At 36.5% G+C, this 61072-nt stretch overlaps 3 protein-coding genes across 5 annotated transcripts in view; all 3 read left to right on the top strand.

The window, feature by feature from the left end:
• The first annotated feature begins 1798 nt into the window (after positions 1 to 1798).
• LOC121369629 lies at positions 1799 to 29014 on the top strand. Of its 2 annotated transcripts, XM_041494659.1 has the most exons (10): positions 1806 to 1922; positions 7109 to 7170; positions 8051 to 8124; positions 11173 to 11466; positions 12487 to 12642; positions 13477 to 13698; positions 14580 to 14852; positions 15715 to 16386; positions 22327 to 22536; positions 26433 to 29014. In XM_041494659.1, the coding sequence occupies exons 3-10, from the start codon at positions 8097 to 8099 to the stop codon at positions 26612 to 26614; spliced, it is 2037 nt and encodes a 678-aa protein (XP_041350593.1). In that variant the 5' UTR covers positions 1806 to 1922; positions 7109 to 7170; positions 8051 to 8096; the 3' UTR covers positions 26615 to 29014. The 2 variants fall into 2 exon arrangements, with proteins under 2 accessions (XP_041350592.1, XP_041350593.1); XM_041494658.1 differs by lacking the exon at positions 7109 to 7170 and having other exon boundaries at positions 1799 to 1922.
• Positions 29015 to 38212: 9198 nt separating this feature from the next.
• LOC121369628 (autophagy protein 5-like) lies at positions 38213 to 57945 on the top strand. 2 transcript variants are annotated; one of them, XM_041494657.1, is made up of 8 exons: positions 38213 to 38243; positions 43410 to 43556; positions 45843 to 45970; positions 46258 to 46336; positions 50568 to 50730; positions 52408 to 52499; positions 53977 to 54085; positions 54683 to 57945. In XM_041494657.1, the coding sequence occupies exons 2-8, from the start codon at positions 43446 to 43448 to the stop codon at positions 54823 to 54825; spliced, it is 825 nt and encodes a 274-aa protein (XP_041350591.1). In that variant the 5' UTR covers positions 38213 to 38243; positions 43410 to 43445; the 3' UTR covers positions 54826 to 57945. The 2 variants fall into 2 exon arrangements, with proteins under 2 accessions (XP_041350591.1, XP_041350590.1); XM_041494656.1 differs by having other exon boundaries at positions 38219 to 38284.
• Positions 57946 to 60840: 2895 nt separating this feature from the next.
• The window catches only part of LOC121369627 (NADH dehydrogenase [ubiquinone] 1 beta subcomplex subunit 8, mitochondrial-like), a 5545-nt gene continuing 5313 nt past the window's right edge, over positions 60841 to 61072 (top strand). Inside the window, exon 1 of the mRNA XM_041494654.1 lies at positions 60841 to 60950. Coding sequence (XP_041350588.1) covers positions 60860 to 60950 — 91 coding nt within the window. The 5' untranslated portion in view covers positions 60841 to 60859. The remainder of the gene's footprint in view (positions 60951 to 61072) is intronic.

The raw sequence follows: 61072 nt of genomic DNA, 5'->3' as shown, positions 1-61072 counted from the left end.
ATTGTATAGCTCATGTCGTCAATGTCAGCCATAGGTGATCCACCGCCAGTCCCTTTCTGATGTTTCTTCAGCTGGGATACATCTTTTTTGGCTTTGCACTTCAAACGTTTCCAAAGTTCTTTCAGTTGTCCCAGGTCTCGTTTTACGGAAGACTGACTATTGACTTTTTTAAGTATTTCATGCCATACATTTTGTTTCACTAAATGTGTTTTCATATCACTTTTTTACTTTTAATTATTTTAATATTTACATTAATCAGATCTATCAATAGATGTTTGTCATCTTCATTGACGGGTTTTTTCTTTTGTTTTTTTTTATTACCTCTAGTTTCAGCCATTGTGAAGATGTAGCATGCATGTAGTGGATACGATGGTGTATATACCTTCCAAGCGAAGAAAACCAGGGCCCACTACATAGAGGAGTAGCGGGGACCACCCCTTTCCATGGTTCTTGTATTAGGCAGGTTGGAAATGTCGCATTTGGACACCTGAACATTACAAATAATTATGTGGGGGTGGGGTATCGGTGGGGGACATGTCCCCGAAATTCTTAACAATTTCGGCCCTTTAGCGGACTAAAATGTTCACCACCACCTCGGGCAATTGCACTGACAGTCACCCCCACTTTCAAATGCAAAACCCGTGGTTTTCGTAACACGTCTATAACCCAAGCATGAAAAAAGCCGCCAGTCCACGGATACAGGCTAAGGTTTTCGGCGTGTTACGTAGCCCCGGGTTAACCTAAGGTTATACGATAACCTGGTGTTACTTAGCACGAGCACGAGAAACTGGCCCAATGTTGTTAACCAGTACCAAAACTACACGAAGAAACTCGACGCACATGTGCAAAACGAACCTGGCTGTACTTTCTTGTGGTAACATATGGGGGCATTTTCGTTTATTTTCGTTTATTTTCGTTTATTTCTGGCAAATCCAGACTGCTCCACCTCCACCCTCCCCCCCCCCCCCCCCCCCCCCCCCCAACCCCCCACAAGAAAATAAGAGCTCGTACGCCTATGATTGAGTTGAGTCAAACCATACCCGACTACCTTACACGTTGCGTGTATTGTTTGTTTGTCGTAGTGTTGTTGCGACACGGCTTTGTAATGGTAATCGAAATTCTGTTTTTAGCATCTTACATTTGGTCCCGTCTTAGATACGCTTGTGTGTTTAATATATCATTAACTGGTACGGTTACGTGGACTTCGACTGTACAGATCGCACGCGCACGCGCACGCCCATACACATACACACACGCACACACACGCCGCATTCCATAAATGTACGGGACACGTGTGTGTGTGTGTGTGTACACACATATATATATATATATATATATATATATATATATATATATATATATATATATATATATATATATATTAGTACTGACTGGTTAAGCAACGTGTTATACATAATGACCCTTCGAAACGTAATCCAATGGGAGGAATGGGAGGCGATATTTCTATCTACCTACCACACACAAAATACAATTTTATTTAAACAATGCACGGTACTCTGTATAATCAAATTATTACAGCAGACCAATACTAATAATAATCACGGTGTCTTGCGCATTCCCTATGCAATTAATTCTAGAACTCTCTTAGTATAGAATTTGCAAGTTAAATACGCAATTCTGCTTTCATAATGTCATACATCTTCAGCAGGCGATCAATGGGTGAACAAATAAACACTAGACTAGCAACCGATAAATGCGTCATGTGATGCATACCATATCATTGAATGGATAGTTCTAGGAATTGCGACCTAGCCTACGTGTTCAGCCTAGTTTCGTTTTAACAAACATGGCGTAGAAACGCTTTTGTGCGCCATTTTTCTTCTTTTCTGTTTTCTTAAAAAATCAACTTGATAAATCTTTCTTGTAAAGGATTATATATCTATATCTTTCAACAATTCAAGGTAACTATAATTTATGTTTGTTTTTTTCTTTGTAATCTGTGCAGTGTTGTTTTTTAAACCTAAATTAAAAAGTGAACGCACCCTTAACAAAGACTATAACTGTATATTTTTGTAAGTACATTAATGTATATAGGTAGGTAGGTTTACGTGTGTGTGTGTGTGTGTGTGTGTGTGTGTGTGTGTGTACGTGCGGATTTTCTACGCGTGTGTGCGTATTCGTGTGCGCTCGTCGGTCTTTGTCTCTAGACACACCCATATAACGAATACATTTACCGACAATTTAAACATAAACTTAGAATTTACTGTTTGTGCTCTCCTAGTTTAATAAAAGAAAGGTTTCATCTATAAATTTGTATGGCAATGGTATTAGATTTTAATATTACATGAAATAAAATCCTATTGATGTTTTTCTTTTCCTTTTAACCACCACAGTTCATTGTAAATGATCACTGGAATTAAGGCCGAATAAATGACAAAATATTAGATTCAAATAGTATTCTTAATTACCCCATTGGATCCCAATCCCTGTAACTGGTACAACAAAATGGTAGTTATGAAGGACAAATTGTTCAATATAGGACGACCTACATAGGTGTCGGTGACATGTTCATGAATAATAGTAGGAGCAATGTCGGACATTTTAAATAAGATTTTCAATAATTTTTTAAACTGGCGAGGGTGAAATGTATAACAAATAGCCTTTTGGTCCATTTAATGTCAATACGACCTCCACACCCGCCAAATAACCCCGAATCCGACGGCCATGTTGTTTTCCGTTGAGCACTTATCTAACAATCAGTGACTAGGTCACATAGGGTGGTGTGGTGATGCATTCAAATATATATCACTGGGAATGGTGATTTGCGAGAACGATGTGTAACATCATACCTTTGGGGACCCATAGATAATTCTCGGTATGTCTTTACACCATTGCGCTTGAAGACGTCCATAAGAGGCTTTTTTAATATTGTGTAAATCATAATGTTATGTCCATATGTGTATATAATTTAGCATATATTATTTCATGTGATATGCCTCAAAATTGATGGAAATCGCTGTTGCTATTTTAAAAATAACGTCATCTCAGCATTCTGTAAGTTAATATTTTTATACACACTGATACAAATTGTTCTATAGACACCAGCCTACAAGGTAATCCGAAAAATAAACTTTTGACTCACTTGAATTGAAAATGAAAGTTCACGCTACTGTGAATCCCCACCAATATTATTTTGTATAAACAGAAACTACAATATTATTATTGTATTTATTGTCATTTTCGAATTGGTCTCTTTGCCATTGTTACGTTTATGAAGTAGATAGTATTTACAAGACATGCATATCAAATATATGTTTGAATGTGTCAACTCAGTGTTGATTACCTTTGTTTAACACACAATAGCTGATCTCTGTTTTGTGATGGGGTGTCATCCATTTTGAAAGGTTATTGGTAGTTGGTCAATGCTACATCCTATCTTCCTACCAGAAATAAAGTGTTTATCTTTGTTAATAAGATATTTTGACATGTCGAACAAAAAGAGTGTACACATACATTTTTAAAATAATGAATGAATGAATTAATTAATTAATTAATTAATGTTTAACGACACCCCAGCACGAAAAATACATCGGCTATTGGGTGTCAAACTATGGTAATGCAAACAAATAAAGTGATGATCAACATCAATGTAAGAATTCAAGATTTAAATAAAAACAGTGCAAAAATACAAATATCACAGATAGATACTGACTTTTATTCAAAATTTCAATTGTGTGCTGTATTGGCCATTCTCAAAGAGAATGTTACACCCCTGCACCACGGTGGTTACAGCACGCGCTGGGGCTTTTAAAATAGGTGTTTTTGTAACTATATACGTTTTATGTTTCAAAAAGAACATACCATACCTTAGTTCACCAACGTAAACATCTACGGTCCGTTTTTTAACATTTTGACATTTATTGGACCTCCGATGTTTACAAGTTTAATGGTCAAAGCAAGCGTGCAGTTTCCGCTCAATTTTTAGGCGGAATCGATACAATCATGGAATTAATTATTTCGTAGCGAAAAATGATATGTACCAACACATATAAACACTTACTGTATAAAGAAAACCTTCCGAGTTAAGTTTCACGTATAAATAGACAGTTTGTCCAAATAGTACTCCGGCATTAATCCAATTTTCAGTTACAAACAAAATCTCGAATATTCCTGCAGGCCATTGTAAGCAAATTTAAAATGTGATTACAAACTGTTGGAGGGATAGGATTATTTTAGTTTCTTCCACAATTGACGATATTAAATGGAATATCACATTTAATAATAATGATAATAATAAATAAACTAATTAATACATAATGATTTAATAAATAATAAATAAATATTAATAATTAATTAATTTATTAGTAATGTTAATAATGAATTCATTAACAAAATTAAATAAATAACATAATAAATTAATTAATACTTAATAAATAAATAATATTAATAGTAAATTACTGAATATTACTACTACTACTACTACTACTACTAATAAATTACTGAATATTAATATTAGTAATTATAATAAATAAATAACATAATAAATGAAATATTTATTTATTTAATAATAATAATAAATCAATAAATTAATAATACTAATAATAATAAATTAATAATAATAATAATAATAATAAATTAATTAATTATTAATTAAATAAAAACAAATGATTTTTAATTTTTAATGTTTCCTTCATACATATACATATATGTAGACGAACAGACAGACAGACACACACACACACACACACACAGAGAGAGAGAGAGAGAGAGAGAGAGAGAGAGAGAGAGAGAGAGAGAGAGAGAGAGAGAGAGAGACAGAGAGAGGGGTATGACAGACATAGGGGATGGAACAGGGTATCAAGAGATCTTGTTGTTTTCTTGTTCAATTAATGTGAATTATTCATAATTTAGTGTGCTTACCCGTTTTTAACACCTCGTAGTACTTACAACAAACAGCAGTTGTGATCAAGTCACTATATCACATGGGGCGGGACGTAGCCCAGTGGTAAAGCGCGCGGTCTGTCTGGGATCGATCCCCGTCGGTGGGCTTATTGGGCTATGTCTCGTTCCAGCCAGTGCACCACGACAAAGGTTGTGGTATGTGCTATCCTGTCTGCGGGATGGTGCATATAAAGGATCCCTTGCTGCTAATCGAAAAGAGTAGCCCAGGAAGTGGCGACAGCGGGTTTCCTGTGATATATCTGTGTAGTCCTTAACCATATGTCTGATGTCATATAACCGTAAATAAAATGTGTGGAGTGCGTCATTAAATAAAACATTTCCTTCCTTCTATATCACGTGTTAATTCCAATAATGTTCATATGGTTGCGAGGCAATCCTCAACAACACAGTTACTGTTAAATCGGTTAAGGTTGGGGGTTGTGTGAGTTAATTAAACAATATTTATAATAACAAATAAATAAATAATGAATAAAACCCTTGAAATAACTAATGACCAGTAATGATAACTAAACAAATATAATTAAAACAAAAATGAAAAGTAAAAACGAAAAATAAATAAAACCCTTAAAATAAGTGACCTTTAATGATAATTAAACAAAATATTTTTTAAAGTAAAAAAAATATTAAGAAGAAAAAAGAAACCTTTGAAATAACTAATGGCCTGTAATAATAATATTTTGTAAAAATATTAATGGAAATAATAATTAAGAAAAAAATAAATAAATGAAAGCCTTAAAATAAGTAATGACCTGTAACTCACAATTAAAAAAATGAATAAATAATAAGTATATATATATATATATATATATATATATATATATATATATATATATATATATATATATATATATAATTAAAAAAACAACCCAACTTTTAATGGTATAAATATTACTAATGCATATAATATAACCCACACAAAGCACACATAAAAAATAAATAACAAAATAAATAATCAATTCCATTCAGTTCCGAAATATTTCTTTTTAATGGCTGTACGTAAAATGCTTGATACGAATAATTATCGTTCCGCCATATTTTCATTCCGCATTTTCAATGTGCCAGGATAAAAATAACTTCAGATTGTGGACACGTGTCATCTTCAAACATCTAATCCTGGAAAGGTTACCAAAGGTATTGCAATTAATATTTTAGTCTAAAAAAAATTAAAATATGTTGTACGTGAAGAAGCTCTTAAATAAAGGAATCATCCCACTATCCCTGATTTCACTAGCCCTGGTACCACTAGCCCTGAAAAATGACCAATTAATGGCTGCCATGGATGTTCCATTTCTTTAGACTACTCCCCTGTACATATAAACTATTAATAAATAAACATGTCTTGTTTTACTGATTAGGTAGACACAATAGATGAGATACCCTTTTAATGCCTCAATTGAAAACGTGGAGTACTTACTTAATCCTCTTCGTACAATTCCTTTATCTATAAACATGTGTTGTTTTAATATGCTCGCTGTGCGTTAATCCTCTTCATACAATTCCTTTATCTAGAAATTAACATGTGTTGTTTTAATATCACTATTACTGTCAATACATAATTAGTAGGGACCTCTATATATGAATGTTGCAAATGTGATAGGAAGTGTTGAACAATCAGTTGCTAAATGTGTCAGTGCTATGACGTATATTGCATTGTTTGTATGGTTTTGAAATGTCATGTTTTAAATGTATTATTAAAGTGCTATTACAGTGCTATTACCATAAACACTATCGAATAAAACATTTATTTAACTATATTCATTTTTGTAATTACTTATTTGATTTAGTTTGTTTATAATGGGGATGACAACCGGTGGCAGTAACAGCCAATATGACTGACAATCTGGGGCTAGTGGAACCAGGGCTAGTGGAATCAGGGCTAGTGGGGCTAACTCAAATAAAGCACATATGCCTGGTTTTATTAAATGGTGAGTGCAAATGGAAATTTCGATCCAATGGATAAACGTTACGGCACAGCAATAAACATCACAATAATAAATATCGTGCCGGAGACGTTTATCTTGATGAACTAACCATACCTCCGCATCATTCGACGGCCCCATGTATGTGCTGTACCTCATGGGTTTTCCCCGAGAGTGGCGAATACAGCACATATTCGATATCTGTTGGAAATTTTAAAGTAAATTCCTTAAGCATCTGTGATAATGATTTCAAATATGCTTTTTAGGTTTGTGCAGTATTGGTTTGTTTACCACAGCTCCAACTTCTGTTTCTATAGTCTGAACACAGGTTTGTTTTGGTCTTTTCGAAGATTTTATATTTGGTATGTTTTGTTAGTCTTTTATAGCTGTTTACTTTCAAATCGGGTCTGCTTTTGTATCTTTCACAAATGTGACGCTTTCACTGATGTCTACACTATTTTAAAAATACTTTTAGAGTTTTACATTGATGATGAACACCATATAACGTAGTTGTTTACTTGATAAAGAAAGAAAGAATTTTTTTATTGAATGACACTCAACACATTGTATTTACGGTTATATGGCGTCAGACATATGGTTACGGATCACACAGATATTGAGAGAGGAAACCCGCTGTCGCCACTCCATGGGCAACAAGGGATCTTTTATATGCACCATCCCACAGACAGGGTAGTACATACCACGGCCTTTGATATACCAGTCGTGGTGCACTGGCTGGAACGAGAAATAGCCCAATGGGCCCACCGACGGGCATCGATCCCACACCGACCGAGCATCGAGCGAGCGCTGTACCACTGAGCTACGTCTCGCCCCCTTACTTGATAATCGACATCATATAAAGTAGTTGTTTACTTGATAATGGACATCATATAACGTAGTTGTTTACTTGATGATGAACATCATATAACTTTTTATTTTCAAATCTGTTTTTGTTGTTTTGTTATATATGTGTATATGCTATATGCTTTCTGTTTTCGTTGTATCGATTTATACGTGCACATTTACATGTATATACCCGTGCACACTATATGCTAAAATACGTTTGAGTTTTACAACGTACACAAAGGAATATGCGTTTCTCACAATATGAAGCTGATCCTATTTATCAGCAGTTTTCTTTTTAGTGTTCCATATGAATTTTGAAACCGAACTTCTAAGGTTTTTTAAAATTATTGTTCTTGTTTCAGTATCCGCGATATCATCTGTACTCTGGTACCCGAAACGAATAAAAGAATGGAAGACTGTGAAATGGAAGAACCAGGTATTACATTAAAGTAACTGTCGAGAATTTGATACCATTATAACATGCTTTCTGCTAATAGTAATAATGCCATCTTAACAAATAAAATTACATGTTAAATACATGTTCTTGTTAAAGTCGCAGACCCTAGTTTTAACTCGTAAAAATGGACACTAAGTTTAGTTAATCTACAAACATGTAACACATTTGGATAAAGTTACAACAGACGTTATAACCGGAAAATATCCTTTAAAAAATAGACTAGAACTCTAATCAATAGCCGCTACTTCTCAGACGCACGTGCGTTTTAAAAAATATGAAAATGCATTTTGTGGTATTAGAAACAACAGGATCACCAGAAATACACCGGTTCTACAGAAATGGATAATCAACAATAAAATATAAATAATGTTTGATTTCAGTGATCATAAACGGCTCTAATAGTGAAAAATATGCTGTAGTGTTTAAAAACTAGGGTCTGTCGCTTTAAGAATATCAACGTGGTCTATATCTGATTTGTTACTAGTCGTCCTAATGTTTGTAGCAGTCCAAACTATATTTTACCTCTCAAATATTCCGTACATACGAAACTATATGAATAAGACATTAAATCACATTTGTGTTAGTATAACATTAGGGCGACATTAGGTGTAATTGTAGTCGCCGAAAAGGCTCTGTTAAATGAAAACACCTAATTTCATTTCATTTCAACGTATTTTTTTGGCTTATATGGTTCAAGCACATTTTCCTGGGCACACACCTCAGCTACCTGGGCTGTTTGTCCAGGACAGTGAGTTAGTTGTTAATAGTTAGTCGGCATCTGGCAGTGAACCATGTACCTACCAGCGTTATGTCCGATGGCTTAACCACGACACCACTGAGGCCTTAACACCTTAACAAAGGAAGGAAATGGTTTATTTAACGACACACTCAACACATTTTATTTACGGTTATATGGTGTCGGAAATATGGTAAAGGACAACACAGATATTGAGGGAGGAAACCCGCTGCCGCCACTTCATTGGCTACTCTTTTCGATTAGTAGCAAGGGATCTTTTATATGCACCATCCCATAGACAGGATAGCACATACCAAGACCTTTGGTGTACCAGTCGTGGTGCACTGGCTGGAGCGAGAAATAGCCCAAAGGGCCCACTGACGGGGATTGATCGCAAACCGACCGCACATCAAGCGAGCGCTTTACCACTGAGCTACGTCTCGCCCCTAACACCTTAACAATTGCACTACATTCCGGGCAGTTCCTTCAATGTGTGTGTGTGTGTGTGTGCGTCCGTGTATGTGTGTGTGTGTGTGTATATATATATATATATATATATATATATATATATATATATATATATATATATATATACTCTGTCAAAAAAGAAACGCATAGGTGATAGGGAAAGAAGAAAAGTGTTTGATTTTACCAAATATCGCGGGAGTTTTTTGTACAATGTTGCTGAATGACCATGTTTGTTAATGTCACTGGAATGGGACAGCATGCTCAAATGCACCCTAAAACAAATTTAACGCACGTTGTGGCACGTTGTGCGACGATTGCAGGAAATCGGCATGAAATGGTCAGATTTTGGCGAATGCACGTGAAACTCGGGGAAAAGATTGCGGTAGTGATGAGTAGTTAAAGCTGCAATGTTCGCAATGATGCCTCATTTCCATTTCGAATAGATGAGTTACAAGATGCCAAGACTAAGCCTGCCGAATCGAAACATTGCAATAGGCCGCCTCCAGTTAGGTGAATCGCAGTCAGCAGTCGCACGTTACATGAACATCCATCAGAGCACCATTTCACGTCTCTGGGACAGGTACCAGCAGTTTCAATCAGTTGAAGACCGGCCCAGAAGTGGAAGACCTCGCATAACAACTGCAGCACAAAATCGCTACATCCGGTTTCTGCACTTGCGTCACCGAACTGCCACAGCAACGAACACTGCTGGACGCTTACCTGGTTTGAGAAGGGTGTCTGCACAAACCATGCGGAACCGACTTCGAGAAGCTGGTTTACGGGCTAGAAGACCGTATGTTGGCCCCGTCCTGCGACGTCAACATCGACATTTACGTGTTCGCTGGTGGACGAATGTACAGGGGTGGAACTTGGGAAACTGACGGCGAGTATGTTTCAGCGACGAGTCACGTTTCCTTCTACAGTGACGTGATGGACAACAACGTGTTTACAGACGCCGCAATGAACGTTTTGCTAACAACTGCGTCGCCCAAGTTGACAGATTCGATGGAGGGAGTGTCATGATGTAGGGAGCCATCACATGCTTCTCATTTTGGAACGACAGAGAGAACTCTTTCAGCAGGACAATGCCAGGCCGCATACGGCACGTGTAACAATGGATTTCCCACAGAATGAGAATATTAATGTGCTGCCATGGCCATCAAGATCGCCAGATCTCAACCCCATTGAACATATATGGGACGAACTGGACAGACGTGTACGCCAGCGTGACCCGGAGTCTCAGACGCTTCCGCAACTGTCACATGCACTGCAGGAAGAATGGGCTAGAATTCCACGTGCCCGGATTCAGAGACTCATTCAGTCTATACCAAGGAGATGTCGCGCAGTGATTGATGCTGCTGGTGGCCACACAAGGTACTGATTTCAGCACCTTCGTGCGACGCTGTTTGGTGACGAAAACGCCTCCACTGCCGTCATTCCATAGCCAGAACATTGTCAAATTTGACTGTGATACGATCATAAATAACGAAATTATGCCACTTTGTATTAAAGAGATAATTCCATGAATATTTCGCCTATGCGTTTCTTTTATTACAGAGAATATATATACATGTATATATATATATATATATATATATATATATATATATATATATATATATATATATATATATATCTGTGTGTGTGTGTGTGTGCGTGTGCGTATATTTGTGTGCGTGTGTGCTTGTGTCGTCTACTACTACTACTACTACTACTACTACTACTACTACTACTACTACTGCTATTGCTACTACTACTTCTCTATAGCTCCTTGTTTTGTCTGTTGTGGCTATATGGAACATTGTTTTGTTTTTCAATTTTAGAATCTATATGCCGACCATTGGCCTGTGATCTTCAAATGAAACAGTCCAAGTGTGTTCAGGAATACACAGATGGTTTGGACGAATCGTGCCTCGATAACTTGGGTGGCGTAGCTGACAAACTGCTTGAATTATCTATGATAACGGAAGATGAGCTTCAAGAAATAAAGTCTAAGACGAGAACATTTGAAACTCTTGTTCCCATTCTCATGAACAAAGGCTCTCATTTGCATTCACTAGTAGAGAAGATAAACGAATTAAAAAACCAAAGAGACCAGGAGAAGGGCAAACAAATGCGTAAGTAAAATGTCCGAACCTCTAATACATAAAGCGGTAAGTGATAACCTGTTTTAACTGTAATAATACTTTGACCAGCCCGTCCAAGTTAAGAGTAAATAGAGCATATTAATGAGTAGCTGTTAGAACCATTTATCTTAAAACGATATGTTGAACATATCGTTGTGTGTGGTTGTGTGTGTGTGTGTGTACACACATACACACGCGCGCGCGCGCACACACACGCATACATACATACATACATACATATCAGTGGTGATGACACTGCTTAACTGTAAAGATAATGCATGGGGGCAGTGCCATCATCATTTGCACCTCCATTGCCTATAATTTTGAGTCGAAATCAAAACTGAATCGTAAACACGAAATGCAAATCAAGCTTCTAACCGAATTGTGTATGATTCATACCGAATTGTGTACCTTGTTCCAGTAAACATTTTGTACCCTGTCAGTCTACCTTAAATCCGTTTTCACTTTGAAGTGTAGATTAAAGCAACGTCGATGTGACAAGCGTGTCAGTTACTGTAACTAAATGACTGCAACAAACGTTAGTCAGGGGCATTGGTTATAAAACCTTAAATGCCCATCTCAGATGATTAGCAAAGTATCTAGACTTGAACTACATGTGGTATTTGTACAGACAAGACTTTCAGGGCTCGAAATACTGCCGTCCCCGACCGGTATTTGTCGCGCAACATCACCATAGGCCGGGAGATTTTTTTTTTTTTTTTTTTTTTACTGTTGGACCGGCAATTACTTTAAGTTTATATTTTACACCTGTTCGAGTCAATCGTGTTTTGATCTGGCAGGTTTTCATTCCTGCCGGCAAAATATGTTGCTTGCCTGACTGAATATCCGACAGATATGTCAGCCAATTTTGATCACTGCTTTATTGAAAAACTGCGTTAATTTAGTTGTTGACATTTATGGGCAGGTAATACTGTTGCTTCATTTCACTTCTGATATCGGATATTCAAGAGGCAGAAAGATAATTTGTGTATTCTTTTTATATATATACAGAAGCGACAAACAAGCATGAGGCAACTATGCAAAATGAGATGCGATTATTACAGTCAGCCGATCCATCAGAAGATTGGTCACTGAAAGTATTCCTCGATAAAATAGCCGTGCGAATAGATCCAACTGATATGATCCGAATCAAGCATCTCATCAGCGGTAGGTAATTGGCAATAAATATAGATTATTTCAGGAGCGAGAAAGCCATTCGTCAAGGCATTGTTAAAAAAAACATCTAAAAAAACTATATGTGGAACAGACGGACGGACGGACAGACGGACGGACAGACGGACGGACGGACGGACGAACAGTCAGACGGGACATGAAACATATAGTCCCCTCAGGTTGGGCCTGTAGGGAACTGATAAAAATATATTAATTTATAAGCAATATATAATACTGGACATTTTGCGCCAATAAATAATGTCAGATATTACAACCAATCGGAGAACTCTACAAAGGAGCGGGATGTAGTCCAGTGGTAAAGCGCTCGCTCGATGCGCGGTCGGTTTGGGATCGATACCCGTCTGTGGGCACATTGGCCTATTTCTCCAGCCAGTGCACCACGATTGGTATATCAAAGGCCGTGTATGTGCTATTCTACTGTAATGTGGTGCATTTAAAAGATACCTTGCTACTACTGGAAAAATGTAGCGGGTTTTCTCTCTAAGACTACATATCAAAATTACCAAATGTTTGACATCCAATAGCCGATGATTAATAAATCAATATGCTCTAGTGGTGTCGTTAAACAAAACAATATTTTAAAACAAACTTTAGAACTCTACTCCGAAAATATTGGACGGTGTGCCTTCAATTTCAAGACGGAGGTATCTGACTTCGTACAGTACAATCCAAATACAAGACATTGCATACCACTGACTTTGGTATACCTGTCGTAGAGCACCAATTAAATAGTTATCAATTTCTACTGCAGAAATGCAAGAATATAATTAAAGGTGCAATCTCAAAGTTACATGTTTATATTAACAGGTGAACCAGGATTTGACAAGATGGTTTTGGAGAAGTTAACCGACGCGTGGACATTGTTCACCCACTTGAGGAACATGAACAAATTGAACAGATTCAACGTCATATATCTACAGAGCCTCCTATGGCATATAGAAAGAACTGATCTCGTAGAAATATTTGCCGACTTTTGTAGTGAGAATGAAAAACGCCCACTGTATTTGCACGTGCCAAACAGCGAGCCAGGTACAAACATCGATCTAGATGTTACTTGTATTTATGGAATTATTGAGTGTTTATGATTCTGTTCAATTATCCTTTAGACTCTGTGAAAAGATACGCTTTTCAATGCGTTACTGATTTTGTCGTTCATAGAGAGAGAGAGAGAGAGAGAGAGAGAGAGAGAGAGAGAGAGAGAGAGAGAGAGAGAGAGAGAGAGAGAGAGAGAGAAGGTATTTAACGACGCACACAACACATTTTATTTACGGTTATATAGCGTCGTACATATGGTTAAGGACCACACAGATATTGAGGGAGGAAACCCGTTGTCGCCACTTCATGGGCTACTCTTTTCGATTAGCAGCAAGGGATCTTTTATATGCACCATCCCATAGTGATGTACCAGTCGTGGTGCACTGGCTGGAGCGAGAAATAGCCCAGAGAGAGAGAGAGAAAGAGAGAGAGAGAGAGAGAGAGAGAGAGAGAGAGTCATAAAACGGTTTTGCATAATTTAGTATGGCCAATGAAATAACTGTACGTTTAAACTTTCGATAGATATTAAATTGTAAGCTTGTAAGTGCAGTAAGTATCTCAAGTTTTGCATCACGAATTATGTCCAGCACGAAATTCAATATTATAACTCTTTGCCCGAATAAAACGAATATGCCCGAATCTGGATAACAGCATTTATTCATATTATCATTACTGCCAGATAGATATATAGGGTTGGGAATGAATTACTACACATTTTTACACGGATTACGACTAATTTTGAGGGTAGAATGATAGAAATACACGGTAAAAAGGTCTCAGGTTTCCCCGCATATATCTATAATTTCTGCCTCAATTTGAGGTTTTGCTCCAGTACGCGTATGGCTTCTTGTGTTAAATCTGTTCTCTATTTTCAGAAAATGGCTACACATTCGTTAAAGTTTATATCAAAGGTGATATTAGCACGCTGGATGATAATGAATTGGAAACGCAAAGACTGCAAGTTTCTCAACTCCTTAAAGTCCCAATGGAGTTTGTATTCCTGGTTGGAATGGAGCCGTCAAACAGTATAGTGCTAACGTTTATGGTACCTGAAAAAAGCATTGAGATATTCAAAAGGCGCAAAGAAAATCGGGTGTCTGTCGCAGGTATAAGTGTGGAATTCATAGATGGGGTGCTTACTCTTAAAGGTACGTGAGTCGTCTACTTCCTACTTTTTAAAGTCACGACCTTGTCAAAACGTCCTTCTAAATCTGATTTGTGCAGAGAAACGTTCATTTTGTTAATGCGGTGACACTAGCGTTTTTCATTCAGGTTTACACAATATTAATGCTGATTACTTTTTAATTTGTTTTTGAAGTTGGTTTTATTTTAAACAATACATTATTATTTTTTATATTTTCGCTTACAGTTGTTTTACCTTATCATTTGACTGCACGTCATAAGGACATTGTAAAAAATGACAACGATATTTTCTATCACAAAATTTACTACTTTCCTTCTTTCTTCCTTTAACTTTTGTCAGTTTACTTTTAAATTCACTGTTAAACCAGTATTACGTAAAACTTTGTTTTTGTATTACTGATCTAATATATACTCTCGTATTGAAATATATACTGTGTCCTTAAATCTGAAATATATGTCATGTGAATCGAAGCATCGGGTTCAAATCTCCCAAGATACACGTTGTGTTTTTATTACACTTGACAGGGCAAAAAGACGCGTATATAGTAATAGTCGTTATACTTTTGTACGGACTGGTTCAAATAACTTTTTTTTCATTTAAATTTCTTTTATCACCACTTAATCACTTCTGTAGCCAACGTTTGCCGAATTATAGCTAGAGAAAACGATGCAGCTTTACCAAACACCCAAGATGTTCTCCAATAGAATAAATGATATCAGTAAATTGTTTAAAAGATGGTATGAGTATTTAACATACTATGTCCAAAATAAATAAAAGTACAAAAAAGGACCACAGACAACGAAATTTGCCTCGAGTTCAATTTATCCTGTATTCAGCCGTGTTTTCTGATTTTTGTTCTATTCTAGAAATTTCTTCATCGAATCCGAAGCAGACGATCGAAGAAAATTTTTTGCAAAAGCAACTGCAGGAGTTGTTAAAAAAAGAAAAGAAATTAAAGACTGAGTTAGACCAGACGTCTTTACAGTTGCTTGAACAAGAGAAAACCGAATGTCTTCGTGTGCAGCACCAGGCCCTCGTGAAGCAACAAACCCTTATGGAAAGTGACCTGCAATCAGTGTTCGAAGAATCCAACATGTACAGAGAGATGTTTCACAAAGCATTGCAGGTGATGGGACGTTTAAATATATCTAACGATATAGTGAAAAATGGAATTTCTCACTCTGAGGTTCCAATGCTGAAAATACAAAGCTGCCTAGTACTCTACAGGAAGCTGCTTGCCGAGGTTCAGTCTACAACACTGAACATGGGTGCAGTACTCCAATTGCTGGATGTTAAATCGGCTCTGTCGGCCATGCAAGAGAGACAGAAATTTGTTGATGTTGTAAAACACGTCCAGGATAGCGTTCACAGAATGGAAAGGAGAACAGGTAGTTTGCAAATAGAAAACTACATTTTACATTCAACAGTCGTCCTAACTGGGATGTCAGAAGGTCTATTTGAACAAGTTATTTTGAGAGAAGATATGCCCCATTTCCAGGAACGTCCTAGGTTCGGCTTGAATGTCGTCTGCTCTCCAGGTATGTCTATCTGTAATAACTGAGTTTTTGGGGTTTGAATATATTGCTTTTTTTTAAATTTCTTATTTATTTTCCTTCTTTTCAAAACTTAAATACCACATTTTAACTTACATAACATCCACGTGCTTTATTTTCACAAAGTTATTTATCTAGAAATAAAATAACAGTAATGTATATAGATATAAGTTATGACATGAAACGGGGAACAAGGATTAACTGCAATAAATCATACAAAGTATAAGCATGTAAATACACTGTGTTGCAATAAAGCCATTCATAAATAAATAACTGATAAGTCTATTAGTTACATGTACCCTCAAGTGTTCGCTTTTCGTGTGGCTAGGCGATCACGTTTGTTATTACTCGCCCTGATAATAATATAAAAAGCTTTATTCACCTAACAGTGTGGTCCTTTATTTGTACAGACCATTAAAAATTGAAAGATATATTTTTCATAAGGTTGGAAATTTTCATCAGTTTGTGTACTGTAAACCGTATTAATATTGCGACGTGTTTTTTTTCGCGAATGTATACCTTAGCGCATGTTCGCGATGTGTAAATTTCGCGAACGACCGTTGACAGCTCAAAAACAAAAGTGGATAAAGACAGCTCACTGTAATTGTTATAAAGTTACTGGCTGTAAATCAATATTCTGTTATCCTACATCAAGCAATTGTGCCTGGTACAGAGACTATAGAGGGGATTAGGCCCTACCCACCTCACCTGTATTAGAATCACAACTCACAGCTTCAGTTGTTAACTGTTAACACCCTGTGGTAGGATAAAACAATAAACGATTAGTCGCCATCGATTGAAGTTACATAAAACAATTAACGATTAGTCGCCATCAAGGAGAGCTCGTGTATAGGCTGTGCCTGTTGAGTGAATCTTTTTGTGAATTTATTCTCAGTAAAATATTTCAAAACAAAACAAATTACTTTAAGTACACTTCAAACTGGAAAATAGTGCGTGCGTATTAATTTCGCGACATAAGGTTGGACGCGAACGACGCGAAATTTATACACACGCATTTTTTTTCACGGTTTACAGTATCTCCAATAACCAATTCTGCGTTAAACGTTTTTTTAAAGTTTGTTTTGTTTAACGACACCACTAGATCACATTGATTTATTAATCATTGGCTATTGGATGTCAAACATTTGGTAATTTTGACATGTAGTCTTAGAGAGGAAATCAGCTATAATTTTCCATTAGTAGCAAGGGATCTTTTATATGCACCATCCCACAGAAAGGATAACACATGCTACGGCCTTTTATATACCAAAGGGCCCATCGACCGGGGATCGATCCTAGACCGACCGCGCATCAAACGGGCGTTTTACCACTGGGCTAGGTCCCGCCCCCTCCCCCCCCCCCCCCCCCCCCCAATTCCGAGAGTCCTTTAATAACACCGTCACTTGCATTCATAAATGCAATGAAATATGTGACTTTTCTTTTGCCTCGAATGTGAACCGTCGTGTTGCAGCCAGTTAGTGCATGCATACCACACAATGGCCTGGCTCTGTCTTGTCCTGATTTGTCAAATATGGGTTGAAGTTCAATTTGTCTACAATGTTCTCCAGTTCCCATGAGTATGGTCGTTTTAGATCCAATTTCGGGTAAATGAAAGTGTAAGAACAAGAACATTTTTGTGTCAGCTGCTTCATGATTTGAAGTGGCTTTCACAATTGCTGGTGAGTTCAGATTGTGCAAGACCCCTCCTGTAATAATTGTTACAATCGGTACTTAAAAGCTTTTGACCAGGTTAAACTATTTTTGGTTTCGGTACTGGCTAGATATTAGATAAATCTCTAATGGGAGTGATGTTTTCAACTTTGAATCCTTGTAGATTTATCAGATGTTCGACGCTTTCTTGTGATAGCTTTCACAGAGTTTTGAATAATATAAGTAATAAAATATGACATATGTCTAGACATATCCTTTCGATTTGTGCAAAATGTGAGGTTTACTTGTAAGTCCTTGCAGGTTTTTATACATTCCTTCTCCACAACCATTTCTTAAACAACAGCCATTCCGTGAAACATGATACAAGTCTTGTTACAACTGACAATTTGTGTTGGTTCTGTTCCATCTATTTTTTGAGGGGGGTGAGATTTTCAAATTCATGGATTGTATCTTTGAGATCAACATCCTCACATACAGAATGGCTATAATCAAGTCATGTAAACAAGGAGTTTGTAGCCTTCAGTGTAGTTGGGGTTTTTTAGAATTGATTGGATATTTAATTCTTTGACCTGTGGTGTCCACCCTGATAATTTTATCTCAGACTTTTTATCCCATATATTCTTTTTGCCACAATTACGCTCTTCTACAAACTGTTTCAAAGTTTTTTCACCACGGTTTTCAGTTTCCACAGTGTTAGTCTGTACTATACTTAACTCCAAAAGAAACGCGAATACGTAGATTGGAGGTTTTGAGTGCACTCATTGAAATACGTCCCAAAGTTCTTAAAATAATCGTTTCTATGAAAAACTTAAACAATTCGTAAAGATGAGATTTCATGTTATTGACATGTTAAAAATCGAGGTCGCATTGTCATTTGAAATGTCAAGGCCATGGCGCTTCTTCAATGGCGTCACATGCCACTCAAACATGTCCACTAATAGCGGGTGTGTCCGCCATTGCTGGCCATGACCGCCGCACACCTCCTACCCTTGGAGAGGAAGAGGTTCCTGATGAAGGCCCTGGGCACGTTGTTGTAGGTGTCCACGACGGCCTGGCGGAGCTGCTGCTGTGTCACCACGGGAGCAGGGCGTTGGTTCATCATGCGCTGAACCTCGTCCCACAAGTGCTCGATGGGGTTCAGATCCGGGCTTAAAGCTGGCCAGTCCATTGTGATGATGTTGTGCTGTACCAGGAATGCCTGGGTGGCCCGTGCCGTGTGTGGCCTGGCGTTGTCGTGCTGGTAAACCATCTGACGGTGACCCGCGAAAAAAGGCACCACCACAGGCGTGAGCACTTCGTCGATGTAGCGCTGTGCTGTGACGCCCCTGCCGCGTCCTCGGCCGTTGTTGTCGAAGATGACAGGTTGTACACGACGTCCCCAGGATATGGCACCCCACAGCATGACGGAAGGCCCTCCCCAACGGTCCCTCTCCATAACACACGCATCTGTGAAGCGCTTACCTCGACGCCTCCACACCCTCATACGACCGTCGGCCCTATCTAAGCAGTAGCGGCTTTAGTCGGAGAAGACGATGTTCTGCCACTGTCGGTTCCGCCACTGTCGATGCAGAACAGCCCAGTTGTGTCGTGCAAGGCGGTGTCGCTGTGTGAGACGTTGTCCAATGTACGGTCGACGACAGTTCAGATGGATGGCGATCAGACGACGTCGTACCGTGGTGTAGGAAACGGGGCGGTTGTGGGTTCCCACTGTCTGCCGGGCTGTTGTGGTGGCTGGTACGAACCGATCACGCATGTGAGTTCGGACGATGTAACGGTCCTGGCGCTGTGACGTCACTCTGGGACGGCCGCTACGTGGACGGTCGACGACGTTGTTGTTCTGTAGAAATCGGTCTATGAGACGGTAGATTGTCGAGACATGGACACCGAAAGCACGTGCAACCTGCCTGGCATCCATTCCGGCCTCCAAATTCCCCAAAGCTCTATGTCTGGAATCAGCGTTAAGTCGTGGCATCGTTGTATCGCTACTCGTAAAATGAGTTGAACATTGCTGTCTGGCGTTTCTTTTATACCCAGGCCTGGTAGTGTTTCACGTGCAATTCGCATCTTTCATGATCCACCCGTTTTGCATTCCAGATCGATTTTGGTCGTCAATTTCAGCACGTGCGTGACGTCACACTGTACTCGTTTTTTTCATGCGTTATGTGGAATTGGATACGCTGACAAGATGGCTATTGGTCAACTTAATCGATTTGTACATAGTTTATTCAAATGTGGGTTTTTTAATATTTTAAAATTTTCGCGTTTCTTTTGGAGTTAAGTATACATATGTCACAAATGACTTGGTGACCAAATTGTATAATCTGTGTTCAGTACCATCACACTGCTATCTGAACGGATTAAAAACAGATTAAATATTCTTTATTTTGTCAATGTACGTTTCTTAGGGTGCACTGAAGGCTTCAGACATATGATGATGTCTTTCTTGGTTTTGTTTTATAACCCAATCATCTCTTCTGTCTGTGACGCAAACTATGTCAAAACTGGTGCACTTAAACCGTACCTCAAAATGCTTCTGTATTTGTTGTTATTCCCGACAGACCTCTGTACCCGGCTGACCCTAGTATTACGAGAATATAACCTATTTTCGGATACTTATAGCATTTTTAGCCGATAAAAAGCATTGCTTTCAATCTATAGCTTAAAATATGTATCCACTTACATCTACTATGTGCTGTTGTTTCTCAAAATTGCACAACAGCATGCACTAAAGTCTTAATTAGTAATTTTGTTATTTGACTCTTATGTGTCAGAAACGTGTTTTCTTATAGTAATCATGTCGATGAACAAAAATACATAAATACAATGCCAGCAAACAGAACGTATTCTTCCATATAATCATTTATATCACAACTCATCTGTGTGAAAAGCATTTTAATATGTTTTTCCTCAATAAAGATACAATGTCTTTTTGCTTTATTTTGACAGCTAAAACTCTGAAGACAACCCTCAAGAAAAGTAAACACTGTAACTTATAATTATAATCTACACCGTTCGACTTCAACATGTCTGTACTCACTCGATATTTTCGTACTTGTATCCAATTAAAGTCCAAGCACGCTGTTAATGTTACACATAGCTCACGCATACTAACGCATCTTCGAAAGCATACGCAGTATGCTACAAGGAATGGTCCAATAGACCGGATATAGCCTTTGATGTACCAGACGTGGAGCACTGGTTGTGATTAGTAAAAAAAATAAAAAAATACGTGTCCACTAATCCTGGGACCCATCGCATCTCAGTCGAGCACTCTACCACTGCGCTACATCCACCGGAACTTGTGTTTGAACTCGGTATCTACAAACAAAAGTTAAAGTTTGTTTTGTTTAACGACACCACTAGAGCACATTAATTTATGAATTATCGGCTATTGGATGTCAAACATTTGATAATTTCGGCAATAAGTCTTAGAGAAGGAAATGTTTTATTTAATGACGCACTCAACACATTTTATTTACGGTTATATGGCGTCGAACACAGATATTGAGGGAGGAAACCCTCTGTCGCCACTTCATGTGCTACTCATTTCGTACCGGCCTCGGTGGCGTCGTGGTTAGGCCATCGGTCTACAGGCTGTTAGGTACTGGGTTCGGATCCCAGTCGAGACATGGGATTTTTAATCCAGATACCGACTCCAAACCCTGAGTGAGTGATCCGCAAGGCTCAATGGGTAGGTGTAAACCACTTGCACCGACCAGTGATCCATAACTGGTTTAACAAAGGCCATGGTTTGTGCTATCCTGCCTGTGGGAAGCGCAAATAAAAGATCCCTTGCTGCCTGTCGTAAAAGAGTAGCATATGTGGCGACAGCTGGTTTCCTCTAAAAAAAACAGTGTCAGAATGACTATATGTTTGACGTCGAATAGCCGATAAGATAAAAATCAATGTGCTCTAGTGGCGTCGTTAAATAAAACAAACTTTTTCTACTCTTTTCGATTAGCAGCAAGGGATCTTTTATATGCACCATCCCATAGACAAGATAGCACATACCACGGCCTTTGATATACCAGTCGTGGTGGACTGGCTGAAGCGAGAAATAGCCCAATGAGCCCACCGACGGGAATCGATCCTGGACCAACCGCGCATCAAGTGAGCGATTTACCACTGGGCTTCGTCCCGCCCCAGGTATCTATCAAATTCATGGCGGTCATTACTTCGCCTCATATATCGGCCGAGGTGTTCTCATGTGTTTATTTAGTTTGTTTACATTCTGCAGCATTTTTTTCTTTCTAGCTGTTGTCGAAGTAGCGGAGGGTATCAGTCCACGAATGAAGCAGTTCCTACGGGAAATGTCAAAGGAGTTGACTCCTGAAGAATGCAACACACTACGGGCGAATCTTAAACTTGATGACAGAGAAAAACAACTGCTTGAAACAAACAGTGTTTGTCTTTTGGAAGTTGCGCTCATCAAAGAACTGCTAGCTGGGAAAGGAGAAGGAATTGGTAAAAATAAATCTATCACCTTTTATTGTTATTGCTGTTGCTGTTGCCGCTACTGCTGCAGATGTTGTTACTATGGTGTTCCAACTCTTAATACCATATAGAACATATATATACTCTTCAAAAGAAGAAACGCAAAACCACATTGTCGTAACATTTGGAGAATTGATTTAATTATTGAATGGTTAGTCCGATAATTACCAAATGTTGCAGGATTGTTCACAATTCACTCTAGTCCATTGTGAGTAAGTGATAGGACACACCACCAAGGTCAAGGTCATCTGGAGTCAATACCGGGTGTGGCCTCCGCGTGTGTTGACAACTGCCTGGCACCGCCTGCCCATTGAAGCAACCAGAGTACGGATGACGTCCCGGGGGATGGTGGCCCACTCGGCCTGCAAGGCTGCTGCCAGCTCGGGCAGGGTCTGGGGCTGTGGTTGTCGCTGTCGGAGGCGTCGGTCCAACTCGTCCCATAGATGCTCAATTGGGTTCAAATCCGGTGATATCGATGGCCAAGGAAGGACATTAATGTTGTTGTTCTGTAGGAAAGCCGTTGTGAGACGTGCTGTGTGAGGCCTGGCGTTGTCATGTTGGAACACTGCGTTGGCGTTGGCCATAACTGGAACGATGTGTGGCCGGAGGATCTGGTCAATGTAGCCCTGTGCATTCAGGTTGCCCTGCACGTGGACCAGGTCAATTCTGCCAGTGTGTGAGATGGCTGCCCACACCATGACACTACCCCCGCCGAATCTGTCCACTTCCTGCACGCAGTTTGCCGCATAACGTTCACCACGACGCCTATACACGCGACATCTTCCATCATGACGTCGGAGCAGAAATCGGGACTCGTCACTGAACCACACCTGTCTCCATCGCAGTTGAGGCCATTGTCGATGAATCTGGCACCACTGCAGTCGGAGTCGACGGTGTTGTGGTGTTAAGATGACACCTCGAACTGGACGTCTGGCACGAATTCCTACCTCACGTAGGCGGTTCCGTACGGTCTGGTCGGATATCCTGCGCAAACCTGGTATTGCTGCGGCTGTGGAGGTGGCAGTAGTCAATCGTTCCCGAAGGTGGCGTACCCGGATGTAGCGGTCCTGCCCGGGGTAGTGACCCGTGGTCGACCGGATCTAGGGAGGTCACGTGTTGATCCATGTTGCTGGTAACGGTCCCACAGTCTGGAGATGGTGCTTGGGGACACATGGAATGCCCTGGCAACGGCCGTTCTGGATTCGCCTGCGTCTAGTCGGCCGATGGCATTGTTTCTCTGCGGTTCACTGAGACGTGGCATGTCCTGGATTGTCAACTGTCGGCCAGATACAGAGGCCAGGCAAGCGAACACCCTGCACTTTTATACTGTCGGTGTTCATGTTGCACGTGCAGACAACGCACGTGCAGTGGTGACATGGTTTGCACGTGGCTGCGTTTTTGCGAATATTCACATTTTGGAACTTTATTATACAGTAGCTGCGTTTTATCGAATGTAACCGTGGGAATGTGTTTGGGACATGCAATGACCTTATATTCACAAAGCATGAACCGGTAGGAAACATAAAATCGGAGTTATAACCCATTTGTACCCTTTTGCGTTTCTTTTTTTGAAGAGTAATATATACAAAAACAGGCTAGTAAGTTAAAACCAAAGGAAAAAACCCGCATTTAAGCAACTTATAACCTGAAAACGTGTTGTTGTTTTTAATTATTTAATCTTAGTGTTAAACAAATTGATATACAGTAAAGTACTGTTATAACGAACTGTAAGGGCCCTGATAATTAGTTCGTTATAGTAGTAGTTCGTTGTATACATTTAAAGAAGTTAGCCCGTTTCATTTCACAAGTTGGTCATATTGGATTTTCCTCATTTAAAACACCTTACATATAGCATACACAAAGTTTAACACAATTTATTGTCAACAAATACAAAAATGCATAAATAGAACTTCAAATCAAAATTTCATTTAATCACGGTGATTTGGTGTGGGGTTTTGGGGGTCCTTTTTTTTTGGTGGGAGGGGGGTGTGGTTGGGGGGTGCGGGGGCTGTAACTTCTTTTTGTCTGCTAACTTAGTGGGGGCCTCATAACTTGCAAATTCGTCAGATGTCGGCAACAATTCTTTCATTATGGTCACAATTTGTGTAACAATATTGTCGTGTGTCGGCTCTTCAGCGAAGATAATTCTGTAATCAGCCGCCAGTTAACCGTTCAGAGTGCTAACATACAAAACCGGAGTCGCTAGTTTATATTTCTTTAAGTGTAGCCAATGGCGTGTGGTCGCCAACTTCATTTGAACGTTGTTGAATGTCACAAGAAACGGTACTTTTGAAACTACGCTTATCACCTCCTCCTGTAGTGTTATTTTTAATTTGAAATAATCCTGATCCATCGGGTGATTATTCTTTTATTGGTATTGAGGGTAAAAATACCTGGGACTGAAGCTTATATTTTTCAGGCATGGGAATTTGGGGGTGGTCAGAGCTATAACGAGTTTCACGTGTCAGGCTTTTTGTTGGATACCGTTCAAATGACAAGAAAACGCGAAAGAGACTTACCACAATTCTTTGATCTGTTCTGTGTGGTCGTGTTTGCTGCTTTGCAGTTTTTGCAGTTTTTACTGCAACATTTCAATTATGCTTGGTTCGTTGTATACACAGTAATTTACACTGGAATTTGTTTGAGCCAAAATATTTGGTTCGTTTTAAAAGTTAATTCGTTACACATAGTTCGTTCTATACATTGAAAATTTGATTAATAATATACAGCGGAAAAATGGGTCCAAATGTGCTTTACTGTATTTAAATCTGTTGTGCACAGAATCATTTAAAGCAAACACTTCAGGGCTAATTAATTCAATATAGCGTCAATATTTGGATGTGCTTTGTAATGTTGGTATTTTGTGAGGATTTTGTTGTTGATGCTTTTTTGTTGTTGTTGTTGTTGTTGTTGTTGTTGTGTCTGTCTGTTTGTCTGTCTGTCTGTCTATCTGGTTGTCTGTTGCTTTTCTTCTTCTTTTTTTAAATATTGATCCCATTGCCACTTTTATTCTCCGAGGCGGGACATATCTCAGTAGTAAAGTGCTCTCGTTAAGATCAATCCCTGTCTGTGGTCCCATTGGGCTAATACTAGTTCCAGTCAGTGCATCATAACTGGTGTAACAAAGGACGTGGTATGTACTTTATTATCTGATAGATGATGCATATAAAAGATGCCTTGCTGCTAATCGAAAAAGAGTAGACCATTGAGTGACGGCAGCGGGTTTCATCTCTAATTATCTCTATGGTTCTTAACTGTAATTCAAAATTGTTGAATGTGTCTTTTGATAAGACATTTCTTTCTTTCATTCTCCCATGAGTTTAATTTCTTCCAATTGTGGCAGCTCTTCTTATCTTTAAACTTTTTTTTAAAATTCCAATTCCCAGTCCCCGCTGCTCTGGAATTTTATGTTTTAAATGTATAAAACTTTTTCAGAAAATGTGTTTAAACAATATCTTTGGCAAAATAGACAGAGGTTTTAAATGTATAAAAACATTAATTGTATATATATATATATAAATATCTGAAGATAAGTAAAGACTGAAACATGTAAAAGGATAATTATTTCTTTAAATTGCTTTTTAAAATACATATATACTGTACACTTGTTTTCTTTTATCATTTATATATATATATATATATATATATATATATATATAATTGTTAATATTTTGTTATTTAAGAAAATGTGTTACGCAATATGCTGGGTAAAATAGACACAGAGAGAGGTTTTAAATGTATATATAAAAGAAATAATTGTTAATATTTTGTTATTTTAGAATATGTGTTACCCGATATCCTGGGCCTCATAGACAGAGGTTTTAAATGTATAAAAACATTTAATTATTAATATTTTGTTATTTCAGAAAATATGTTACATGATATACTGGGCACAATAGACCGAGAGGATCTGATTAATAAATATTCTCCTCAGCAAGCCCAGGCGAATGTAAGAGTGAAAGCAGGCAGGACGTCGGCGGGAAAACCTCGTTATATTCGTGTACATGGACGTAGTCAGAAGTTACACAAAGTAAAAGCTGGTAAATAACACAGGCGTCTTAAACTGGAGGCCATGGGTGGTTGTTATCACTACAGATTCTCTAAAACTTTCACTAGACATCCCGACCACTACCACCATTACATATGATCTTTATTAGATATCATCGAAACGTTACTGTTTTAATTGAATATTAAAGGTATGATCTCATCCTAATGATAAAGCTGATAAATAACACAGGCGTCTTAAACTGAACGCTATGGGTGGTTGTTACACTACAGATTCTCTAAAACTTTCACGAAACATCACAACCACTACCACCATTACATATGATCTTTATTAGATACCATCGAAATGCTACTGTTTTAATTGAATATTAAAGGTATGATCTCATCCTAATGATAAAGCCGATAAATAACACAGGTGTCTTAAACTGGAGGCCATGGGTGGTTGTTACCACTAGAGAGCGTGCCCGAACCGTAAGGATATGGGCACGTTAATATAGTTCCCTTCCACTACAGATTCTCTAAAACTTTCACGAGACATCACGACCACTACCACCATTACATATGGTCTTTATTAGATATCATCGACATGTTACTGTTTTAATTGAATATTAAAGGTATGATCTCATCCTAATGATAAAGCTGATAAATAACACAGGCGTCTTAAACTGGAGACCATGGGTGGTTGTTACCACTACAGATTCTCTAAGACTTTCACGAGACCACTAGTACCGTGTCATATGATCTTTATTAGATATCATCGAAATGCTACTGTTTTAACTGAATATGTCTGTCATTACCAAATGAAAGGTATGATCTCAACCTGATGATACCGTTTGAATTGAACATTTTGTCATTATCAAATTCACTGTGTACCTTACACTAAATGGTATGATGTCATCTCAAGCCGTATTCTTTGGCATATGAGGATATTTACATTCAGCAATCAATATAATTGTAACAGATGGTGGGTGTACTTGGTCATAACGTACATAAATACAAAAATTACACAAAATGTTAGCTAGAGCATACTATGAAATCTATCAAAGTATTTATAGTTAAACTACAAAATATAGAAAGTTTTCTAAGGACACCAACTTTTTCAGAGTTAAAGAATTTTATAAAAATGTATATATATTTGGTATTTGACCGAGAGAAATATGGCATGTGACGATTTCTTTCATTCTAAAAAAATGTGTATGTGTGCATATATATATATATATATATATATATATATATATATATATATATATTGCCATGGCTGTCCAACAATGTCCTTAACTGTGTGCTGTGACATGGACTTTTCTCAAGTAATTTTAATATTGGACAAAACAGAATATTTATTTTTACATTTAGTAGTAATTATTTGCTTGTATTCTGTAATGGAACTATGGCATTTATTATAGTTATTGTTTAATGAAATGCTTAATAGTGCAGTTTGTCGTATCGCGCACTATAGACAAAAACGAAGTTGCGTAACTATTGTCATTAGTGATCGTTTGGATGCACAATGTGAGCTACATTTAGTTGTATTTCATAATAATATGTTTATAGTGTATGAAACTATGTTTACCTTACCTTCATTAAAAGACAATATAAAACATTTATGACAACACTGGCTCTAGAGAATGTTTGGTAAACTCTTTACTTGGGCGTATGTGCGTTTACATTCGATTTGTTTATGTTATATCAAGTTGTGATAACATTTCTTTATAGAAAAAAAAATGTGTATTAATTATATATGCATCATGGGTATTTACCTTATAGTTTCTATGCATTTAATGAAGCATAATTATGTTGTGATTTGTTTGTAATATTGTTTGTACATTATGGCAAATCATTTTATTAATTGAGATAATAACTGTAAAGTTGATTACTGTAACATTAGTGCTTTTAGGAACTATATCCTTGTACGCTGAGAACCTGTTTACACATACTGGTTGCTAAGGTCAGATATATCGGTACACGATGTTTGTAAACAACAGTATTAAAATGCTGTTTTTATAATTATCTCAAAGGCTTTTTTCATTAAAACTATTTTGTATTGAAACTAGACCAAAAACGCAAGTGTGTAATGATGGTCTCGTGTGTATGCACATTAGCATTTGTGTGTATTATTAGTTTAAATTCCCCGTGTATTTGCAATGTACCATAGCTTGTTTTGTGCCAGGTAAATAATGTCGTTTTTTATAATATCTCCAAAGGCTTTTTTCATTGAAAATATTTTATATTGAAATTAGACCAAAAACGCAATTGTGTAATGATAGTCTCATGTTTATGCATATTAGAATTTATTTGTATTACTAGCTAGAATTCCCAATGTAATTGCAATGCACCATAGCTTGTCTTTGTGCCTGGTAAATAATGTAGTTTTTATGAATCTTTTAAAGGCTTTTTCTGTGAAATTGTTTCACGCTAATTTTAGATTAAAAAGCAATTAAGAAATGCTAGTTTTATGTTTATGCACTTTAGAAATTTCCAGTATTATTTCAAGTTGGTAATGCTGATATATATATATATATATATATATATATATATATATATATATATATATATATATATATATATATATATGAAACTAATCTCCGATGTAATTATTACACAATGGATATATTCTATTTTGTAGTGGTGCATTTTTCCATCTGCCCTATTTCAGTTGGACGATTATGGTGTTTATGGTGTGAGATATGTTTCAAATTCAACAGTATGTTTACATAATTTATAATTTGAAGCTTTGGGAGAGTTATCAGTGAAGTATAACATGACTGTAAGTACTGACCAGTAAGCTCTTTCTAATAATATACGTTTTCAACATAGAAACACTAGTAATATCATTTTACTGTGATAACCATATATATATATATATATATATATGTGTGTGTGTGTGTGTGTGTGTGTGTGTGTGTGTGTGTGTGTGTGTGTGTGTGTGTGTGTGTGTGTGTGTGTGTGTGTACAGCCAATATCATTTAAAACAGATTTGACACACATAATCCATTCGTTATTAAACATGTTCTTGTTGACATCATTTAGTAATAATGTGTACACCAGTAATGGTAACTTGGACTTTTTACAGTGATTAGTTGATATCAGTAAATGACCATTCTAATTTTACTCTTAATTTTACAGACATGTATACGTGATAACGTCCAAGTTATCCGTAATATGTATAATGGCGTAGATTTACTCACAGGTGATAACAGTTTTATAAACTGGTCACAATTTTTCCATTAATGACATTTTTTCGAAACCCCATATTTCACCTCCATATAAAAGGACTGGTAAAAACTATGCTGTCATATAATTTTATTTGGCACTGGATCGAATTATTATGTCATCTACCTTGTAGAATGAAAAACAACCTTTTATGCTTCCATATATAGCAGTTTTGATATATGAAAAATAATACCAAATTATTTATAACTTTCTACTTTCGTCTTTTTAGAATTTACTCTTAGTTTCCATTTCGTGCATATCTGCTACTGTTTTAATTGAAAATTTCTGTCATTACCAAATGTTTTGTGTACCTTAATCTTAAAGGTATGATTAAAGAGATTTGATGTCCAATTCTATCAAATAAACCATTATTATGAATTAATAATTAATTAAACATAAATATAAAGATTTTAAGTTGTAGTTCATAATGACCCATATATTTTATCAGCATACTGTGTGTGAGTGCTTAATATTAGCGTGCGCTTTTAAAACAAACAAAAAATACTAATAAAAACATTCCTTACAAATCACACCTTTTTATGTTCAATTAGTATATGGATAGGTAGCAAAAACGAATGGATAAGTAGATAAGACCAACGCTAGAATAAAATCATTTCAGTTCTCCCATATCGAAGCTTTATTACAGAAATGTCAGCTACGTATTAAGATTAATATACCACTAATATAGTGTCCCGTATTTTTAATATCTCTATATATGTGTTCATGCATAGTACTGTGGGATTTTTCTCATTCATATTTCGTTTGTCCTTTTACCATTATTCAGTATGTCAGTTCATCGATTAGCGTTTGGTACAAATGAACTATAGGTCCGTGTTGGATGTTTTAGTGATTGTTGTGACCATCATTAACAATGTGGCAAGATTCAAAACCTCAGTCTGTTGTAGTATTTCGTTTTGACCATTTGTTGTTGTTAATGTATTACATTTTTACGAGTGTACAAACCATACCCTAAAACAGAGGGGATTAATGATTGTGTACTTTTTTTAAGCCAAAATATGTTGATAAGCAAGATTCATTACAAAATCAGCATTTTGATTTTTGAAAAAGAGAATGGAGACCATTGTTATACTCGTGAAAATGCTGATACTATTCGCATAAATTCACGTACGTACGCACACACACACACATACATACATACATACACACATACCTACACACACATGCACGCACTCGTAGTACGTTAGTACAAAGATAATACACACACTAATTTAACAACAGCAACAAAAACCTACCGAGAACTAGTACAGAAGACAAATATATATTCATAAACCACAAACGTTTCAGCTGCCACTAAATCTGGTGTCGTAGTTAAGTCATCGGACATAAGGCTGGTAGGTACTGGGCTCTCAGCGACGTTTAGCTACTCAACGGATAGGTGTACAACAAGACAAGACAAGAATTTTATTTACACTCGGGCCGTTACACAACGGCATAGGAGGAATATGTATATACATACACAATTTATAACATTCACGTGACAAGATGGTTCATAATAAACATACAAAGACCAATAAATAAAATTCTACAAGAACAAGATGTATAACAAAAACTAAATACATTAGATACATGTACATATTTAAGAACATCGTTATACACGTACCACAGGTTGGTGTTCATATAAATATAGATATAATCTAGATATACATCATGTGTGGCCAAGTACTTACGAGTATAATAATTACATATTTTTGTTTTGACCACTACACCCTCTTCTCCCTCACTAATCACTAACAGCTAACCCTCTGTCCTGGACAGACAGCCCAGATAGCTGACGTGTGCCCAGGGAAGCGTGCTTAAACTTAATAGGATATAAGCACGAAAATAAGTTCAAATGAAATGAAACCTCTTCAGGTCTACTTGATATTTAATCTTAGATGGCGTCATTTTCCACGTGCGTAAATGTGTGCCTGTATGCACACATCATGTAATATTATTTTAAACCCTACTCGTATAGGAATGTTTGCTCACGCATGTAAATAGCTCTGCTATCTATTCTATAGTTTATAATTTAACAATTTAATTAGAATAGATCATCCACGTGAACGTTCTTAGCCATTTTTCAATATTTTAAAAAGCTAATCGCTGGTCGTTAATCTGCGTCACATAAGAATGTATTATTCTACTTGCTATTCCACTGTGGCTTGTATAGTGATATACACAAATTGTTAAAGAGACTTCCCTGCGTTTGCGTTCACTGGAACAGGGGTGTGACGCAGCCCAGTGGAAAAACGTTCGCCTGATGAAGACGGTGGACACATTGACCACAATTTCAAATAAACTAAAGTATTTAATAGTTCACTTACCGGTATAGTAGCTTTTGCTGTCGCATTTTTTACTTACAATTTTGAATATACACGTATATTGCATTCAACAATATCAATAATTAGTATTTCTATCACAGATGGGTCCATAGTAAATTAGATTGGACCATAGATAACTGAATTAAATAGAAAAGGAAATATAAATAGCTAGAGGTGAAAAGAAGTAAACGAAATAGAAAATATATCCAAACATACTCTATTAACGTTTTAGCTGTATGAGTTGTAAGAACAGTAAAGTTGATATTTTAATTGGTATTTGGTAACAACTGTATGCGTCATATAAACATATTTCTATTTTTAACTATATATATATATCTATATTATTAACAGTTTTATCATTTTGTGAATTGTACTTCTGTTCTACATGTGTATATATGTAGTTCTATACATTAATAATACACCACGTTACAAATACAAGTTTTGTTTATATACTACCATATAAACTAGTGTTTTATCACGTTAAATGTGTCTTTTTTATGTCAATTACTGTATAGTTTTCCAGACTTTTGTGACCTAGGGGAAATCGTAAAACATGATGCAATTAGGCGACTGGCAGTTCCACAAACAAATGTTTTATTTGTGGAGTTTTATTTTCCCATCCCCTCTTCTCACGCCCATATCGTATATCATTTCGAGCTGACAAATAAATGCTGCATTATTTTAAAGGGACATTCCTGAGTTTACTGCAATTTTTAAGATGTTATCGACTAACAGAGACTTTTTGACGACTGTAATTACATATCAAATATATTTTTCTGCATAAAATATCAGTGTTTCTGATCGTTCTAATATTTGTACTAGGTTAAATTTCATTTCATTTCCTAGAAAAGATTTTTATTAGAAGACAAAATCAAGTTTGGGATTCTTACAAATATTAAGACGACTAGAAACACATTGAATATACAAACACTGATATTCTAAACTAGAAAATATATTTAATATGTAAGTTTAATCGTAGAACTATTTTATTAGTCGGAAACATCTTACAATGCAGCAAACTCTGGAATGTCCCTTTAAATTAGGGTCAAACACCAATGAGTTCAAAATTTCCTTTCATATATGTATGGTTTCTCATTGGTACATGCACAATGTTTTTATGTAATAGATAATTTCTGTTTGATTACGATGAAAAGTAAAAGTATTAAAATCAATAACGTAAATCATTCAATATTAGAGGCCGGGTCTCAAAGCGTCACTAACAAAATGGGGCCTGTCTCGAACAGACGCCTGTCTTACATAAATGCCTGTTTCTGGTATTGTTGCATTGCCATGTTAATAACAACGTTATGCTAGTCGTTTCATAAGCGTACGAGACAGGGCGGGGGGCAACTGCACTACACACGAACACGAACACGAACACACGCACACCCGCACACACACACACACCCTGTGCTGGAGCAAAACCTCAAATTCGTGTAAAATGATAGACATTCGTGCAAAATGTGCTAACCTGAGACCTTTTTACCATGTATCTCCATCATTCTACCCACTATTAGTTGTAAAATTAGTTGTAATCCATGTAAAAATGCGTAGTGCTTTCATTAAAGAGACATTCCCGAGTTTGCTCCATTGTAAGATGTTTCTACGATTACACTTTCATATTAAATATATTTTCTTGTTTAGAATATCAGTGTCTGTATATTCAATGTGTTTTGGTCGTCTTAATATTTGTAAAAAGCCCAAACTGGATTTTGTCTACAAATAATTTTGTACGTACGAAAAAATCTTTTTTAGGAAATAAAATGAAATTTAACATAGTACAAATATTAGAACGATCTGAAACACGTTTAATATACAGCCACTAATATTGTATGCAGAAAAATATATTTGATATGTAATTACAGTCGTCGAAATGTCTCTGTTAATTGATAACATCTTAAACATTGCCGCAAACTCAGGAATGTCCCTTTAAGCTGTTTGGTAGTAATACTAATATGAATAAATGTTATCCAGATTCGGGTATTTTCGTTTAATTCTGGCAACAGTCAGCCTGCCCCACCCTCATCCCACATCCTACAAAAATGGGAGCCCGTACGTATATGTATGACGTCAATAGCTACTTAGTCCTGTAACCATAATGGCGACAACATCAGGAAAGGAGAAGGATGTTTCACTTCTCGGTCAGGTAAGAGGTGTTCACGTCAACAAAAAAGTTTGGAAGTTTATATTTGAAGAACGCTATATTAGAAACTTCTACATGACAAAACACTAGAAGCCTGACTTGAACTGAGTCCGGGTCTTGGAGTGTCGCGAAACAAATAGAAGCCTAGGCGTCTATTAAAGGATTTACGGTATTTGGTTTTATATTGAAAACCTTGATACTGAAACCATGATAAAAGGAACAAAACTTTAATAAATTATTTGTTCTAGCTAGTGCACCGCAACTGGTATATCAAAGACCGTGGTATGTGCTATCCTTTGTATGGGATGGTGCATATAAAAGATCCCTTGCTACAAATGTAAAAATGTAGCGTGTTTCCTCTCTAAGATTGTATGTCAAAATTACCAAATGTTTCACATCCAAAAGTCAATAATTAATAAATCAATGTTCTCTAGTGGTGTCGTTAAACAAAATAAACTAAGTTTAATAAAATATTTATACTCAGATCAACATAAAGTGATACACAGACGATATTTAATTTATGTGTAGCTGCACTAAAAACAAATATAACAAATACATTTTTTTTTTTAAATGATGATACAGTAGCCTGACAACTATAACGTATATAGTAGTAATTCTACGAGTACAATATTTAAAATTATCTTCGTTTCAAAAATATATTGGTCTACTGCTTACCATTTGTCGATATATATATATATATATATATATATATATATATATATATATATATATATATATATATATATATATATATATATATATATATATATATATATATATATATATATATATATATATATATATACACACATACACACACACACACACACACACACACACACACACACACACACATACACATATACATATACATATATATATATATATATATATATATATATATATATATATATATATATATATATATATGGGTATTTCGCTGATATTTTCTTATAGAAATATTATGGCATGTGTATTAAGCATGTAGACAAATGACATATTGGCAACAACTGTAACAACTGTAACTGAAACAAGATATTGTTCAGATTGGGAATTTTAAAAATAAAATGTGGTTTTAAACAAAAAACCGATAGCCGATGATTAAGAAACCAATGTGCTCTAGTGGTGTCGTTAAACAAAACAAACTTTAACTTTAAGCATCGGAAGTCGCTACCGTAAGCTACGTAAGCTGTAGAACGTCTTCTTGGGTGCATGTACTGGCGCGCTATAAAAGTGGCAGTCCTCTTAGACTGAGTTGGAATCATAACATCGCGGTCAAGACCAGCTCTCTCTGTAGATAAAGCACCTGACAGTGAGTCATGACTGCACATCCTCACACGTCACAACTATCACAATTCCTTTTTGAATCAATATTGTACAGAGATGCGGTATTCAATATCATATGCCAATGGCAGATTTATAATCGGCATGTATGTTAGGACTAATGTAGACAAAGCACCCGACAGTGAGTCATGAATGCATACGTCATGACTATCATAATATTTTTTTGAATCAGTCTTGTAGATATATGCTAAAGTTAAACGTTTGTTTTGTTTAACAACACTACTAGAGCAAATAGATTAATTACTCATCGCCTATTGGATGTCAAACATTTGGTAATTCTGACTCTTAGTCATCAGAGGAAATCCGTTACATTTTTCCATTAGCAGCAAGGGATCTTTTATATGCACTTTCCCACAGACAGTAAAGCACATACCACGGCCTTTGTCCAGTTGTGGTGTATTGGTTGGAACGAGAGAAAAAATAATCAGTTAAATGGATTCACCGATGTGGTTCGATCTGTAGAGAGATGCGGTATTCGATATCATATGTCAATGGCAGATTCATAATCGGCATGTATATTTGACTTCTACCGGGTATTACAAGGGCGGCTGCAGGATTTTTTTAGAGAGGGCGTACTACATAAAAAGTGTGCAGGCACAGTATTCCAAAGCACATGCATTATGCGCTCGTATAAAGGCAGCGTCCTCCATAAACACCCTGTCGACCGACAAACTACTTCGACCCCATTATAGTGACAGACCCTAGTTTTTAAACACTACAGCGTATATATTTCACTATTCGAGCGGTTTTTGATAATTAAAATCAGGCATTACTTATAGTCCAGGAGTAATAGCTTACAACTGGCCAAACCTGAACAAATTAGTAACAACAAGAGTTGCATGATAAAACACATACCAAAAGTTCCCGCAAATCCACGAAGAGATAACACGGGAATTCAAGATGGCGTCCAAAATGGCCGCCATTATCTATTTTATCATATCTTTGCAACCAGTCATAGTAGAAAAGCAAAGCAAATGTCTAAACATAGGTTTCCAGACACAAGCAATGCAATGAAATCATTAATTACCTTATTTAAAATCTCACAAATTAAAAAAGTGGCCACTACAGCGGTCAATGTGTCCAATACAAAGCACAGTTTTTACGATTTTGTTATTTATAGCTTCCTATCGATTTTGTTCAGATGTGGTACTATTTTAAGCTATTACTCCTGGACTGTTCTCTTTTGATTTGGGGCCTATCCGGAATTTCAGAAGCAAGTAAGTAGTATACAGTTGTTTCAATTCATGCTGACAAGCCCATATATGATATCTAAACCAATTTTCACAGAAATGTATAAATTAACTGTGCAGTACTCTGCTGCATCATACTTGGTTGTCATCATCATCATCTTTATTATATCAAATATTCAGTCAAGTTGATGTGGTATACAAAGAGTGAATAATCAATCATAACCAGGCATCAGTACTGGTCGTGCAGGTGTTTAGTAGGGCCCATATGAGTCCAAAATATTGGACTCGAGTACTTGAGGGTCATACTCGACCCGGACTCTAGTACCCGACACCTACACTAGATGATAATGAGACTATGGAATAAAGTAAAATAGCTTTATGCATCGTAATTCCAGCGTTAAACATGGATGCCAAATCATACCATTGTATTGCATTGCAAAATATAGCAAAATGACGTAAAACTTATAATTAAATGAGAATGCTCTTCCTTGCACGGTGCTTGAACCTTAATTAGATATAGGCGTGTTAATATGTTATCCTCTCCTATCCTATCCTATTTTGTGCACGGGTACTCGAGTCTTATGAATGGACTCGAGTTGTTGGACTTGACTCGTGCTCGAGTGCTCAAGTACAATTTCAGTGGTTCTTATTCTAAAAGCCTTGGTCCTTAGTATTGCACGATTGACATGTTCATTTCTAGGGTGGATAGCGTATATGGATCATCGAGCTGGCTCGGGGTGGTATACATAGTAAACAGTCTCCAGGTAGGCTATTTGTATTGGCCGTGGTGTTTATCTCAAGTCCGGTGGTTCTTAGACTCTTATAACTATAAGTGCATAAGTGACATACATGCCCATTTTGGATGTGGATTAGCTTTTGGATTGTAGAGATAGCACTAATGGAAACGTATCTCGCTGTTTCCCCTGACACTTTGCTCAATTAGGTATATTCAGTGGAAGAACTCTACGCAAAATATCACCACGACCGTCCAGCAATACGTAGACCAAACAAGTTTCAAGTGCAAAAGACGGGACCGGACATGTATGTATTATAACAAACAAAATAAGTTTCACTGAGATTATACTGATGCACATGAACTATTTTCGTGAGTGTATATTATGCATAAGTTAAACAGTGCATTAAAAAAAAAATCAACACAGATGCCAAGTATCTTTCGGTTTATTTTGACAGAACTTGGATATGCATTATTACGAGAGAATCCATTAATTGTGTGGCCCTCAGTAGATCTTATAGCACCTTTTTTTTTCTTCTTTTTTTTTTTGGGGGGGGGGAGGGGGGCATATTTAGGTTGAGTACGTTTCGACATGTAGGCTGACTTTATATGATTATAGTACTGTATTTGGAAAAGTGACTTTAAAAAACCACTTTGTATTATTATCTCCCTTGTTTGCATCTTTGGCGTTCGAGAAACCAGAAAGTAAGAAGGCGGAAGTAATGTATTGTGTAATTTATTTTTTGTATTTGTAATGTCTATGAGTGTTACTGTAAGTGTGCTTTCCGTGTTTTGATTAATTTTAAATGTCGTTTTCATTTTCAATCACTAACTATACGGTTCTTACCTATAGTGCATGATGTTGTGATGACACTTTTTGAAAACGAACACATTTCACAGATTCATCGGAAGTAACAGAGTAAGGGGAGAGGGTAGTTCATCAAGATAAACCTCGACATACGCCGTACGTTCAGATTTATTTTAATGAACTAGCCTATGGGAGGGAATACAGGAGACACTGGCTCACCGTTGAAGATTATACATTTATGTATAAGTATAACTCCACACACACACACACACACACACACACACACACACGGTGACAGACACACAGTGACACACACTTCCATCTCATTCTTCTTCGTAGCTCGAGTAATCTCTAGCCATCCCCTAATTGGTATGTTGTAGGGGAGGGCTAGAGAGGAATATGTGTAATACTTCAGCAATGTGTCATGTGTTGCACACACTTTGTTCTGTCTCCACAAGAAATAGCCTGAGTACTCTTGACTGTAAGAGAGCTAGATGGACATTTGGACATAAATACGCTCTCATTACAGTCAGAGACCAAGCTATGTATTTTTTTCGCAATTCCCGACAACCAAAAAGTTGGCAAAGATTTCAGCATTAATACCACAACAATCCTATGTTTGACGTCAAATACTTTTACATCGATCATTTTCGAGTTAACTGATTAAAAAAATCCACATATTAATCACTAATACACATACTACAGAAAGAAATCCGACAGCACCCACATTCAGCTACGCTTTGTGACACTCCGTCGCAAGAATTACAAAGCTTGGTGACCTATTTCGTGACAGAGATCACGTAATTGCCCACTGGGCAATTTCGCCTTGTGCAACAGTTTCAGAGGCCGTCCCATACCAAGCGACGTTACAACATGGAAGAGTTGGCTAATGATTTCCTCTCTAACACAGTGATAAAATTACCAAATATTTGACATCCAATAGCCGATGATTAATGAATCAATGTGCTGTAGTGGTGTCGTTACACAAAACAAACTTTTTTTGATGATTGTCAGGCACTTGTCGTTTTGAGACGGCCCCTGGAAGACGGAATGGCTGAGTGGGCGATCTTGTGACGCATCGTCACGATATAGGTCGGCGAACTTAGAATTCTGCTGTCCGGAGTTCGCCAAAGCTTAGCTGAATGTGGGTGCTGTCGGGTTTCTGTCTGTAGTGTGTGTATTAGTGATTAATATCTGAATTTCTTTTAATCAATCAACTCGAAAATGATTGATTTAAAGGTATTTGACATCAAACATAGGATTGTTGTGGTATTAGAGTGGAAATCTTTGCCAACTTTTTGGTTGTTGGGCATCGGGCCACCGTATCCTAGAAGGCCTGGCTAGATGTTACTGTAGCTAGCTCCTTCCCATGTCTAAAGTTAATGTCTGAACCACATTGTTGACAGCTACCATAAATTACTCTCCTATCTTGTCTTACCTTTATATGCCCCAACACTTTGTCCCATTGTAATGGCATATATTCCGATTCTAAACCTTAGGACAGGGTTATCCAGCTTTTGCACAGAGTTAGAAAAATCTGTCTGACCCGAGGGCTAGATAAATCTGTCCAACCCGAGGGCTAGACGATTTCTACATACGCGTGATGTCATACCTTATGTTTTACGACAATTGACGTCATACCTCATGTTTGTTAAAATTGTGTTTGCCATATCACTTTTTAAAAATTTATATTTTCAACTTTACATTTATTGGTAAGTTGAACATTACATAAGGTGGACTATATTTTTCCGTGTATGATTAAATGAGTTTGCTGGTGAAATGTATACATATTGTTCTACAATAAACAGACCTTGCTTACAAAATTAATGTTAAATGGGCAAGAAAAAGAATCAATCACTGTTATGATGTATAGATACGGCAGTTCCAACCCTCGAGACAAAATGTTTTTGTAAAGGTCTCAGTAAACCTTAACCCTCACAAAACTAGCCCACCAGACCAGAACCAACTACAATTTACTAGCCCACAATAATTTCTACTAGTCCGCCAGTCTATAAAATAATATATTATTAATAATATTATAATATATACAGTGTCTTCACTTCAAATGATATATATACATGTAGATATATTGACAAAACAACATTAAGAACACCTGGTAAGTGATCAACATCACGTGGCAAACAAAATCAAAAAGACAGATCGCCCGTCGGACTGGTAATTTCATTTTTCAACTCGTCTGTCAGAATTTTTACTCGCATTTGGCGAGCAGGCAAGTACTTTCTGCACCCCTGCTAGATGGTAACCATGTCACCTATATCGACTTCGCTGCAATCTCCTAGTACAAAAAGCATGTAGCTAGGCTGCCATTTTGCTTTTTATGGAATAATGGGTGGAATGATGTGATGCAATCTAACAACATCATGACATGATTGTGTTATGGTATAGGCTAGCCCGAGTACACTGCCGATCGAGAGCTAGACGGACATTTGGATAGTTATGACCGCTCTCTGCCATCAGAGATAACTGTATAGCAAAAACAAATATTTGATCTGTTTGGTATCACATATATATGGAACAGAATGAGAGAGACACCCAAATTAAATTACCTTATTGGAAATTTGACTTTCTGGGGGGGTTTTGTTGGTATTCTATGGGGTGTTTTTTGTTGGAATAACTACTAAATATATGAGTAGATACAGTAACTTGTTAAGTTTTGTTTATTTAATATGTTTAAGATTTTAGGACTGATGGTATACAGCCAATTGTGGATAAATGAATGAACAGGGCTCGAACTTAATGATGGAAATTGCCATATAAATTGCCGTCGGTTGGGGGTGTCACCGATGGCACCTTTGTGCCACCAGATAAAAATGACTGCCGTCGGTAAAGCTCCTCACCGACGGCAAAATGTATAAACGCGTATGAACATTATCTGCCAGTATTTAACAGGGAATTTTGGGTGCTGGTTGGAGTTAATGGGCGTTTAGTTAGTACCATGCGATGGAACTATATTTAGTCATGCGCGTACCATGTGTTGTATAATATACATTCTCACTGCATTTTGCCTCCTTGCTTTCGTGTTATGCTGCCCCTTTTGACGTTTGGCAGCCCCATTGGTTGTTTCTGTGCCCCTTTTTATTTTTCGGGAAATCCTGTTATAATTTACAGCACCCAGCCCCACTATTTCAAAATGTACTTTTTCACACTGAAAAACATTGATCAGTCTGCACACTGAACATCAAAGGAAACAAGCTGCGTTGTGTGTGTACAAAAGTGCAACTGACGAAAAACTTCAGTAGCTTACAGCAATTACCGTAACATAATTTAACACTATTTTTAACAGCCTCCGTGTTCTGTCCCATACCAGTATCCATTTGTATGTTTGATACACAATAAAAGTTTTATTTTATTTTCACAATGAAAACTTTTTATTTTTATTGTTTCGGCAATCTCCAACTGAAAAAAACACTTATTTGGTGCCAAATTTGTCACGTGATCAGAACGGTCATTCTTTCTTTTGTGTCTACTAACTCGTGTCTGATATTTTAACCTCAGTTGCAAATTTAATTGGTCGTAACTGATGATTTTGACTTGCTGTCATTTGTTTATTCAGCAATTCCTTATAAAAGATTAGAAACGTTTAATTTTGTTGAGGGGGGTGATCACCGCTTATAAAAACGGAAGTTGTAGTGTTCATTATTAAAATTATTTATCTTGGGTGCCAAACGATATATATACTGCCTTTACAAAAACGAAACTACTTTTTATCAGCTGGCAATATCAATGCAATCGATTCACTCGATTACCCGGTAAGATGGAAATAAAAAGAACAGAAAAATGTTATCCCAAGGTAGGAAATCGCTTAAGAAAATCTTTTTATTATTTTTGAGATATATCTTAAAATCTTTATTAAAATAATAATATTAAAAGTTTGATCGGTTTAGCAAAATGAATACCCATGAATGTCAGACTGACATTCCATTTTAACTGAACTACGTTTAACTAACAGTACACAAGAGATTGTACATCGTACCAACTTTTCAGTACCAGATACTGAGGGGCAAAATAAGGGATAGGTATTTCCTCAATGTTGACCATGTCTTTTTTTGCTTTTAAGGGTTTGGTTTGTTTTTTGTTTTGGGGGGGGGGGGGGGGGGGGGGGGTTAAATGGTGGGTGCGGAATGCGCGACCATCCTACTTTAATTTTCACCTAACGAGAACACTGTATAATAATGTCATCCATAGAACAATTTTCATGTCATATTCACTGAAAACATGAGCACCTTCGTCTCATTGTTTTGAGTAATAAAGTTGTTAAGTCCCTAGAGCATGTCTTATATAATTGTAAGCTGCTTATTGCCAACATCTTGACTTCATAAAAAAGAATAAAGTGGGGTGATAAAGGACATAATGTGTTATAATAACATGGTTACAAAATACTTTCTGTTAGAGAAACATCTAAAGGTACATAATATTAGTTAATAAAATACACATGAACTTCAAAATCTAAATCAGTTAACATTTTATAGGTGATAAATTATCAGATTTTGGTACTTATACCAAAATCTGAAAAACATAAAATTCTGAATTAAAAATAAAATCTTTGTGAAAATAAATTGCATAAATAAAACATTACATGTATATGCAGATAATTAGAATATATTTATATTATCTGGTTATACATATCACTTAGGTATTTATAACTATTTGCAAATTCATGTCCTTAAATAAACATTTTACTTACTAGCAGTCACAAATGCCCCCAAACCATATGACATCATCACAAGTGCAAAAAGCCACAGCAATGGCCATGTATTTGATAAACTATAATTTTCCTAACTAACTGGAATTTGACACCATCTAGATACACTTTAATTTAGATAGATCCACAAATGAGTAAAATTCTTTTCAATAACAGCCCTCTGCATTGTGACCGATTGGGTCGCATATGCAAAAAAAAATTTCATTTGGCGACTAAAACATACTATCTATATAAAAAATACAAGTAGGTGCCATCTGGCTCCTAGGTGGAAAAGTTAATGTAGAGGCCTGAATAATAGATAGTGAGCATGGACATTTTTGTTGATTTGGAATGGAATGGCCCCTTACTTTGTGATTTTTGTTTCAGTAACAAGTTGTGCGTGATGAATCGCCGATAGTTGATATGGCCGATGACCGAGAGATTCTGCGAGAAGTGTGGGACGGCCGTGTTCCAGTCTGTTTCACTCTGGCAGATGAAGAAGTCCAGACTGTAGAAACTCCAGATTCATTCTATGTAATAATTCTCGTTATACTCCATTTGTGACTTTGTCCTTTTGTTTTTAAAGTACATATGCATATGTGGCTATTTGTATGTGTGCATGTCTCAGGCCCTTAGGAACAATATCTGGAGTTGGGGTGGGGCCAACAGGGCTCGAAATAGGATGTAAAATATGGCCTGCTACAGAATAAAACATTGGCGTAATCCAGTTATGGGTTATGCAAAAACAAATTCAGGTGACCCATTTCATTTTTATTATCCATATGGTAATCATACGAAGCACATGTGTAATAACAAGTGTAATGACGTAGTTTTGGGAAGCGACGTCATAACATGACGTTGCTTCTCCAGTCCTATCTCAGACTGTGCATTTGAAATATGATGTCATTTCGTCATCTCCTTCAAGTTGTGGCTGAAACATTTTGAGTTGGTTCTTGTTATTCAGAAACAAAACAACAATAATAACATGGATAATAAAGAAATTATTACACTCGCGTGTGAGTCGTACTGATTTTACGAAACTCTTCTCAGGATTCATGTATTTCCCTTGCTCTCGCTTGAGCAATACAAAAATCCTGACACTCTTTTCGTAAAATCAGTACGACACACAAGCTTGTATAATAATCTATATTTGTGTAACCCATCATGACCATTTCAATGCACGAATGCAAAATGGGTTACACAAAGCTATGCTTATGCAAGTGACGTGTGAGCGAAACTATCGCTCTCACAATTTTCAGAGGCCTGCTGCTAAGAAAACATGTGGCCTGCTGGAAGTAAGAAAGGGCCAGGGTGAGGGGATGGTTTGGGACAGTGTTGGAAATTAGGAACTCTGAGATACAGTTTAGAGCATTATGGAATTAAAATATAACTGAATCACAAGCTAAACAGCAAATAAGATAACTGTCCAAACATCTGTCTCTTGAAAAATGACCAGTGATATTTTTTTTTGTACATATATATATACATGTATATATATATATATATATAGAGTTGGACCTAATTACATTGACCACATTCATCCCTGGGTCACTTTGTCATTATATCGAAATTGCTATTATAATATTTTTTTTGTTTAGCAACACCACTAGAGCACATTGATTTATTAATCACTGGCTGCTGGGTGTAGTTTTAATATATAGTCTTAGAGAGGAAACCCGATACATTTTTCCATTAGCCCCTGCGCGTGCTGTAACCTCACCGTGGTGTAGGGGTGTAACATTCTCTTTGAGAATGGCCAATACAGCACAAATCCCCTTGTTTTCTTCGGGATACAATTAAGGTTTTGAGTAAAAGTCAGTATCTATCTGTGATATTTGTATTTTTGCACAGTTCTCTACACTGTTTTTTATTTAAATCTTGAATTTTTATATTGATGTTGATCATCACTTTATTTGTTTGCATTACCATAGTTTGACACCCAATAGCCGATGTATTTTTCGTGCTGGGGTGTCGTTAAACATTCATTCATTCATTCATTCATTTTTCCATTAGTAGCAAGGGATCTTTTATATGTACCATCCCTCAGACAGGATAGGACATACCACAGCATTTGATATACCAGTTGTGGTGCACTGGCTGGAACGAGAAATACAATGTAGGACAATGGGCCCACCGAGGGGGACCAATCACAGATCATCATTAAATATATAATTATTAATCAAAGTGCATTCACTGTCATTCTAATCATTCTTTGGTTAAAGATATCTACTATTGATACCTACTTTATTTACATAATATCATAGAATAGTAGAGTTAATTGTTGAATGTTAATCCTTTACTTGAATGACTAAAGGCTTATTTTCAAAAGCAATACACGTCTACAGATTTAGCCGACATCGGTAACTCGGACATCATGTGATCAAGTCAGCTGGCAATGAGATCAAGGATTTTAAGTGGCTGTGTTTGTACTGCTAACGTCCTACGGCATCTGTGATTATGTAATGTCATTGTAAAGAGGTGTTTTCAGACGTCGGATGCGCATTTGTTCCCAAGTTGCTCTGTCGGTGTCAGAAGGTGTGAATTCCGGTGTAATGAACAGAATAACATTGATGTACATTTGTTCCAGACAATTTGTGATCAGATGGTGTAAATGTCATAGTAACGAGGTCTGACACACATACACACACACATTTTTAAACTTGACAGTGTACAATTACTAAAATACCTGGCATATACCATGGTAAAACAGTCTCCAAATGTCAAAACCAAAGCAACAGAAATAACATGCTAACTGCATCAAAAATAAAGCATAAATGCTGTCATTTACAGGTATGTTACTCTATTACATTTATGTTGTAGCTGCTGGTGCCAAGACAGAGTTATTTCCCCCTTGTTACCGACAAAGTAGTTCGCTATTTATCGAAATGGGTAAAAGAAGAGGATCAACAGGAGATGTGGTTAGAATATGAAAACCAGCCATTAAAGTGGTATGTATTAAACAGTTATTTTAAATCTATATTATAATTTATAACTAGGTCACTGCGACCTACATTTCATGCATTACTGCACATTAAAAGAAATCCTTGTTTGGGCAATATCTTTCATATCAATTTACATGCAACTTGGGATGACAGTGATTTGCATAGCATGACTTGGTCACCACAACCTACTTTTGATGGGCATATTGACGTATACCTCATCAGGACTTGTTTACCTTTCAGTTCTAACATTCCTTTCCTTTTTTGTTGTCATGGATGAAGTTTTGTTTCCACAGGCACTATCCTATTGGCGTTCTCTTTGACCTATATGGTGCTGATGCTTCTCTTCCATGGAATATCAAAGTACATTTCCAGGTAAAGTCATTTCTAGGTTATTTCTCAATCATGTACCATATTTTCTGGCCTATTACATGCACTGGTGTATAAACTGCACCCCTTGTTTTTAGACCAAGTTCCGACCTTTGACCTTTAAATAAGCTGCAGTTAAAATAAAGCCACAAACTTAATTACAGTTAATTATTGTTATATTTAATAATAATAAATAGATCCATTCTCCCTTAAATTCAAATAATAAATAATTGTTGATTGTGTAGCTTTTAGTTTTCATTTCACCTAATGGGTAAGTTTCGTAAACAAAACACATTGACAAACCCCACTATTTTTACGAAAAAATTAACAAGAACTTTGTAATGCGTTGTTCGTAATCTTGCATTAGTTGCAAGGAAAAAAATATGTGATAACATTTTATTTGTTCCAGTATGATTACAAAGCGTGAACCAAAAAAGGTGCACAAGTAAAAATTACTAGTACTCATTCGATTGTAAACACATGTTTCTCTGTAACCTAACTAGCGTGCCATGTGCAAAAATTACATATTCAAACTAGGTCGGGTCAGGCTGGATGGCCAGTGGCAGTGAACCGAAACAAAGCACGGTCCTGTTGATCATTTTATATTGTTTTATAACTTTTAAATGATGGCCTTTTTAAAAAAATATTTGCTGAGAATTATATATTTATAATATATATATATATAATTACATGTAATGAAATACAACAATGTTATGCTCTGTATAAATTAGCAGGCTAATTAGATTGGGAATGTCGACATGTAATACAAACATTACAGGTACTCTGATTGTGTGATTTTAATTTGCAAGCTTCGTACTGAACTTAAATTCTGATATATTAATTAAAAACATTACAAACGGGTAACAAACAGAGGCGTTAAAGATATCAAGAAACTGTTTTGATGTCATTGTTAAGGTCCGGCTTTTGCAATTGGCCGTAAATAGCCATGACATTATAATTCAGAGCTCTCAAGTTGGAACTTTCGCAAGGAGTGAGATTTTGTCTGGTCAGAGTCCAACATCTTGAATCCGAATAAACCGGCGTGGGAAATAAGCACGCTGACAATTGGTCACGGTTCGAGATTCTGACCAATAAACAACGTGGACACCTATTATATGATTTTAATGCCTTACAATGCTTAACCGGGCCGGCCGGCAGTCGCAGGCTTGTTTGTCGGTCGTCGAGATCGAATGAACAACAAAAAATACATATGTATAATTTGTTTTTGCTATAATGTTTAAAATAAGTGAGAAAATCATGTACCGGCGTGACACGACGTTCAGATGTGTGAGTCTCACGCCGAATGCATGAGACTTGACAGCACTGTTGTAATTGTATCATGTAACATTGTTTAGGCTGCCACTGGCTTTTTATCTGCAATACTGAATATGCAATTGGGGTATGTTTGCTACAAACTACAACATTACTTTGTATAATATGAGGTGAGTTACTTCATTTTAAAACATCAGACAAACACATCTGATGCACTACTAACAATAAATGTTACAGAAATCAAACTAAGAAACTTTGCAGTCGAGTCTATTTTTGACACCGTAAGTATTACAATACACAAGTGTTGTATTGTCTCTAGCCTGACTGGACTACTAATAAAGATCCATTCCATCGTAATACTTCAGTCCCAGTCATTTGATATGCTACATGTATATTATTATGAGAATTTTAAAAAAAGAAGTGTGGTTTATACGCAGTGCGGTTTCCATAAAATTCATAAATAAACCACACCGTTTTATAAACCACACCTTGCAATTTACAGTTAAAAAAAAGTAGCGGCTTATATGCCGAAAAATACGGTATTACCGTACCTGAACTTTGATTGTCCAAAAGCCAGCCAGCCTATGTGATGTAGTGGTTAAGCCATAATGCTGGTAGTTGTTTGGTTCACATCCCTCACCCATCGGTTTTGATGGCTTATTGTCAATGGTACATCTTTTTCTTCTCTCTCTCTCTAACAATTTACGAACCATTAACCCGTGTGCTTGAACCATAATTGGATATGGAAATAAATTAAGTGTCCAAGGAAAATGAAGTAGTTTGGTGAGGCTAACCATGAGTTAGCAAAGCATACTGATAAAAAGAAGCAAGGGAACACATATTAAATAGTGTCAATAATTACTGACTGCAGCCAAAACCCTCATCCACAGTGTCAGGAGGTAAACATGTTACTGACACCGGCTGTACCGACATTCAATCCCACATTCATCTCAGGATTTTATATAGACGTAACTACTCTCCTAGTGATTTAACTGTAATCTCAAATACCAGTACTATGTTTTACCTTATTTCATTCCATCAGTGTACATGTATTTATAAAGATAATTACTAGTTAATGATGTCGGATATCTGCTTTATCCTGTGAAGGTAAGAATGAGAAATTCTGTGAGGCTCTGCTGAGCGGAATCTCTCATTTGGCCGGAACAGGATAAAGCAGATATCCGACACCATTAACTACAAGGTAGTTAGTATCTTTATCCTGCAGACCATAAAAATATTGTACGATGACCTAAAGGTCAAATGAGTGATTTTGTAATGTAGCTATGTGTGTGACATCACATGAGTGACCTCAAAAGTCCTATTCTGCTAGTAGCAGGATAAGACTTTGCTTTATCCGTCATCACATTCTGTCAATAGAAATGGAGGCTGCAGGATAAATTGTAAATATGGTTTTTTGTTAGTTTCAAATGGATACCGTAAGCATTTGCCGATCAATATTTAAGTTGTTTTTTTCAGTCAGTTTTACACTAACTGGAAATCTAGTTTTCAGATATTCTTTTAACCACTGGTAAAGGGGTGTTCTGAATGTGGCTTACCGGCCTCGGTTGCGTCGTGGTTATGCCATCGGTCTACAGGCTGGTAGGTACTGGGTTCAGATCCCAGTCAAGTCATGGGATTTTTAATCCAGATACCAACTCCAAACCCTGAGTGCGTGCTCCGCAAGGCTCAGTGGGTAGGTGTAAACCACTTGCACCGACTAGTGATCCATAACTGGTTCAACAAAGGCCATGGTTTGTGCTATCCTGCCTGTGGGAAGTGCAAATAAAAGATCCCTTGCTGCCTGCCATAAAAGAGTAGCCTATGTGGCTATAGTGGGTTTCCTCTAAAAAACAGTGTCAGAATGACCATATGTTTGACGATGTTTAAAATAAAAAATCAATGTGCTCTAGTGGCATCGTTAAATAAAAAACAAACTTTAACTTCAATGTGGCTTGTAGTAACAGTTGAGCTATACTGGAAAAACTGCTATCGATTTTAGCAAATTAAAAGTCCAAACCACATTGCTAACAACCACAATAAATTACTCTCCTACCTTTAATTACCATTAGATTTCCCCCATATTTTGTACACACATAAATAAAAAAAAACCCATTATAATGACACATGTTCCACATATTAGATTGCAACCGTGTCATCAATATCGACTTAGCTGAGATCTCATTGGACAAAAGCATGTAATTTTTCACCATCAGCCATTTTTTTTTTTTTTACAGAATACTCTTTAAGAGGAATGAAAGCTTTCAAATTATGTGACGTAATTAATCTGATGTCATGATGATTGCTTTATACCTTGGCGCATGTCATAAAGTTTTTATATTACATCGCATCCTTCCATCTCTCTTGAAGAGTATTCCATAAAAAAGCAAAATGGCAGCCAGCCAGAAATTGCATGCTTTTTGTCCTAGGAGATCTCAGCGCAATCAATGTTGTTGGTAACATAGTTACAGTCTAGTATATGGAATCTGTATCATTATAATGTTTTGAGGTTTTTTCACTATTTGGATCTGGACAAACTGTGGGTAAGATCTAACAGTAATTAAAGGTACATGTAGGAGAGTAATTTATCATAGTTGTGGTGCAGACTTTAGAGTTCTACGGGTGGGATTGTTTTAGAGTACTACAGTGCATAATGTCACTTTCTATTAACTAATGTTTAAACCATTGGGTCCAGAAGAAAAATGTCATTACACTTTTATCGGTTATGAAGCATGAAGTCTGTTCCATTTTAGAAACAAAGATATATATTCCTAATTCTGTTTATTTATCACCATTATTATATAGAGGATAATAAATGAGTTACCAATTAAGGTCAAATCATCCAATAGTAGTGTGTATTACATCAATGCAGAATTTTTCTCACTGAGAAAATATAAAAAATATTTTCTTCGTTATGAGTGATTGCTGGGGTAATAAATAATGACTGGTTTGTGGGTTTTTTTTAAAGGATTTCCCAGAAGATGAACTCCTGCACTGCTCCTGCCTGAAGGCTGTGGAGTCTCACTTCATGTCCGTCTTAAAAGAGTCTGACGTGCTCAAACATCGAGGACAAGTGATGAACAACATGCAGAAGAAGGACCACAAGCAGCTGTGGATGGGTTTGCAGAATGGTATAAACCTCACAGTGCAAGATGTACAGGGAAATGTAACCAGTGTGACACGCACATGTCATAATAATTTCACATGCAAAACAAATGATGTAATTTTGGGAAGCGTCAGAACATAATGCAGCTTGCCCAGTCATTTTGATGTAATTTTGTCGTCTCCTTCTAGTTATGTTTGAAACGTTTTGACATGGTCCTTGTTATTCATAAAAATAATATTAATAATGTGGATAATAAAGAAATTATGCTAATTTTATGAAACTTGTGTCAGGATGCATGTATTATGCTTGCTCTCGCTCAGGCAATACAAGAATCCAGACACTCCTTTTTTAAATCAGTACGACACACAAGCTTGTATAATGATGTCTATGTCCTCCAACCCGCCTTGCTGCTGTAGTAATTAAGAAGGCTTCTGAGCATTTAAAGTTGGCATAAAACATATGGGTTACACAAAAACAAATTCTGGAAACCAATTTCATTTATGTGTAGCCTGTAAATGTCCTAAATTTAATGCGTGAATTAAAAATGGGTTACACAAAACTAGATTGTTGTTCTCACAATTTTCAGAGGCCTTTTTAAGTCATTGACCTTAAGACTGATAGGTACTGGGTTCACATCCCAGTACTGACTGACTCCAGATTACGTTTGGGGGGTGTAAGGCCACTACTCTGATTTCTCTCTCATCCATTACCTCATATTGTAAACTGATTGTGAGTGTGTCCTGTATCGTGATTGGTTAATTACCTTCTTTTTCGGGATCAAATGAAACTAACACCCAGAAAGCTAATGACTTCATTAAAAGTGATGTCATTAGCAATTGGAACAGGCCAAGTTGACGGTTCAAGTGTCTGCAGTTAGATTATAGCCAGGGTTTTTTTTCAAGAAATAACAAATACAGGTATACAGTTACATGTAGTTCCGTAGAAAAACGGTTCAGTTTACAGTAGACATAACCATATAGAGTTTGTAGATTTGCGGGTGTTATCACCTATTTGATGCCTGCACATATTTCATTTTTAACCTTAGGCTAACCCCTTCGGTCAAAAATAACATTTGCAGGATCAAATAGACAATAACACCCGCAAATCTAAAAACTCCATATGGTTATCTCCTAATTGAACCATGTTCAGGCACTGAAATCAGTCGAGATCGGTTGTTCAGATTACTGCATGCCAAGAAGGACAAGAATGGTACTTAATTTTTTTACAAAATCCTATTAAGCAAAAGAAGCACCACCTAAATGTTGATAAATTGTTTTATTTAAATAACCAAAATATAAAGCGTCAATACAAAGGATTTTATACTAATAATAATGTGAATATATTTTTTGTAACCTACAGGTATAGGTCACCAGGCCCCTATTTGTGGTAACCTGTACACGAGTTATCAGACCCTATGCTTATTTCGATGCTTGCATGTCATGGACTGATAGCTGAGAGTGTGCCCCAGATATCATTCTTGATTCTTAATGGGATGTAAGAATGAAAAATTATGAACATTTAGTTGCTCTGGGTTTAAATTCATAACGCTTGCTCTTATAAATCTAATATCCTCCATTTTAAACTGTTTGCATAATAAATAGTATAAATATTGTATTTACTTTATGTATGTATAATAAATGTCTTAAATACATGTCTCATAATATATATATCTCATAATAAAAATAAGTGTTTATTTTTGTAGACAAATTTGAGCAGTTCTGGTCGGTTAATAAGAAACTAATGGAAATGACAACAGAAGATTCCTTCAAGTATATTCCTTTTAGAATTTATCAGGTAATTACTGTATAGATCTACCATAGCACAATCTGCATTACTCCTGCCATGTGACTCCACACCCATGAGTAAGTGGGATGTGTTTCACTGCTTGCATTAGTTACAGTTGGTCATGGGATCTAGTATTCTTGGTGGACCTGAGGAGTTTTTCTGTACTAAGCAGTGCTTCATGACTCGACCAACTGGGCTAAATCCCCAGTCCCCACCCCCACCCCCCAAGAAAAATATGTATATATATTTTTATTATAAACATGATATTGATATTTTTTAATTTGCAAATTATTCTAATAAGATAAATGTCTGTTACGTTCAGGTTATGGTACTGACAATTTGGGGTGTTTTGCCACTGAAATGTTACTGATATTGTTAATATAAATCAACATACAGTTAAAAAGATGATTTATGAATTTAGAAAAACCTTTAAATTGCTTAATATTTGGTGGTGAGTCTTTGGGAAAGTTATTTTGAAGAGATTTGTTTTTGGAATCAGTAGGACTTTAATTATCGATCATTGGTTATAATCAGCTTCTGATTTTGTGTCATAAGATCATGCACCCAGTGTTGTGTTAACCAGAATGGATCCTACTATGTAATATCTTTTTTGTATACATGAACAAACACCAATACCAACATATTTACATCATTTTCATTATGGTATGTAAACTGGAGGAACAATTACATTAAACATTTTCCCACACAATCAATTATGGATTTTTACAATTGATCATCACATCAACTGAAACAAAACAATCAATTTCGAAATATAATTGATCAATGGTACATTACTAGAAGAGGTAGCTGATGAAGGTAGCAGTGGGTTTTTTCATCCCCCACTCACTCACTCACTCTCTCTCTCTCTCTATCTCTCTCTCTCTGTCTCTCTCTCTCTCTCTCTCTCTCTCTCTCTCTCTCTCTCTCTCTCTCTCTCTCTCTCTCTCTCTCTCTCTCTCTCTCTCTCTCTCGTGGTGTCAGTCATAATTGGTATATAACTGAGCACTAGACACCATGGTCATTTTCTTCCTGCGCTCATGATACAGACTTTGTAAATTTACACTCATTTCAAATACAATTAGTAGATGTTAGTTCAGCTTTAAAAAGATATGATTATTAACATTAAAAAGTATTAATAATGTTTTGTTTGCAGTGCATGTTCAAAGTTCTTTTAAATATAATTAAAAAACTGAGAATTTCAACACATTCACAAAATTGTAGAAATGTATCTAGCAGTAGAATTATATTACCTCATACACCCTTTATTATTACATTTTAAAAATAATTTTCTCTCCTCCTTTTTGTTAAAATGCTTGTGTGGTCTTCATTCATTTATGCTTGACTGCGTCACTAAATAAAACATTTCATTCATTCATTTATGTATGATTTGTAAACAACTTTTTATGTCTGTTGGTCATCAGTAAAATAATTGATGTGCTTGAAATCACATTTGTTTAACATGTTGTTTTGTTTGGGGGGTTTTCAGCAGGAAAAACCTATGATCCAAAAGCTGTTCAGCCCAATAGATGTAATGGGCAACACACTGACCTTGTGTGACCTCCTGGCATTTGCTCTTGCAGATGTCTATACAGAAGGTGAGGACAGCGTCTCTTTAATTATCCGATGTTATTGATGTTGTATCATTTTTATCTCTCTTTGCTGACCCAGGATTGTTTGGTATTGGGCAGTACATTGAATTCAGTTGAATGATCAGATATAACCGGCCTCGGTGGTGTAGTGGTTAAGCCATCAGAGTTACAGCTAGTAGGTACTGAGTTTGTATCCCGGTACTGGCTCCCACCCAGAGCGAGTTTATTGACTCAATAGGTAGGTGTAAGGCCATTACACTGACTCTCTGTGTCACTCACTTACCACTAACAGCTAACCATTAACCCACTGGCCTGGACAGACAGCCCAGATCGCTGAGATGTGTGCCCAGAACAGAGTGCTTGAACCTTAATTGAATATAAGCTTGAAAATAAGTATTTAAACAACAAAAATTATAAGACTGGACACATTTTAAGGAGAAGAGAGGGAGGGGGGAGAGAGAGAGAAACAGAGAGAGAGAGAGAGAGAGACAGGGAGACAGGTAGGGAGAGAGACAGGTAGGGAGAGAGACGGAGGGAGGGAGAACTCTAATCTTATATGTATTTACACTGTTTTGAACCTAATGGTGTGTTTTTTTCTTACAGATTTTAAACATGAGAATAGATTTATAATCCAAGGCATTGAAACACCAGTACAAACACCGATTCTGTGGCTCAGCCAACATTTCAGTTACCCAGACAACTTTCTTCATATATGTGTTGTGAATAAAAACAAGGATGCAAGCTAGTGACATCATTTCCCTGTATAGTATAAAACAGTAATATATTTTGATTTCTAGTTCATGCTAGCCTTGTCTGGCTGAAATTCACTAAGTGTGTAAGACTCACGAATGAAGAGTGAAGTTAATGTCATACAAATGTTTAGTGTTTAGTATCATATGTAGTATTTTTGTAGTATTTCGTTTTGAAAATGTGAAGTCCTAGACTTTTGTTTTGCAGTGTAATTGTTTCTTTAAGCCAATGAAGTTGCTGATGTTATATCTTGTTTCATAATTAAGCTCAGAATTTCTAACCAAAGGTTCAGTATTGAAACTGTTATGTTATGATATTTCTCCAACGGTCTACTTTAAATATTTGTGTTTTCTAAAGTAATGTGTCAATTATTTTTGTGGAAAGGGAAGCAATATTTAGTTCTCAAATTTTAACCTGGAAGGAAAACCTAGCAAATAAGAAGCAATACTAGAAATCTATCTCAGAAGTAGATTCCTAATAAAGACATTATAACTGTTTTCAACATCAGTGTGGAAGATTGGAGTCACTCCTGAAAAAAGAAATTCCTGTTATATCTGAAATACTGTCAAAAATAAACTGAAAAGCAAAATCTGCTTGTAAGACTGATTTTTCAGAAAACAATTTAGCATTTTCAGCTGCTTGCTGTCTGCTATGTGTAAATTTCAAGCCTGGCGACATTGTTAGGTGTTTCTGCCGTAATCATAGATAATACCAGGATTTCTGAGGTTGATAGTAATGATCCGATAATGTTTGGTATGGTAGACATGCTTTGGAAAATGCAGGCACATATGCAGGTGGAGAGTTTCAGGGATCAAAACCCCTCTCTGTTCAAACAAATTTTAGTTTTGTTTTCAGTACATTTTCCTGGGAAATATGACTCGACCCCCTCCTCTTCCCCCCCCCCCCCCCCCCCATCTATAAACTCACTCACAAAGTCTAGACCCCCTGCTAAAATTCCTGCACAGGTGCCTGAAATGATGACATTGGCATTACGTACATCCATCATGATGGGGCGCAACCCTGGCCATGCTCTTATAAAACTAAATCTAGACTAATAGGCTCCATCATATATGGTCATATGGGATAGAAAAAGTACATTCTTGGTGTTGGAAATTTCTATCTGTGACGAGGGTTGCCGAGTCCCAGGGTCAAAATTTCCACCAACGAGGTTGTACTTTTTCAATCCCACATGACTGCATATGATGGAGTCTTTTTCTCCCATCCACTTGATAAATAAACCATTATTTTACACAAACAAACAAAGATGGCTGAAAAAGTTATTTCTTTATTTGACAACTTTATCATAAATAAACTACATTATTACATTTGCTGCATCTGTTTCATGTGTTAAATATATGACCTATTAAGTAATGAAGGTTTTAATAATAAAATATCAGTCTCAAACTAACTAATTTGCATTAACATGACGTCATATATATTACCAACAATGTAATACTCCCCAATTTAAACGTAATTATGTCATAGCCTATACAAGACAGATTTATTTCGTATGGGCTGTCGTCATGGAATGGGTCTGTCTTGCACAGCTAGGGAGAACACAGGCTGGCTACTATAGACATTAGAATGACAAAAAGAAATTGAATGTGTCAAAATTAATATTAAAGGAAGAATATTACAGCAACTTATTAAGAGGTCTATAAAAATAGTTATTAGCCAGGAGTAACTTGTGTCCAACAAGTGAAAATATACCTTTAAAACATTTGGGGCTGAATTTATTTGCCTGTTTTTCTTCAATGCTGGTCTTTAAGCATTGTAAATGTGTGTACAATGTAATTCAATGTAAAAAAACAACAACCAGGTTTTGTCAATTTTGGCCCATATTGATTTATTAAAAATTGAACAAAATATTTCCAAAATAGATCAATGGGTGTGTTGTTGTTTTTTCATTCCTCTTAGATGTCGTTAGAACAGGGTATATTTTTTTAACTATACACAAACACAATGGTGCTAAAAATACATATTGTTATAACATGTCGTAAATTGGGTTATTACTGTTTTTTAGCTAGGTACATTAGGTTATTTGCATGTCTGCTTGTATATTGCAAACAAAGTTGAAATATTTTTGTTTGTTTTGGCATTACTTAAAGCATTTAGCTTCTCTGTGGTATATTTAGTAATAATAGATTTATTTGTCATGGTTTACAGTTGAAGTGAATTGAGAAAGTGACTTATAATTACAGAAGCTTAGAAAGATTTACAGGTGTACAAATATGATTTATGTTATTCTTTTAGTTTAAAATATGTTGTTGATTTGAAAAACAATTATAGTCTAAAAATTATAAAACATGTTGGTGAAAAGTATTATACTCTAAACATGTCGTACAGTTTATACAGTACAAGAGATTGGATCATTATTATAAACGTGTGAATAAAAGTATCATAAATAACAATGGAAGTTATTCTGTACATTGAGCTTGTCAGTTTCTCTTGTGTTGGCATGATGTCATAGATCTGTATATAAGGGCATTATAACATGTGGTATATAATATTTACAGCACTCTATAATTTTAGCAACATGAATAATAACCATCTATTGGTATATAAATACAGTGAATGTTGTCTAAACTGGATTCAAAGGGAATACAAAGTGCTGGATTAGACAGATGTCTGCCAGGCTATTGCCGCTGGTAGGAACTTTAGAGATCATGCTGGTTTACACAGAAATCTGGATTATATAGATGCTTGTGTGGACAGTCTCCACTGTGTACAGTTATGATGTCATTCTGTCAATGTTAAAGGGACCAAGCCAAACAGTTCGAGATGAGCATGAAAGTTATTTGTGATAATTATGCCATAGAACTATTTCTGGACTAATAACATAACAGAAGTCGAAGTAATGATGTTTGATTGTATAAATATGGAAAACCATTTGAATTTTGAATCGATTCATAAAAGGCTAGAAAGCTATACCCAATGATTGTGTATATTTATAAAGGCTAGACAGCTATACCCAATGATTGTGTATATGTATAAAGGCTAGACAGCTATACCCAATGATTGTGTATATGTATAAAGGCTAGACAGCTATACCCAATGATTGTGTATATGTATAAAGGCTAGACAGCTATACCCAATGATTGTGTATATGTATAAAGGCTATAAATGATTGTGTATATGTATAAAGGCTAGACAGCTATACCCAATGATTGTGTATATGTATAAAGGCTAGACAGCTATACCCAATGATTGTGTATATGTATAAAGGCTAGACAGCTATACCCAATGATTGTGTATATGTATAAAGGCTAGAAAGCCTGTGCATGGATTCTGTTTGTTTATCAGTTGTTTGATTGTGTATATTTATAAAGGCTAGAAAGCCTATGCATGGATTATGTTTGTTTATCAGTTGTTTGAGTGTGTATATGTAATATGAACGTTTGTAAATAAATTTTACTATCTGAATAATTGTCTTATTCATCTGTGTTGGGAGGCGGGACCTAGCTCTGCTGTAAAGTGCTTCATTGATGCCCAGCCAATCTGGGATTGATCCCTGTCTGTGGGCCCACTGGGCTATTTCTCATTCCAACCAGTACTCCATGACTAGTATATCAAAGGCCATGGTATGTGCTATCCTGTCTGTGGGATGGTGCATATAAAAGATCCCTTGCTACTAATGGAAAAAATGTAGCAGGTTTCCTCTCTAAGATTATATGTCAGTATTACCAAATTAATAAATCAATGTGCTTTAGTGGTGTTAACCAAAACAAACTTTACTTACATCTGTGTCGGTATAGGGAATACTGAATGGAATTGTATTGTGAGTCCATCACATACGAGGGATGCGTTCACGCTTATGTGATTTGACTTTATATTATAAAGTTACAAATGCTAAAATTTATATAATACTTTTTTGAGTAATGAAGTACAAATGTCCATAAATCTTAATCTTACAAAATATTTTACTTGTAAAATGGCTCAAAACCTACCCCACCCTGGGTTAAAGCGATTTGTTTTTAATGTATTTCCGGGTGAGTATGACCAGACCTCCCCACCCTAGAAAGTTTGCTTGCCAGTCTAGACCTCTTTCCTGTATCATTTGCTGACCAACTCCCCCACCGCCACCCGTCTCGTACGCTTACGGCTTCAAAAGACTGTGGTGTGCACTATCCTGTGTGGTGATGCATAAAAAAGAAAGTAACTAATGTGGTGGCGACAGCGGGTTTCCATTGTAATGTCTGACACCATACATATATAGATTTAAAAAGTATATTGAGTACGTTTGTTTCGTTTTTCTTTTCTTTCTTTCTTTCTTTCTTTTTTTCTTTCTTTCAAAGTCCACACTAGATCAGTATTGATTAAAGAGGAATGGATATTGTATATGAGCATTGGGGGAAACCGGACTACCATCCCATATTCGATCCCTATGTAGGTACGATATAGTAGACTTGGCCAGCATAGAGAAAAAAAAAATCTCCCAACACAGTGTTACTTATATGATGATTGTAATAGCTTCATAATTAATGCTAACAACTTTTAAATACAAATACACTGAATGATGTCAATTTTACAAACCACAACTGCTGCAACTAAGCTTGCAGCTGCTATAAAGACAATATATACATGTACATAGTAAACTCAGAACTTCAGAAGGGTGCCATAACAACAAAGATAGCTTAGGAAAATACAATATTTATGATATTGTTTATTGTAAATCATGTGCGTAATAAAAATGTATGAACATTATATAATTTGTCGGTAGAGTGCTTGCCTGAGGTGTTTGCGTGTAAGGATCGAACCTCATCAGTAGAATCATTCTTTGATTGGGTTTTCCAACCAGTGTACCACGACTGATGTAATTCAAATACTGTGCTATGTATATTTGCTGTCCTGATTGTGGGAATGTATGTATAAAAGTTCCCTTGCTGCTAATGGAAAACATTTAGCGCGCTTCCTCTAAGTCTAAGACTACGAGTCAAAATTTATCAAATGCACAGCACATCCGCTCCCCCAACATTCAATCCAACTTACCGACATCTTATGCAGCATTACAATTGAGGACGAAACACATTTTCTTATTAATTGTCCTGAACTAGATATAACAAGACACGAATTTTTTTACAAAATCATAGATGAATTTCCTGCATTTTAATCAATGGACAGCTATGAAAAATGCTACTATATTATCAACTGCCCTGCTACCCAGCTTGTAACCAAAGCACAGCTATGTTGGGACATGGGTACAACAAGAAATAGTTTGTTGAGTATTAAATAATAGCCTATGTGGCAAGTCGTTATATCACTTATAATATAATTATACATTATTTTATTTTGTTTAATGTATATATTCAGTCGTTCATTATTCTCAGCATTAGCTTTATTATTGCTGAAAGAAAGAAAGAAAGAAATGTTTTATTTAACGACGCACCCAACACATTTTATTTACGGTTATATGGCGTCAGACATATGGTTATGGACCACACAGATTTTGAGAGGAAACCCGCTGTCGCCACTACATGGGCTACTCTTTCCGATTAGCAGCAAGGGATCTTTTATTTGCGCTTCCCACAAGCAGGATAGCACAAACCATGGCCTTACCATCACTGGATCACTGGTCGGTGTAAGTGGTTTACACCTACCCATTGAGCCTTGCGGAGCACTCACTCGGGGTTTGGAGTCGGTATCTGGATTGAAAATCCCATGCCTCGACTGGGATCCGAACCTAGTACCTACCAGCCTGTAGACCGATGGCCTAACTACGACGCCACCGAGGCCGGTTTATTATCGCTGAATCACCAGACTGTGGTTATATGTATATATGGTAAGCACGGTAATAAAGCATTTTGTATCGTATTGTATATTGTATTGTGATGCCTATTCATGAACTATTTAAGACGATTAATAAAGCTATATGCTCTAGTGATGTCGATAAAAAACAACCTTTTACTTTAAAACGCTATGTAAAAGTATGTTGATAGTGCTACTTTAAGAATTTGAGTTTCGATTTTGCTATACTTTATACCGTGTTACTTTTATATTATTTGAACGAGACTATCTGACTTTTCGTCCAAAATGGCGACCTTGGCAAGAATATTGAGAACGTGCAAAGTTTTACCGCCTGGTGTATTACGCCGAAGCATTTCAGCCACTTCAGTTTTGCAGAGTAATTCTTGAATGTTATGTCTGTTTTTGTAGTTAAGAATTACTCACTGAATCAAGTAGTATTTAATTACACATAAGAAAACCGTCGAAAGTTATTGTGACATTGCGTATTTTCGCGCAGAC

The sequence above is a fragment of the Gigantopelta aegis genome, chromosome 4 (assembly GCF_016097555.1).
Source record: "Gigantopelta aegis isolate Gae_Host chromosome 4, Gae_host_genome, whole genome shotgun sequence".
In the NCBI taxonomy this organism is placed as follows: domain Eukaryota; kingdom Metazoa; phylum Mollusca; class Gastropoda; order Neomphalida; family Peltospiridae; genus Gigantopelta; species Gigantopelta aegis.
This window is presented reverse-complemented; position numbering and strand designations above follow the sequence as displayed.

Excerpts from the sequence above, each read along its gene's own strand:
- LOC121369629 (XM_041494658.1), top strand. The coding sequence starts at position 8,097 with ATGGAAGACTGTGAAATGGAAGAACCAG. Across the intron at positions 11,467-12,486 it reads GGAGAAGGGCAAACAAATGC|AAGCGACAAACAAGCATGAG; the intron begins GTAAGTAAAATG and ends ATATATATACAG. Across the intron at positions 22,537-26,432 it reads TGGGAAAGGAGAAGGAATTG|AAAATATGTTACATGATATA; the intron begins GTAAAAATAAAT and ends TTGTTATTTCAG.
- LOC121369628 (XM_041494657.1), top strand. The coding sequence starts at position 43,446 with ATGGCCGATGACCGAGAGATTCTGCGAGAAGTGTGGGACGGCCGTGTT. Across the intron at positions 43,557-45,842 it reads AAACTCCAGATTCATTCTAT|CTGCTGGTGCCAAGACAGAG; the intron begins GTAATAATTCTC and ends TTTATGTTGTAG. Across the intron at positions 54,086-54,682 it reads TGCAGATGTCTATACAGAAG|ATTTTAAACATGAGAATAGA; the intron begins GTGAGGACAGCG and ends TTTTTCTTACAG.